At 37.3% G+C, this 61,874-nt stretch overlaps 1 protein-coding gene across 1 annotated transcript; it reads left to right on the forward strand.

Moving 5' to 3' along the window:
• Positions 1-2,947: 2,947 nt before the first annotated feature.
• Positions 2,948-56,732, forward strand: Jam2 (junctional adhesion molecule 2). Its single transcript, XM_026411921.2, has 10 exons — positions 2,948-3,460; positions 31,065-31,130; positions 36,890-36,997; positions 39,031-39,183; positions 41,427-41,629; positions 44,763-44,862; positions 48,232-48,339; positions 50,188-50,203; positions 53,083-53,125; positions 54,631-56,732. Exons 1-10 carry the CDS (start codon positions 3,394-3,396, stop codon positions 54,661-54,663), a joined length of 897 nt encoding a protein of 298 aa, XP_026267706.2. The 5' UTR covers positions 2,948-3,393; the 3' UTR covers positions 54,664-56,732.
• The last annotated feature ends 5,142 nt before the right edge of the window (positions 56,733-61,874 follow it).

Here is a 61,874-nt window from a genome sequence, read left to right on the forward strand (position 1 = left end):
CAGGTATTGTGATGCCACCTGCTTCGATTTTCTTGCTTAGTATTGTTTTGGCTATTCTGGGTCTCTTATTCTTCCCAATGAATTTAAGAATTATTTTTTTTCTGATTCTGTAAAGAATGTCATTAGTATTTTGATGGGTATTGCAAAAAATGCAACCAAGAGTCAGTAAATGGAATCATCAAACTAAAAAGCTTCTGAACAGCAAAGGAAATAAGAGTGTGAAGAGAGAGCCTAATGAATGGGAGAAAATCTTGGACAGCTATTCCTCCAATAGGGAATTAATATCCAGAATATACAAAGAACTCAAAAATTTAACACACACACACACACACACACACACACACACACTCACACACGTCCAATCAATAAAAGAGCTAAACAGAAACTTCTCATGAGAAGAAACATAAATGGCCAACAAATATATGAAAAAAAAATGTCTAACATCTTTAGCAATCAGAGAAATTCGAATCAAAACTACCCTAGGATTTCATGTCACTCCAGTTAGAGTGGCAATAATCAAGAATAAAAACAACAATAAATACTAGCATTGTGGGGGAAAGGTACACTTGTACATAAAGCTCTAATAAAGCTCTAATAAGAAATAAAATATGGATTTCTTCATATCCTGTCCTAAAAAGCTGTAGAATAAATTCACAATAACCAAATTATGGAATCAGCCTAGGTTTCCATCAATGGATAAATGAATAAAGAAAATGTGGTATGTGTTCACAACAGAATTTTATTCAGCCATAAAGAGAAATGAAATTATGTCATTTGCAGGGAAATGGATGAAATTAGAGATCATCTTGTTAAGCAAAATAAGTCAGGTCTGAAGGGCAAGGGTCATATGTTTTCTCTCATATGCAAAAGCCAAAGGAGAAAAAAAAAAAAGGTTGGGGCGGATCTCATAAAAATCAAAGGGAGCCCAGTAGAGAAAATGGACCTAAAATAGAGGGTCAGTAGTGGAGGGAGGGGGGAATGCTGGAGAGTGATATTGGCCAAATTAAATTGCTATATTTTGTGTCTATATGAGTATGTAACAGCAAATTCAATCATTATGTACAATTATAATGTATCAATATTAAAATGTGGGAAAATAAAGACCCAATCCATTTTTTTTTTAAAAAAGCTGTAGAATAATATCTAGAGTCAGTTATATGACATTGAATAATCCTCATAGTTCAACCTCCTCTTTGTTTTCTACCACCCACCACCCTCATCCCAATTCCACATGTACTCTAGTGCTGTAGAAATTTGGTTTTCATAAATAATCCATAATTTTTATATCTCCTAGATTTTGATCCTGCTCTCTATCTAGAATGCCCATCCCTGACTTCCTTCCTTTCAAAATTTTACCCATTTTCAAGGCCTAATGAAGAAAGCTCTGGACCCGCCCTGGACCCATCCCCATATCCTTGGCCTTGGGCAAGCCATTTGGCATGTCTTAGCCCAATTTTCTCTTCTGTCAAGTGGAAATGATAACCCTGACTCTCTTAAAGTTGCCGGGCTATTAGATATCTCATGTTTTCAGACGCTACCACTGAGAAAACATGAAATAAAAACCGTTGTTTTTATTTACTGTCCTTCTGTAACACTTGTGGTATTAGGGGTCTTAGATGGGATTCTTTCCCCACCTCACCCCATCGGAACTGTGAGTTTATTATCAGTCTTGTGCATTATGGTCCCCCAGCATTGAACACACTGTAGCCATTTGACAAATGCCTTGGCTGAGTGGAAAAATAAATGAGCCAATTACACACACACACACACACACACACACACACACACACATATCTTATGTACATGTATCTTTAGGGAGGCTAAAAATCATACAGTTATAGCAAGAATGAGAAGAAAAAAAGAATGCAAATAACTTTAAAGTAGCAAATATTACTTGTTACTGCCCAGAAAAGCTGGCAAAAGTCTGTCCTAGAGCCTGTTCTCCTTCTTGCTTGGGTGAAGTATGAGCTTTAACATTTTGCCATTTTCGACTTTCCCTTCTGGGTCCCTGATTTCTCTGCCACCTCCTCCCTTCCCATAGGGACTAAGCCTTCATCACCTCACCGTCGCCAAGGCAACATCAGGGATGCCCCATTCCTTGCAGCTCTGCCTGTCTAAACGCTGGTTGCCTTTGTCCACTGAGTGGGCTGAATTTTTTAACCGCTCACCACCGAATCAGCTCTCTTTTATACAGAGGATTATGCATTCGTCTACCTTTTAAAAATACTCTGTTTAAAAATTTCTTCTCTTGCAAGGGTCCTTATCCAGACCTGCCATTTCCTTGAAGGCACCAGACATTTTTGGTGCCTAGAAGCAAACATAAAAACCGCCTGTTTAGCCTTTGTAAGCATGTGCAACATAAATGCGGGCCAATTCAAAAGCACGCAACAGAGCATTCATAATGGGTCTCCCTTTTAAAAGCAGAGTAGACCAAAAATAAACCTGACAAAAGGCAGCTGCGGAGTTTTAACATGTGGAAAACTCCACAGGCAGCAGTTATGTAACTTGAAAGAAACATGATAAATATTTCACACCGTTAGATGAACTTCCAATTCTGACACGTGAAAGAGCAAAGAACACAAAACACACCTTAACTCCCGAAGGAGCAAAACGCTGAAACTGAGAAGGGGCTCAAGGCTATTCTGAAACCTGAGACCTGACTTCCAGCACCAACGTGATTGCTTTTCTTTTTTTTTCCCCTAAAGTCCGAGGCGGAGCTCGCAGACTCCCTCTCCCAGCGCTTCCCTCGCGGTTTCGCTCGTTCGGCAGAATTTTTTTTTCCAACAAGCTCTTAGCCCTAAGCTGAAACCCGAAAAAGAAGTTTTGTGCGCAGAAGAAAGGGATCGGAGCGAGGCAGGCGGAGCCCGCCCCCCGCCCAACCCATCACCGACCGCCCCCCCCCACGCCCCCCACCCCTGTGCGCGCCTTCTGCCCGGAGCTCCTCGCCCCGGGGACAGCTGGCTGCCCGCGCAGGACCAGACACAAAGCGGATCAATCCCGGCGGCGCGGGGGTGGGGGAACGACCCGCCAAGGCTTTCCCTTCCGCGGCTAGATTACTGCTGCCCCACCACCACCACCACTAGGACCCGGCGGACACCTTGTGTCGCTTCCACGCCCCCAGCCCACTCCCCTCCTTAAAAAAAAGAACAGCCCGGAGCCCCCATCCCAGGACTGGACGATTGAAGACCGGCCTCTTGGCAGCCTGCGGAGAAGGCGCCCGGGGAAGAGAAACTGGCATCCCTTCAGGACCCGCCCCTCCCCTCCGCTTCCTCGGCTGCGCGACTCTCTCCTCCTCGGCAGCCCCAGAAGTTCGGGGCCCCCGCCCGCCGCCCGCGCTCCTGCCGCTGGGACCCTGGACCTCCGCGCCCAGCAGCTAGCTCCGGCCCCGGGAAGATGGCGAGGGGGAGCAGCCACCGCCTCCTCCTGCTGTTGCTGCGCTACCTGGTGGTCGCCCTGGGCTGTAAGTTGCTCGGGTACCTCCACCCGCCCACCCATCCACCGCCTCCTACTTGACCAGCCTCCCCCAAACCTCCAGCGCCCAGACGCGGCGCTCGCGGACCGCGCCTCTGCGCCCCTGGGCTGGGGTGGGGGGTCTGTAGAGGGGCATCAGGTTTTACACTAAACCAGCGGGAAATGCCGTGGGGCGGACGGGTGCAGGTACTGGGAGCCGGAGAGCTGGGGTTTCTGGAAAATATTGCCCGATTTCGTCAGTTGTAGTTCGAAAAAAATTAAGGGTGTCCACTCGCAGATTCTCGTCTTCTTACAAAGTTGGGGTAAGTTTTCAAAGACACCGGGGACGTGATCAGAATGCAAAACTCTACTCCTAAGATGCTAAGAGCCCGAAGAAGATGGCATCACTAGGAGGCAGGCGCCGGCCGCGATTTAAGTACCGACAGGCGGAGGGGCCAGTGGCATAGTGGACAGGGCTTCTAGGGGTCCCTTCTGGGCGGACAGTATGCAAGGCGCTTGTGCGAGGCGGGGGTGGGGGAAGTTCGTGGCTGCTGAGCCACAAGTACTTTTATCCTCTCCACCTGCACATGGACCTTCAGAGAAGTCTGGTCTGGTGACTCTGGCCAGCTGCTGTGTCCTCAGGAGACGTCCAGTGGGACAATAGTTAGAAAGATGCAAAAGACGAATGATCCAGTAACTTAGTAGGGGAGACATCTCAAAGCCAATTTCACGGGATGGTTTTAAAAAGGATTTTCACAGATTCTGAACTCATGAGATTTAAAATCCTGGGAACGTTTCCTTTTGTTTTCTTCGCGTTAACTTTTTTTTTTTTTTTTTTGAAAAAGACAATAGACCTTAAGCAATGAAGTCTTTGTCTTTCGTTCTTTCTATTTTTTCTTTCCTTTTTTTTTAAAAAAAATAAATGAGTTATTGTTTCTATTCAAGTCCTAGTAATATAATACGTATAATACTTAAAACAACCTGCCAGATGAGTGTCTTACACCACAATAGAATGACTTTTCCCACAATCTCATTAGAGGGGAAGGAGGGTGCATATTGTCTCAAGGAAGGAACATGTGCTGATCTATAATAAAGAAAACCAAACCAAGAAGGCAGAGTTTCACAATTAAACCTTTGTGCAATTTTGAAATATCAATTGGTATCACACTGAACAGCAAAGAAAAAAAAATGTGCCCATGCAGAAAGGCAACAAAGACACAAGCTGGAGGAACTGTAACAAAACTACTGGGCAAGATATGTATTCCACTGAAAGTTTAAATATCTAAAAGCATTGTGATTTTAGTGTAAAATGTGTTAATTAAAAACAGTGAAAATCATTTTACTCTCTTATTTCTATTTAGGCATCAAAATAGGAACAATATGCCCTAAGTTTGAAGTTGTAGCCAAGAAACAACCAAGAGGCAATCAATCCACAAAAAATAAGATAAAATAGAATAAATAGATTAATGGGCAGATTAAAGTGTTGGGTAAATATATAATATATAAATATATAATATATGGCCTCTTCTAATCCTAATTTATTTGGGGTTTAATTTGGAAGTATTGTGGTAACATTTTCCATATTGTTCCTGGGTTGTCAAAAAGTCTGGCACTGCAAGTGTTTTCTTGCATTTTTAATTTTTTTTGGGGGGGGGTTGGTGTACAGTATTGTGATTGAACCCAGGGATACTATATCCCTAGTCCTTTTATTTTTTATTTTGAGAAAGGGTCTCACTAAATTGCTGAGACTAGCCTTGTGCTTGACATCCTCCTCCTTCAGCCTTTTGAGTTGTTGGGATTACAGGCATATACCCCACACCCAGTTTCCCCTGCTGTTTGTATCTTATTAGTACAGTACACAGTACACTTTGTTCAGGTTTTCCTTATTTTTCCTTGGTGTCCTCTTCTGTTCCAGGATCCCACATTCCATCCAGTCCTCATGTCTCCTTGGGCACCCCTTGGCTATGGCAGTGTCTCAGATTTCCCTTGTTTTGTATTACTTTGACAGGTTTGAAGAATACTAGTCAAATATCCTCATGGTATTTCTCTGATGTTTTTCTCATGACTCAAATGGGTTCTAGGGTTTGGGGAGGAGGACCACAGAGGTGAAGTGCCATTTTTACCATATTATATTTAGGGAGCATACTGTAAACATGACTTACTACTGGTGATGTTGACCTTCTTCACCTGGCTGAGGTAGTGTATATCAGCTTTCTGTATAGGTTACTTACCTGTTTTCCTCATTTCCATGCTATATATTTTGGAAGGAAGTCACTATGCACAATCCACACTTAAGGAAGGAGAGCTATATTTTACCTGCTTGGAGGTATAATAGCTTCATGAACTATTTGGAATTCTTAGGGAAGGAGGATGTGTCCCTTGTGTATTTAACCACTTATTTTTCTATCCACATGGGCTCATACATATTTGCTTTATACTTTGGTTGGTAATGTAATACTATTTTATTTATTAAAGACTTGGTGGATTTCTTATGCTATAATTATGTACTCATCTTCTTAATACTCCTCACAAATGTAATTGTACCATTCCCTGTCCCAATCCTGTTATATCTAATTATAATATCATGCTTATTCTATTTTTTCTACTATTTTGCAACCTTTTAAATATATTTCTTAGTACTCTAGAGGATCTTTTATTGTTTTTCCTGTCACTTAAAGTATGAGTTCAATGTCTTTATTGATATGGATATTTATTTTTGTGTTTAGTTGATGTTTTAGTCATCTTTTAGTTACTATAACAAAATACCTGAAATAACCAACTTAAAAAAAGAAAATACTTATTTTGGCTCATAATTTCTGAGATTTCAACCCATTTTTGGTTGGCACCTATACTTTTGGCCCTGTGAACACATCACATCATAGTGGGGAGCACATGGTGAAGTAAATCCTCTCACATCATGGCCTAGATGTGAAAAACAGGGAGGAAAGGGTAAGAGTCCCACTGGTCCCCTCAAAGGTACACTAGAAAACCTCCCATTATGCTAACCAATTAAAATCTCCTCCTCTTCTGAACAGTACCACAGGCTGCAGACAAAGACTTTAAAACACAGACAGGGTTTAGGGAGACATTTATTTAAACCTTAGCAGTTAAATTATATTTTTCTTTCCCACTCCAATAATCCAGTGCTGAGCAAATAACTTAGTTAATGGTAGATGTGAACATGTACCTGTTGATTAATTAACTAATACACTAATGGTGTATTAGTTCACTTAGGCTGCTGTAACAAAATACCGTAAACTGGGTAGCTTGGTTTTTTTATTAACAGTTTTGGAGGCTGGGATGTCCACAATTAGCAAGGTGTGTTCAGTGTCTAATGAGGGCTCACTCCCTGGCTCAAAGATGACTCCCTCTCTTGGAGTCCTCACGTGATGGAAGGTACAAGGCAGCCCTCTGGAGCTTCTTTTATTTTTATTTATTTATTTATTTATTGGTTCAGGGGATTGAAACCAGGGGTGCTTAGCCTTGGAGCCAGGTTTCCCAACCCTTTTATTTCTTTAATTTGAGACAAGGTCTTGCTAAATTGTTGGAGCCTCATTAAGTTTCTGAGGCTGGCTTTGAACTTGCGATCCTCCCACCTCAGCCTCCCAAGCTGCTAGGATCACAGGTTTGCACCAGCTCTGGGGTCTCTTTTATGAAGGCACTAATCTCATTTACAAACGTTTTCCCTCAATCACCTAATCACCTCTCAACAGCCCCATATCCTAATGCTATCACATTGATGATTAGGTTTCAACATATGGATTGCTTTTTTCCAGGGGGTGGGGAGGCTGCAAAAACATTCAGACCATGCAAATGGAAGGGAATAAGGTAGGGTCAGTAGACAAAAATATATAGACTTAATAATTGCAGTATAAATCCTGAAACACCAACTACATATTGAGTAGGTAGGGTATTAAAAGTTTCCGGAGGTGTCCATTAAGCTGATATATCCAAAAAGAGAACGAATGAGTGTTTGGTACTGGGGAGGGGCTGTCGTGCTTTTAGGGATTAGCCAAGGAGTTGAGTGAACAGGAACAGTTCCTGACACTAGCTGGCTGGTAGAAGCTGGTCTTCAGATCTGCACTGAAACACAAGCCAGCTTCTTGGCCTGAGTCTGTAATCTCATAAACCAATAAGGACTTAGGTAGGAGAGGTCTTGATCTTTTGTAAAATCACAAAATTCTTACTTCTGGCAGTACTGACCCAAAACAGCACTCGAGGGGAACCCATGCCAGGAAAATTCTGCCTTCTGTAAACATTGTTAAGAACAAAGCTTCCTAATTAATTAGCTGAAGGGAACCAGTTCCATCCTGGCATGGCCTCCATTAGCTGATGATATAAAGGTCAAAATGAGCTTGTTGGTGGACCTGATAACCATTTCAAGACTATAACAGAACGGACATTAGAAAAAGGTCATAAACAAAAGCTTCAGCCTAAAGAGAACAGTGAGTTCCCTTGGCTGGGAACATTCCTTTACCCTTCCACCTGACTGTGTCATGAGAGGCGCCCAGGAGAGCTTACAGATGTTGCCTGCCAGCTGGGGATGCAGCTCAGTGGGGGAGCACTTGCTATGGATGCTCACCCCTGGTGGCTGCCACCGTTGATGCTTTTCTCCCGTGGGTCATTTTGCTGGAGAATCCATGTTGGACTATACGTAAGAGGTACACTCTTTGTTAAAGTCAAAAAGCACCTGTATAGCTTATTATTAAAAACAACATATCCTTTTCATCCCATAGTGACAAAATGGTAGCACTACTGAGTCCATACTCTAGGATTCCCCTGTTGACAGATTGACATCTAGAGGAAGGTAAGGGTGAGAATGGAAAAGGGGAATCAGAACCTGGGTCAGGTGTTTCCTTTGGTAAAGGCAGAAAAAAAAAATCTTAAAACTGGGCACTGTTTTCTTGAAGGGTAGAACTGAGAAAAACAACCCAACTAGTTAATTTTCTATTGCTGCAAAAACAAATGCCTGCAAGCAATACAACTCGAATTATTATCTTGAAGATCTAGTGATCAGGAGTGTGAAGTAAGTTCTCACTGGGCTAAAATCAAGGTATCAACAGGCAGTGTTCCAGGGCAGAATCTTCTTTGCATATCCCATCCATGGGTCAAAGCCAGCAACCCAAGCTGCCATCTCTTTGGTTCTCTCTCTTCTTTTTTTTACTTATTAAGGTCCTTGTAATTTCACTGGATCCACATGGGTAATCCAGGATAATCTCCCCAATCAAGGTCAGCGGGTTAGCAACTTTAGTTCCTCTACAACCTTAATTCCTGTTTATCATGTAAAGCACCACAGTTACAGGCTCTGGAGAACAGATTGTGGACCCTTTTGAGGAGGACATTAGTCTGCCTATCATACCAACTAAAATGAGGATATGTAGAGCAGCAGTGGAGTCAGTGTTGTGGTCAAGAATATTCTAGATCTGATGCAGCAGCCATAACTTTTACCTTTAGATTTTAACTCCCAGTGAGATAAAGTGGTATTTTTCACTTTGTATCCGACTGTAGAGTAATGGTAAAAAACCATGTACTCAGGTGCTGAACTCAGTGCTTACTCACTAGCCGTGTGACCTTGATCCAGTTATTTGACTTCTGTTGTGTGTCAATTACCAACTGTAAAGGTGATAACCCCAGTCATAGGGCTGACTGCATAGCCGAGTAGGGAGAATTATGTTGACGTGTAGAAATAACACACTTAGAAAGCTGGAGAGGCCACCAAGAGCTCCTTTTCAACAAAGAATATCAGTCAGATTTGCATTTCAGAGAAAACACACTGGAGAGTGCAGAGGCTGGAGTGACTGGAGAGCTGGCAATAGTTTGTAGAAGTATTTTTTTTTTTTACATAGCTTATTGAAATGTATACTCAACATATTCTTGCACCCACAGAGAATAGTTTTATATTTGGTTGTTTTTGTGATGCTGGGGATTGAACTCAGGGCCTCACACATGCTGAGCAAGTGCTCTACTACTGAACTATATCCCCATCCCATGTATTTGAAACACAACTAATTAATCGGGGACTTGAGAAACTTTTGCCCACCTCTTCCTCCCTCCCTCCTTCCCTCCCCCCTTTCCTCCCTTCCTCCCTCTCTTCCTCCCTCCCTTCTTTCCTTCCTTTTTTTTCTCCCATGGTACTGGGAACTGAACCCACTGAGCTATAGCCCCAGTCTTTTCTTCCTTCTTTTTTTCTTTTTCTTTTCTTTTTGAGACAGGATCTCACTAAGTTGCGGAGGGTCTTGTTAAGTGGCCCAGGCTAGCCTTAAACTTGCGATCCTTCTGCCTCAGCCTTCTGACTGTCTGGACTACACGCAGGCGCCACCTGCCCTCTTTGTTCTTGGGTTTTTTAAGGGATTTTTCTTTCTCTCTCTCTTTCTGTGCTGGATTAAACCCAGGCCCTCCTGACTGCTAAGCATTCACTCTACCACTGAGCTGCTCCCCTAACCCCTAAGGAACTTTTAAAATTAATGTTTGCTGCAAGTGTTTCCAGGTTTCTGTTCAGCTCCCAACATAAAAACACGAACCATTAGCTCTTTGGGGTACGGTTTATCTTCTTTCAGTCTTATTCCCTTTCCCATCCTTGGGTTTATGTTCCTTCAGGATTAACCGTTCCCAGAATCCCCTGAGTTGCTATCCTTAAGCGGGTTATTTGCTAGATTTGATGGATTGAAATTTCCTAGGCATGTAAGTGTATAAATGCAGGAGAGAGAAAGAGTGAGAAGAGAACGTGAATGCTCCAGTGAATACCTAGGAGTTCACTGGGACCATCAACCCTCCTCTTTATACCCTCAAGTCAGTGAGTGGGTAGGGAATGTTGTTCAGTTTGAATTCTTCCCACAGTTTATGAGCAGAAATGCAAAGAACTGTACTGGACCTAGTTCTGTGAAAATGTTTCAAGAGCTACACTTTCAGCTGGTTACTGGTTTGAGTCATAAAGGCCTGAGCAAGAATCCTTGTGAGCTTGACAGGAATTTTGGTTCTTAACTGAAGAATCCCACATTCCTGTCTTGCATTTTGTCTTTCTTTCTCTGTTCCACTCCACCATTATTAGTATTTTGTTTTTGTTTGTTGTTGTTGTTGTTGTTAGATTTCTTTTCTTTTTGGTACCACAGATGGAACCCAGGGACTGTCTACCACTGAGCCATATCCCCAACCCCTTTTATTTTTTATTTTGAGACAGGGTCTTGCTAAGTTGCTTACGGCCTAGCTAAGGCTATGTTGTAGTTTTTATTTGTTCTTTTTAGTTATAAATGACAGTAGGATTTTTTTTTGTGTGTGTGGTACTGGGGATTGAGCCCAGGGCCTTGAGCATGAGAAGCAAGCACTCTACCAACTGAGCTATATCCCCAGCCCAGAGTAGAGTGTATTTTGACATACAATACATACATGGAGTACAACTTCTCCTTCTTCTGGTTGTACATGATGTGGAGTTACATTGGTTGTATATTCATATATGAACATAGGAAAGTAATGTCCCATTTATTCTACTATCTTTCCTATTCCCCATTCCCTCTCCCTTCCCTTCAGTACCCTTTATCTAATCCTAATCCAAAGAACTTCTACCCCACTCCCTGCTTATTGTGAGTCAGCATCCTCATGTTAGAGAGAACATTCGACCTTTGGTTTTGGAGGATTGGCTTATTTCACTTAGCATGATAGTCTCCAGTTCCATCCTTTTAGCAGCAAATGTAAGGCTGTGTTATAAGGTATGTATGCAACATAAAATGAATTTTGTTTTTAGTCTGGATTCTATCATCCAGAAATCTCTGTCTGTGCTCACTCCAAATGTGAAATGCAAAACATTTGTGGTCCCAACCATTTCAGATAAGGGATGCTCGACCTGTAAAGAGTAAAAACACATAACCTGCCCCGCATCCTTTTTGTGAGGCTTGTCCAGTTTGCCTGCTCTCATTTTATCAAGCAGAACCTGCTGTTTTAGTCTTAGCTTTCTTCACTCTGCGAATGCCTGCTTAATACTTTAATATGGACAAAATAAAAAAATAAAGAATCATTAAAGGCATTCACTTATATATTTTTTAAAAATATATACTTATGGTAAATTTAAATTGTGCAGAAAGGTTATAAAATGGAAGACAAATAGGTTTTCTTTGCAGCCCTCCTGACCCCTATTATATGACCTACAGAGAACCCACTCTTAGGTGCTTTTCTAGAGTTTCAGGAAATCGGGGGAAAAGCAGTTCTGGTGTATATGAGCATTCCTATATAGTTTCTTTAGAGTAAAAATCAGAAAGTCCAGAGGAGATGAGCAAGTGGGCCAAAGCAAGACAGGGCAGGCATTAGCACCAGCTAAGATTCACAGACAAGTGCAAATGGGTGCTATTTTTAAAAGAGACCAAAGAAGAAGTAATGACCACAAATAAAAAGGGAACATGTTGAACTACTGGGAAAGTGCTAATTTTGAAAAGGGAGTTGAGTGTTTATGTTTTAAAAGATGCTTCAGGGGCACTTTAAAATAGGAATGAATTCTGATCAGCTGCAGAATTGACACAATAAAATAAGCTATGACTCAAGTGTTTTATTTATGCAACAATCTGAACACATAGCCACTATGTCATACAAATATTAAAATTTTACATGTATTTATATTGGATCCATGGTTGTGCTTTGGCCCTTATAATAATGCTTTTGGTCTTAGAACAAATCAGATTATTTTGTGCCGTGTGTGTGTGTGTGTGTGTGTGTGTGTGTGTGTGTGAGAGAGAGAGAGAGAGAGAGAGAGAGAGAGAGAGAACATATATGTGATTTAGCCTAGATACAATACATCTCCTTTAAACCTCTATTATTTTCTGTTGTTGTGATCATTGTATAATATTCTCCCCCTTGCCAAATGCAGTTAGACTTTCTTTTATTAATTGTGCCTTCCTAGAGTTACAAGGGAATATATTGACTGCTCTGTCTTATAGAGTTTTACAAAATTTTGCTGATTGTCTGTTGCTTCCTGGAAGGTCTAACTCCAAAATTCTTTACCTTTTCTCTTAAGACTTTCCAACTCGTCCATCCATCGAAGCTGAAGTCTGTTACATATTATAATCTGGTGCTCTTGGCATATTCCTGGTTCTCATACAGCACTTTTCTGTACTGTTATAAGTATACATGGGCACCTCTCTGGATTTTGAGTTTGTTGAGGCCAAAAGACAACATATTTTTGTGTTCTGGCACCTAAAATTTACCTGGCCTGAGGTGGTCCTTTAATAATTAGTTAATAGAAGATGATAACCTAAAGTTTACTTGTTTCGTAACTTCATAAAATTTTATTACCTTTTAATAATAAAAACACCAGGACACATGTAAAAGTAAAAATACCTAATTATTTTAGGGATTTTTGCATAATTAATTTTTTTTCATAATTTTACTGTTTCTAGAACTCTCACCTCCCTTTATTAACTGTGCCTTCCTAGAGTTACAAGGGAATATATTGACTGGTCTGTCTTATAGAGTTTTACAAAATTTTGCTGATTGTCTGATGTTTCCTTGATTAAAAAAAATCAATACAACAATTGCAATACAACCCTTGCACTTTGCCTGAGGTAAAACAAAACAAAGGATTTTAAAGAGTTACAAAAGTACTCTTTGGGGCAGGGGACTCCAGATTTGCCTCTCATGGTTGAATCTCTTTGCCACTTAGGTGAGATCATAGCAATCTAGGTCCATAATGGACAAAAATTTATTAAGAGAAATGAGAAAATAGAGCTCGATAAAGTGATGATTAATTCCAAACCAAAGGTAATTTTCTTAGGTACTCTTGTCCATCTTGTGGGATCTTGACACCTGCTCATTATCACAGAAAAAAACATCCTCTGGATCCAGGTGATTCATCACCTCCATCCAAGGGTATGATCTCCCAGTTGGGTATAGGCAAATTCCAAGATCAGATGCATCCTGAGAATCTCAGTTCCTGTACTGTCCCCTAGAAAAGCTGTCTGAGGTTGTGGAATGTTCAAAAACACTGCCTGGGAAAATGATATTCAAACTTGTGATTACATATTCTACTTATTTAAAAAAGAGCATATGCCTCAATATAGGCTTTTGGTTATAAGTTTTATACATGCATTTCTGTATCAACATATGACATTAATGATGAAAACATACATGGAGAAGTGGGAAAATCAATAAACAATAATACCCCTGTGGGGGCAGAAATGAGGTGATGAGCCAGTTGTGGTGGCGTACCTCTGTAATCCCAGCTGTTTGGGAGGCTGAGGCAGGAGGATTGTTAGTTCAAAGCCAGCCTCAACAACTTAGCGAGGCCAGCAATTTAGCAAGACCCTGTTTCAAAATAAAAAATATAAAAAGGGCTGGGGATGTTGTTCAGTGGTTAAGCGCTCCTGGGTTCAATTCCTGGTACAAAAAAAATAAAAGACAGAAAGAAGAGAAAGAAGGTGATGATAGCTCTATATTACAGTACTTTATAAAGCTTCTAGAATTAAAATCCTTTGGGATTGTTACAAGACTAGACAAAACAGACATACCAATGGAACAACAATATGTAATATTCAAAAATTAGCCCATCTTCTTGGAAATTCAGTGTGTGTGTGTGTGTGTGTGTGTGTGTGTGTGTGTGTGTGTGTGTAAATATATGGTAGCATCTGAAATTAGGGAAAATGCTTAATAAATATTCTTAAAATAATGGGGTAGCCACTTGAGGAGAAAATAGACTTGAACCTGTCAGTGTACATGAGAACAAATTCCACGTGGATCAGAGATCTACATGTTTGTAAGCAAATACATAAATAAAACCACATTCCTTCACCTCCCCTGCCAAAGAAAACCAAGACAAAATAAGGCAGGGATGTGTTCCTCTGGACTATATATACCAGAAGAGCATACACATGGGAGAAATAAAACACCAGCTACTTGGAAGTTTCAGAAGGAGGATCGCAAGTTCTAGAGCAGTCTCAGTAACTTAGTTGGTAATATCACAAAACAAAAATAAAAGGGGCTGGGGATGCAGCTCAGTGGTAGAGTTCAATCCCCAGTACCACAAATAAATAAATAAAGCACCAAAAACAAATCAAAAGATAAATGATTAATTGGGAAAAGATATTTGCAATTTAAGCCTCGAAAAATTATTGACACTGATATAAAAGGAGTCCCTAAAAGTTAAAAGACAAACATCAAAAAAATATTTAAATGGCATTAAAATATACCTCAGTTCTCAGAAGAAAAATTTAAATGGTTTTTCAAAGATGAAGCTCTGTTGAATATGATTTAAAATGCAAATTAAACCATCACCAAGAAAGCATCACTTCCTTACTGGATTAACAAAAGCACGGTAACTCATTTGCATTCTCTGTTTTTGAAGCTGTATGGAAACAGATGCTCTTACATCCTGCTGATGGGGCTGTGCAGTGTATAACTGCTAGGCAGGGGAATTCAGTAATAGATAAAGAAATTATTTATCTCCTGTTTGACCCATCAACCTCACTATGGGGAGCCTAGTCTAAATCTGTAGTTGCAAAAATAGGGTATGTCTTATGCATGTTATTTATTTCAAATTAATTATTATAAGAAATATTGAAAACAATCAAATACCCTCAGGAGGGGATTGGCTGAGTAATTAACATGATAGTTTGCAGTGTAACTTTGTAAAGGAACAAGGGTGATCTCCATGCACCTGTATTCCAGGATATTGAGGTCAAGGTGCAAGGCAGTAATGATGAGGCACATGACATTTTGTGTAGGAAAGAAACACTGGAAGTTTAAGTGAAAACTCTCAACAGTGGGTGGAAAGGGCAGTGTTGGGACAGACTTCTCTTACCATAGCTTATTACACAGATTGATGTTGAAAACTTAAATGTTTTACCTCAGAAGATAAAATTCACTAAAACATTTTTCTCTAAATCATTGTATTACAGTATAATACTACAAATCAGTAATTGTATTTTAATGTACTTAGAACTCAAGTTTTTTAGTGTAGAAAAATAGATATATGTATAAAATTTTAAAAATTTAAGTAAAAATCCTGGAACATTATAATTGAATTGGAAATAGCAATATGAACTCATGTTATTGTTTTCCTTTTTAAAGATATCTATCTATCTATCTATCTATCTCTCTATATATATACACACACACACATACATATATGATATGTCTATATGTGTGATATAAGTACCTATCTATGTTAGTCAGCTTTTTGTTGCTGTGACCAACATAGCAGAGAATAATAATAAATAAGAAGAAAAGTTTACTTGGGGATTCTGGTTTCAGTTAATGGTTGGCCAAGTCCATTGCTCTAGGTCTGAGATGAGCTAAGGAAAGCTGCTCAGCTTTTGGAAGCCAAGAAAAATAGAGAGAGGCTGAGGAGCCAGGGACAAAATATAATCCCTAAGAGCACACCCACAGTGACCTACTTCTAGCCACGCCCCACCTGCCTGCAGTTACCAGCCATGGCAGTAATCCTTCAAGTTATTAATCCACCATCTGGATTAACCCACTGATGAGGTTACAGCTCTCATAATGTAACTATTTTTCTTGTACATTTTACCTTAGGGTCTATTGGTTTAAAGAGAAAATAAATAGACCAAAGTGAGCATTATGGCCTGAATGTTTCTATCCTTCAAATTCATATGTTGATACCTAACCCCAGAGCAGTAGTATTAAGAGATGGGTCCTTGGGAGATGATTAGTACTCTTATAAAAGAGGCCTGAGGGAACTTGTTCACTCCTCTGCCACAGAGGACACAGAGAAGGTGCCAACTATCCTCATCTACGAGGGTGGGGCCCTTACCAGACATCACTTCTACTAGCCCCTTGGTTTTGTGAGCAATAAATATCTGTTGTTCATTATCCAGGCTAAGTTTTTTACAATAGTATCAAGGTCTAGAGTATTTGAGGGAAAGGTCCACTCTACATCAGGGGAAAAAAATGTAGCTGATATCCAGTAAATTTAGTAATGGCAATCCTATGTATGTAACCTGGGGTCTTGGAGTTCTACTTGATAACAGGGTTTTGTTTTGTTTTGTTTTTATTTATTTATTTTTTATGTGGTGCTAAGGATCGAACCCAGAGCCTCACATGTATAGGTGAATGTTCTACCGCTGAGCTACAATCTCAACCCATAGTACAGACCTTTCAATGCATTTCTTTTTTAAAGTAACTTTAATATTTTATCCCCCAAATGTAAAAATCCCATGGGATAATGCATGTCCCCTTCAGATACTGATAGCAAGGAAAGGTAAATATAAAAAAAGAGTTGAACATCAAAGAGAGTTGATTATATTCCTAAAAAATTAAAAAAAAAAACCCTTCATCTTACATGGGTTTAATGGATTCAGGTTTGATCAAGCCTTTCTTGTCAATCCTCTGACTCTTTGAAACAACAGAAAGAGAATATTGCATCCTTCTTAAAGGGTCAGGGCATAACCAGCATTTAACATATCAACCCAAGCATATTTCCAAATTAGTCATACTTGCTAAAATATTCACTTAACATTCAAATCCTTGTCATTAATAACAATATCAAGTTCCATGTAGGCATGTTAGGTGATTTAATTTACCATAGTTCCTTTAGCTTTGAAGACTCCCAACGCTAAGAAAACTCTGGTCATGGGGGAAGGAATGGAAGAAATAGAGGCATTTAGCTGCTGAATTAGAAGCAGCCTATAGACCGTGTCAGTGGCAGATACACATTGTCATTCTAGCCATTTATGTCAGAAGCTACTTCCATACTGGAGAACACTTTCCCCAAATACACTATGAATTCATAAGCAAGGGAATGTGGATGTTAATAGAGCAGGAGATTTCACTTGGCCCTCTATTCCATGGCCTCCAGCTTTAGGGTGGAAACAAGACTGCCACACAGCCCTTTAACAGAAACTATATTCAGAGGCCTAATTTTGTATCTTTCTTGCTACTATCATTTCTATGTTCAGCCATTTATCTTTAGTGGTGAGATATCAAAATCTGCTAAGAATTGATGAGAACAGTCAAGACCGTCTTTTTGATTATGTGTTCTAGAGTATTTGAGGAAACTTATTCCTAATTATTAGAAAACAAAAGTACAGCCAGGTGCCATGGCTCATGCCTATAATCCCAGCAACTTGGGAGGCCGAGGAAGAAGGATTGCTAATTTAAAGCTGGCCTCAACAACTTAGCAAGGCTCTAAGCAACTTAGCGAGACCCTATCTTGGTAAATAAAAAAAGGTTGGGAATGTGGCTCAGTGGTAAAGCACCCCTGGGTTCAATTCCCAGTACCAAAAAGAATTTTAAAAGTGCAGTTTTGGAAGTGGGCTATAGGAATACTTTTTTTACAGAGCAAAGTTGTATCACTAAAGACCCTCAAGCTCTAAGAATGCTCTAGAGGAGACGCTGGTCATAGGAAAGGAATGGAAGTGAAGGCCTTTAGCTGCTAAATTAGAAGCAGCCTGAAGCCTGTGTCAGCAGCAGGTGCACACATCATTCCAGTCATTTTGAAAACTCACCATTCTTTTTAGAGGACGGTGGGCTCCCATCTTTTACCTAAAACATTAGTCACATTGTCTCTGACATGGCCACCCAGCCTCAGCCTCCCAAGTTGCTGGGATTATAGGCATGCAGATATATACATGCAGATATCATTAAATAATTTTTTCCCAGTTAGATGCATCAAAATTAGTTAAATTATTCTGAGTTGAAAATGTGATCCTTTGAAATATAGTGACTTATAAGTGTGAAGAATTACATTGAACTTAGATTTAGAGCGGTGAGGAATTAAAAGTCTAGAGAGGTCAGATAGAACACAGCAGAGCTGAAAAGCCTCATAGTATACAACGAAGGTCTTGAATAAATCCTGTGCTTTTCCAATACCTCTTTTATAGTTGTGAGAACACATATGACATAGTATAGATCATAGGTTTTACTTGATAAAAACAACTTTATGGACATGTTACATTAGCTTATATAATGAACATGAATATAGTTTATAAAACAAAACTTTCAAATCTCTGTTCACTCAGGGTGTGGGGGATTAAGTCAAGACTTAAAATATATGCAAAATGATACTTCATTTTTAATTCACTTAATGTGTGGGTTTACTTTGCCAGGTGTTGTAGATTAGAAAAATATAATTATACTATATTTTAAATGCATTTTATATACAAATATAATTTATACTATACTATTAAATATAGTAAAAGTTTATAAATTTGAAGATAAAACATGTTCACTTTTGTTTACAATAGACATTTAATTATCTTGTATTCTGGGTTAAGTGTGATGTAGGTACAAACTTGCATCAAACGATTCCTAACATCACCATGTTCCTGACGCTATCCAATGGAAAGATTGGCTATGTAAAAGATTGCTTGTATTAAAAATAAAGGCTTATTGCCAGGTGTGGTGGTGTACGCCCTGGTGCATACCCACAATCCCAGTGGCTTGAGAGGCTGAGACAGGAGAATTGCAAGTTCAAAGTCAGCCTCAGCAATGAGGAGGTACTAAGCAACTTATTGAGACCCTGTCTCTAAATAAAGTACAAAATAGGGCTGGGGATGTGGCTCAGTAGTCAAGTGCCCCTGAGTTCAATCCCCAGTACCCTCAAAAAATAAATAAATGAAAATAAAAACAAGGCTTATAAAAAGTACCATGTCAGGGGCTTAGGATGTAGCTCAGTGGTAGGACACTTGCCTAGCATGTATGAGGCCCTGGGTTCAATTCCCAGCTCTAGACAGAAAAACGAAAACAAAAACAAACGTTACTATGTCAGATAGAGGAAGGTGTTACTTTTCCTGACACCAGAGTGGGGTGTTGAAGTCATAGGAGTTACCCTGTGAATACATAGAAGTTCACCTTGTGGCAGGGGAGTGTGGAAGGGAGGTGATTACAGGAAGCAAAATGGAGAATGCTCTGTTAACTACATGACTGAGAGCCCTACAGTATGTGACACGAACACAAGGTTTATAGGAGGCAGTGGTGAGAGTGAGGCTGGAAGGACAAGAGCCATCTCTGAAAGGCCGTTTGAAGGAATTGGAAATGTATCCTGAAGGCTAGAGGAAGCTCTAAAGGAAGCTAGATATGATCAGATCGTTTTTTAAGAGGCTAATTCAGGCAAGAGTGAAGAGGGGGAATTGCAGACTTGTCTATGTCTACATTCATCTTTAGCAGTTTCCCTCCTGAATCAAAGGAAGAGGAATCTCTCCTATCTAATGCCAGCCTCTTAACCTGTGCTCATAATCCTGTTCTTCCAGACTCCTGGGGTCCTTTGCTTCCGCAGTTATCCCTTTTCAACTTATCTTCATTACTACTTGTCAAGTTACAGGCTAAAACACACTCAAGTCTACAATTTTACCTGGAGGGGAAAGAAAAGAACCCACCATTTTTCTCTAGTCACATTTCTTGAAACCATGACCTATTTTTATTGTATCCATTTTCCTACTGATCATTCAGCCCACTGCAAACTGCCCCTTTCCCATGCCATTGAAATTGCTGTCAGTGTGTCACTAATAAATTTATTAGTTCTTAAATCCATGGCTTGCTTTCCACCAAAACCTTACTTAAGCTCTCTGGAACAGGAACTATTGTCCACACTGCCTCCTTGGAAGTCTGCCCATCCTTGACTTCCATGACATCCTGCTGCCCTACTTTCTCCAATTGTCTCTTCTCATCCCTCATGATTTCCTTTTAGACTTTTTCTTTCTTATTCTACTCCAGTGTTTCATGCTTAAGATTGTACTTCTTCCTAGAGAGTCGAAGTGCTCTTTCGCATGTTAAAGGTGCTAATAAGTTCTCTCCTATAAGAGAGAACTTTGTTTGACTTGTTAACCCACTGTTTCTCAAACCTTTATCACAAGGGTACTCTCATCTTTCTATAAAATGCTAAAGTCAGTTCCCAGTGTGAGGGAACAGATGCAGGAAAGAGGCATCAAGAGAATGATGTCATAAAAATCACCAAACGTGACAAATCATAAAATGGTATTTATTTTATCAATAATTAATTAATGTTTTTATTAATTTATTACTGTAATTTATTATGATACTTGAATTAGTCAGGGATCTCCAGAAAAATAAAACCAACCAGATGTGTGTATTTGTGTGTTTATTAAATTAACTGATCTGTGTAATTCCATTATGATGCTTGAATTAGTCAGTTTTCCAGAAATCAACAGGATCTGTGTGTTTTTGTGTATATATAAAAACTTATTTTAAGCAATTGGTTTATGTGATTATGGAGGCAGGCAAGTCCAAAATCTGCAGAATGGGCCAGAAGGCTGGAGAGACCCAAGAATTGACAATGCTGCAGTTCAAGTCCAAAAGCCATCTGATGACAGAATTCCCTCTTGCATGAAAGAAAGTCAGTCTTTTTGTCAATTTAGACTCCGTTGATTGGATCAAACCCACTCACATTGGGGGACTCAAAGGCTTTTCTAAGTGTATTAATTTAAATGTTAATCATATCCAAAAATACCCTTACAGAGGAATATACAGAATAATGTTTGCCATATATTTGGGCACAAGTTGATGTAAAATTAACTATCACAATGCTATTTTCAAAACTGTTTTTTGGTAATTTTGGTCATCAAAACTTTAAGCAAGTAAATAATATATTTTTTCTTTTCTCTTTCTTTTTTCTTTTCTCTTTTATTTATTTATTTATTTTATTTTGCATTACTGGAGATTGAATCCAGGGGCCCTGTGGGATGCTCTACCACTGAACCCATTTTAATTTATTTTTATTTTGAGACTGGGTCTCACTAAATTGGTCAGGCTGACCTTGTACTTGTCATCTTCCTGCCTTAGGCTCCTTAGTTGCTGGGATTACAGGTGTGTTCTACCACATTCAGATTAATTTTTTAACATATTCATCTTGTGTTATTAAATTGAGAATATTTTATTAAGTTTATTTTCAATTTTATAATAATAAAGATGTTTTATTTTTTTCTCTTATTTATTTATTTATTTATACCAGTGGTCCTCTTTATGCTTGCATATAGCCCTTGCTGCTCTTCCACTGCAACTTATTTTTTTAAATGAACATGTTTCTTTCTCTTCCTCTCTCCCTGCTCCTCCCTAATCTCTAGGGAATAGGATTACCTTTCTTCCCCATTTTAGGCAGATTTATCTGTCCTTGAGTACTTACCCACCTTTGGAACAAGTAAACTAGACTATTGATACCAAATGAGACCAGAAGACTCAGAAATGACTGTCTCCCAAATTAACAAGTGAATGACAACTCCTACAGAGAACATGTGGAATGTAGCCTTTGAATCACCTCTTTAAAAGCTCCCTGTTCCTGTTGATGGGCAGAATCACAGCCTTTGGGACAGTAGTCCCCTGTGTTTCTCCTTTGCTAGCAAAGCAAAAAAACCTTTTTTCCTTTTTCTCAAAACCATGTCCTCATCACTGGATTGGCATTGGAGACAAGGACCAAGCTTTCAGTAAAATCCTGCTCTTTTAAATATTTAATGTATTCTAAAAATTGGGCCTTTTTCTCATAGCATATACTATACTCATTTCCCGAACATTCCAGGAGGCAGCTCCAAAGATCTCATGGGTTTGAATACATGTAGATATCATTAAACAATTTTTTTTTAATCAGACTCTAACTGACCCTAGAAAGTGCCTGTTTGTGTGAGCATGCAGTTGGGTGTGTTGGGCCAGTTTAAATAAGAGTCAGAGAACTGCCTTTACCAAAAGAAAAAGACAATAATAGCCCCTGGATTTAGAGCATGCAAGAAATCAGTGTAGCTAATTTGAGCAATCTTGCCTGACGATTGCAAATATGACAGTAAAGCAATGCCAAGCCATTGTTTCCATGTTCTGCACTTCAAAATAAATGGTTCTTATTCTTTTGGCTTCCTGAAGACTAATCAAAGGAAACATGAAGCAACAATATGCTGGGAGGTTTCCTTTGGTTTTCAAATTTCTTTTGTAAGCATTCGTGGTCATAGAGTATAATTAATAACACATGTACAAAATGTAAGGTCGAAGATTTTCTGACTCATCATCCAGCAGGAGACTTGAAAAATAAAATCCACACAACTCTTACATTTTGAGGAATGAAGTTTGGTTCAGAGCATGTGTACAGTAGGTCATTGATCCTATGAAATCATAAGTGTTTCAGAGGTTAACTTATGAGACCATGGTCCCCAGAGACCATGTTCTTTATCTAAGCCTGGTGTGTGGTCAAATCTGGGAAGCTGAATACACACATTAATAAGGAGAAGGCTAGGGTTGGGGGGTGTAACTCAGTGGAAGAACACTTGCCTAGAAGGAAATCCCCTACACTACAAAAGATAAATAAAATAAAAAATAAGGAAAGGTCCATGATTATTGCAGACCATGATTATTTGACCAGTAGCACTCTGTGTATGAAAAAAATACCAAAAAAAATCTTATTTTTGCACATTTTGCAAAATGGGTACATATTTCTGGTCCTTCCATCCCACTGCTAGGGCCTTGGGCAATCCCAAGTTTGGTCCCCAAAGCTTAAGCTTCATTAACGTCACGGTCCATTTGTCCCTTTTATGTGCCTGTTCATTACATTTTATAAATATTCTATTTCAGAAAAAGATTGAAAACATTAGCAATGCTATCTGTCTTTGAAAAATGCAAAGATAAATCTAATTTGCAAGTTATGAAGTTAATAAACTGGTGATAGCAGAGAAACCTTTTGACACTTTAATGCTAATTCTCACAAAACATAATTTGTATTCATAACTGCTTCCAAAAAATGAAAACATTTGAAACATTAAACGGTTGCAAATGATTTCTGAAATTCACTCAGTAAAACAGAAGCAAAACCTCAAAGATATAAAGAGATTTTTATAACAATACTAAGTAACTGTGTGGGAGGGTAGAGACAGTTTAGGAGATGGTAGTTATTGTCTCATATGTGCACTTAAGGGATTTTAAAAATGTCAAATAATTGTGGGATAACCCTTTCCCTATTCCCTGGCCCAAGTAGCACCTAAGTAATCTATGTGAGTCTGCTTTTAGGACATTTTGTACAGAGATTACCAGATACTCACAGAATTTCAAACCAGAATTGATGATGCAGATTCTGGTTCTGAAGTCTGGTTTGGAAACTCAGGTTTAGGCAATTTTCTCAGAGCTGATCAAACTCTACAGAAGTGATATGCAATACCAAATTCCAAAAACAACTTATTTGCAACTGTATTAGTGAATTCATTTCTACTGAGAAATATAATTACCAAATGCTGATGACATTCTGGACTTTTAATCTTTAAAAACCAAAGTAGGTATTAGGCAATTACAATTTCATATTAAAAGGCAATGAATAATTTTAATCAATAAAACTCTTAAAGCTCCATGCACCATCTCTCCTACAGAAGTGTACCTGTGACACTTTTCAGACCACCTATGCCATTGGTGCAAAGACACTCGGGCTTGTTATTCTTACCTCTTTGCCATCACACCCTATGTCTGTTCTGATATCTGACCTCTTTAGTGATTCCCTATTTTACACTAATAAAATTATAGGGCCATTCTTTCCTGGCACCTTAATCTTAACAGAGAACCAGTTAGGACATGGAATGATCAACAATTGTAGCTTCTATTGAGTATATGATTCCTATCAGTATCAATTTCTTTTTCTTTTTTTTTTTCTTAGTATCAGGGATTGAACTCAGAGGCATTCAACCACTGAGCCACATCCCCAGCCCTATTTTGTATTTTATTTAGAGACAGTGTCTTACTAGTTGCTTAGCACCTCATCGATGCTGAGATTGGCTTTGAACAGTCGATCCTCCTGCCTCAGCATCCCGAGCCTCTGGGGTTACAGGGGTTACAGGTGTGTGCCAACACACCTGGCTTCACTATCACTTTTGAAAGATGACATTTCTTCATCTTGTCTTGAGAGTCTATTGGATTTCACTGCTGCCATCCAACAAATATCTATAGATGATGTCACTGGTGAACAAATTGTGGTTGGCTGAGATTGTCATTTGTGAAATATCATGAGGAAATTCACAGAATTATAAAATAATTTCCATCATGTCCTGGCGGGTAACACCTGGTAAGAAATTCACAATGACTAAAACATTTGAAGAGATGCCAAGAAACACTTCTTTGAAAATTTGTAGAATTTATTTTACTTTGAGAAATTAACTTATTTATTGCATCTCTTCTAATAGCAAGCACCTGAAAATTTTAATCATACAGTTCCTCAAGGCAAAGGAATGCCCTATTGAATTTACCAAAGCATATAACTTACATAAAAACAGCTGTGTACTCTACTCTGAAACATCAATAGTCCCATTTATACTCAAGTTGTTAAAGACCAGGAAAAGGGGAATGCATACAACTTCATGAAGTAGATGACAAAATTCATGGTTTGTTCAATTTAGCTTGTTCACCATGAATATCCATGAATACTCTCTTTGTTAAATGATAATTTTTAATATACTCCTTGAATATCTTTACCACCCTAAAGCTTGAAAATGGACGTGAAGCCATTCACAGCATTTGTTGTATTTGCTTCTACTTCCTCACCTCACCTTGAGGTTTGAGAGATTCAGAAGACCAAAGAGGCCAACTAACTAAATGCACATCTTAGCCTCTTTGCTTTCTAAATTGTTGCAAGTTTAAAGAGCTTATTTCACTGCTTTCAACTGTCACATCTGTCAACAAAGATATAAACACAGTGGAGTTATATCTTACTTAGATGTTAGGTTCTTAAAGGGAAGTTTTATTCATAGTCAAAAATCACCCTTAAATTCTTTAGGTCTTCATTAACTTACCAGGACATCACCACAAGTCATTAGTTATAAAGCCAAGAGCCTTTTTTCTTTCTCTTAGCACTTTCGCTTGGATTCCCTTTCTCTGAAAATAGAATGTGGATGACTCATGAAGAGGAAGGGCCAGAATGTTTCCTTTGAGAGACTAGAAGGTTATTCTGTCTGTGTTTCTGTCTCTTTTTCCCTTTTTCTTTCTTCTGTATTCCCTAGATCTAGAATAGATGAATAATTGTGAGATAGATGAGTATATTATCTAATTTCTAATTCCTACTTGATTGGATTACTTTCTATCCATACAAATTAGCCACAATAAATTCTGCGTGATATTATTTTGCTAACCCTGTGCAACTATTTATATTCATTAGTATAATAAATGTATATTAGTAATGTACTAATGTATATTTAATGTGAATTGTACTAATCCATATGGCTGTTAACTTTTATTTTTTTAAACTTATGAAATAATTTATGTCCTTAGTTTTATAACTTGACTTTATAGGTGATGCTGTCTGTACTGTACTTATAAAATAAAAGACCTCTATAGCACTTCAATTTTTTGCAATCATGTTTTCAATTAAAAATGTTGCCTTAAGCAATATTTGTATAGTAATTTAAAAGTTATTGTAGTGTAAAGTAAGTATTTATTCTTAGCTAAATCAGATTATCTTAGATGAAAAATAGAAAATGTAAGAATTTTTATTCTTAAAGGGGGCGGGGAGAAACACAAAGGGTTTCATTTGACCAGGAATTATTTGACTTGGAGTGGTTAGCAGTTAAGGACATAATCATCTTTAACTTTAGTTTGTGAACTTCTGCCAGTGACTTTGGAACACATCCATTACTATTAAAGAGGTTTTTGTAGCTAACTTTAAAACAATCACTGACCTCAACCATTGAGCTCACATCATGATTTTTGTTGTTGTTGTTGTTTATTTTCACATTTATTTATTCTAGAAAAGTAAAGGAAAAAAATTGGTTTAAGAAGGCATCCAAACAGATTATTCCTGACATCTGTTGGTGACATATTTATATACAATCCAATATTTTATTTTCATAAGTTTTTAGATACAAGTTTTAAAAAGTAAACTTTAAGGCTCAGAAAACCTATAACAAAGTAGAAATCTTATAAAGCATGTTTTTAATTTTAAGGTTCACAACTTTATGTTTAAATAAGTTCAACATAAGTGATCTTATATGTTACATATTTTTACAAGCAAACCTTAAAGTAAGTAGATTAGAGATAGCAAGGTCACCAGAAAAAGATGCTTAAAAACCACAGAAATAAATATTCAGATACCAAGAAATACTACCCATTTATTGATTTATTTACACTAATCCCCTAGGGGCTGGGGTTGTAGCTCAGTTGCCTAGCATGCTTGATGCCTTGGGTTCAATCCCTAGCAATGCAAAACAAACAAGCAAGCAAGCAGCAACAACAGCAACAAAAAACCTAATTCTCCTCACTAATGGTTGTATATCTAAGAAATGAAATCATTATGTCAAAGAGACATCTGCATTCCTATTAATTGCAGCACTATTAACAACAGCCAAGAAATAGAAACAACCTATGAATAAGTAAAGAAAATGTGGCACATATATATCTTGGAATTCTATTCAGCTATAAAAAAATGAAATCCTGTCAATGACAACAACATGGATCGATCATTATGTTAAGGTGATATAAGCCAGGCATAGAAAGACAAGTACCATGTGTATCACTCACATGTAGAATCTGATGGAAATTGAGAGTTGATCTCACAGAAGTTGAGAATAGGATGGTGGTTCCCAGGGCTGGAGGGAGTCCAGGGATGAGAGGGATGGGAAGAGGTTGATCAATGGGTGCCTAGTAAGTTAGAAAAGAGGAGGAAGTTCTGGTGAGCTGTTGCACAGCAGGGTGGCTATAGATAACAATAATGTAGTGTACATTATAAAAAGCCAGAAGAAATAATTTTAAGAGTTTTTCACTATAAACAATTATACATGTTTGAGAAAACCTATTTTTAACCTGATTCAGAAATATACAATGTATACATATACAGAAACATTGCATGGTACCCTCTTAATATGTAATTTTTAAATGTGTTTGTTAAAATAAGTGTATACCTGAAACAAAAAATCCAATTTCTATTATAATTTTTTGCCTTCATAGCTTCATGTATTCAATTTTTTTTTTTAGTTAGTGTCTGGGACATATATTTTTTCTGTTCAAATATATGCATGTAAAATTTATGAAGGAAAAATTAATTTCCTAAAATCACATTTGATGTTATTTTTCACAGGATTTTTAATGAGTTTTGAAAATTTAAAAAATATTTCTCAAAAGAAGCTTTAACAAGTAGAAAAGTGGAAGTGAGAAAGAGGGAAAAGATTCACTTTCTCATTGATTCCTGGAACACAGCTCCTAAATCTTCTAATCTCACATTTTACTAAAGTTTGCCTCACATGAAGGAAAGCCAAAGTCTGCTGAAGAAAATAAACACTCTCAGTAGGCAGTGTGGTGTTTGGAAAGTTCAAAGACATGACCACGTGGAGTGAACAAAGATGAACTTTTCCTATTTTTGCCTAGATTTCCCCTCAACTGGTTTACAGGGAATATGAGTCTTCATTGTTTTGTCTAAAAAGTGTACTAAAATACTTCAAAAATCACAAGAATAGTCACTCATAATGAGAGCATTTTTGAAGGCACCAATTCAAAAGGGAAAAGAAGCTTTTTCAAAGTGTCTTTTGAACGTTTCACAGAAAAATGGTTTGGAATCGTAATCACTGTCAAAAATATCCAAAAATTTAAGTAGTAAATGTAGGATAATACAACAAGGACATTGAAGTTCCTGCCTTTTCCTCAACCACTTAGGAGAATTCTGGATGACCACCTTTGTTTGGAAGATCCAGACTCTGCCTTTGGACTGTATGAAATAAAATTTGGGGAGGAGAGGAAAACGTTGGGGAAAAAAAGTATTGGGGAGGCATATGGAAGGAGGTTTCAGAGGAATGTGAAAAGAGAAAATGCTCGGTATGTGACTGAATTGTATGGAAAAGTGGGAAAATGGAGATCTGAAAAGATTGTGTGGACTCCTTTCATGGTTCTTAAAAATACAGAAACAAAAGAGTTATTTTGAATTGTTCCTTGGTGGCCCTGACACCTCTACAAGACCGAATCACATCACCCCACTCACTGTTTTATATAGATATGTTTGCGGCTGTCAATAAAAGGGATCAGTTGCATCCCACATTTTTCACATCAACACCAGGGTTATTTCCCTAATGAAGATGTTTACAATTTAGAGATACAAACTCTGACTAGTTAGACAGGGAAGCTAGACATTCAAGTCCTGCAGACTTCTGAGAGTTTTAATGTGCAATTAGATTTTTTTTTTTCTGTGCAGTCTTTTAAGGTAGAAAGAAAGGAATAAAAGAAAACTTCCCTAGCACAGCCTGTGTTCCTTAGGAGTATAAAGCCTAATTTACACGTTAATGTACATGTAGATGAATAAGTCAAAGAAAAGATGCTTTCTCTGTTAGTCAGCTTTTCTTCATTGTGATCAAACTCTCTGACAAGAACAATATAGAGGAGAAAAAGTTTATTTTGGTTCATGGTTCCAGAGATTCAGTCCACGGTTGGCCAAGTCTGTATTGCCCAGGGCTGGAGGGGAAGCAGAACATTATGGTGGAAGAGTGTGGTGGAGGGGAAGCTGCTCTGTCATGGTGCCCAAGAAGCAGAGAGAGAAAGAGGAGGAGGAGGAAGAGGAGGAGGAGGGAGAGGAAGAGGAGGAGGAGGAGGGAAAGGAGGAGGGAAGGAGTGAGGAACGACAGAGAAGATGAACATTTGCAGGACTTGCTCTCAGTGACCCACCTTTTCTATCCATGTCTCACCTTCCTACAGTTACCACTCTTTGATTAGGTCACAGCTCTTGCAATCTAATCATTTCACCTTTGAATATCCCTGAAATAACACAGGAGCTCTTAGGGGACACCTCACATCCAAACCATAACACCATTTAGTATGAAAGATATTTTTTCTCCTTCCCAGAAGTATAATAACTTATCTTTCATAGTTGTGAAATTCTGATTTCATAGGAACTTTCAAAATCTTTGAACTCATAGTTCTTTGCTATCCTTTAGTATATTGGCTTATTTCTATGACTGGTTCTTCAAACCAGCCTAACTAAGCTCAGAACAGTGATTCTTAGCCAATGTCTACAGACATTTTTAGTCGTCATGATTTGGAGATGGTTGGTGCTTCTAGCATTGCGTGGGGAGAAGCTAAGGATGCTGCACAACATCCTGTAGTGCACAGGACAATCTCTTCCAACAAGGGATGATCCAACCTCAAAGGTCAATGGTATCAATATTGAGAAACCCTGCTTCAAAGCCTCCCCTCTGGGAATCCTTTGGTGTCTGGCTTCCCTAGTCACAGCCTCTTATATTCCACCTGTATTGTGCTTCAGTGCGAGTCCTTTGCCTTTGTTATAACCAATTTCCCAGTCTTTCCTTCCTCCGTTAGACCAATATATCTTTCCACGTGGCATCTTTGTTAATTGGCAGTTCTTGTTCATAGTTCAGCTTGGGAGAAACAGGGTGTAGTACAGGTATAATAAAGTAATTAACCATGTGGGTTGTGGGTGCAGACAGGCTGAGTTCAAACTCCAGCTCCACCATGTACTACGCATAGAATCTTGATTAAGTTCTTATTCTCTCTGTGCTTCAGTTTTCACACTTGGGAAAAAAATGTGGATGAAAATGGTACCCAGTCGCAGATAATTCTTGTGAGAACCAAGTGAATTAATACTTGTAAAGTGCTTGGGATGTTGCCTGACATCTAAGTACTTAATAAATGTTGCTATTGTTTTTCTTTCTCAACAGTCTGCCAAGATTCACGTTCTCCAACTCACTTCCTCCTCTCTACTCCAAGTCTGTGGAGAAGATATATTTCAGTCACAATGGTTTCTTGTAAATGTTTTGCATGATCTATGTTTTTTTTTTTTTTTACATTTCTTTCAAGGTCAGGGTTTTAATGTGGCAAGGCAAGAAGTGCCCTGTTTCTCTCTCTCTGGTTTTGGCTATCTGTATCCCTTCCTTGGGGCAAGGAGCAGTTACAAAGGTGGGAGTGAGCAAAGAGAAAAAGGACAATTTTTCAAAACATTATCCTGGTTGATGCACAATTCTCAGTCCATAGATGGAAACTTAGAGTGAATGGATGAGAGGGTGGAGGTATCATGGGCAGTGCCTAAGATTCTGGCCAGAGTGACCATGTAGATTGTGATGCCTCTCACTATAATGAGGTAACCACTGCTCTGAACTTAGGCTTGTTTGAAGAACCTTAGAGTAACCAGTTTTAGAAATAACATTTGGGCTTAAACTGATGAGTTCATCTTTTGCTCACAAGTTTGTGGAAATGGAGATACAGATGTCCAGCAGAAACATGGCAGGAGGGACTCCATGGGAAAAGAGATTGGAGTTGGAGATATAGATGTAGGTATTAATGGTAGAGTCAATGAGAGGATGTAAGATTATATACAAAGGGGATTGTTGAGTCAGAAAAGTGGTTTCTACATGGATGGATGAATGGATGGGTGGGTGGATGAATGGATGGGTGGGTGGACATAGGCTGCATATTAAGATAAATTAAGGACATAAAGACATGAGCTCTTGTTTTCAGTGGGGCTGGTGAGAATGGCTTGTATGTGGAGGGGTGCGAATACATTCATAGGTTTAGCTTTGGGGAATGCTTGAAGTCCAAAACCATAATAAAATGGAAGTGACATGTATAGCTTGATTTTTCTATTTTGATATTTTAAAACCTATATATTATGTATAAATCTATCCCCCAATCTAGGTCATTGTTCTTAAAATGGTATTTCCTTTAAACATTTGAAAACTAATTTTTATACTATTTTAATTATCTTATCTGTTCTAACTTTTCAGATCATAAGGCCTATGGATTATCTGCCCCCAAAGACCATCAAGTTGTCACAGCTATAGAGTACCAAGGTATGGTATTTACCAATTCTTACAGGCTGTAATGTTTAAATGACTCATGAGGGTAACAGGTGATATTATTTTTATATTTGTTGGCATATTCTCTTTCACCCCACACTAATTCTTTTGCCTGAAATATTCCATGCATTTCCACATTTATAACACTTTCTCTACCTCCTCAGTAAAAATTCTGAATCATCAATAAAGGCCAGATGTACATAGAAGGGCTCCTATAACATAAATTATCTGTGACAAAATCTATTTTGTAAAACAGAGAGAGATCTTAAGGAAAATTTTAACCAGTTGAAGAAGGTTAATGGAAGTTAACACCCCAACTAAGTATTTAAGATGACATTAATGTATTCTATCTTGAAGTGCCATTTTCTTATTTATAAATTCGGGGATTAGTATGTATTTTGTTACAGTAAAAAAATACTTAAAGAACTAATAATTACCCCCAAATAGTATATAGAGCCTTTTATAAGTGTACTTCAAATATCGACCATCCTTTTTTTTGACCTTAGGACACAATGAATAATACAAAGAAACCAGAATAACTAATCTTTCTTAAATGCAATGTTTGTTTATGTCAGAGATTGTAAACACTTAAGACACAGGTCCCAAACACCTACTCTCTTGTCTTCAGGAATGTTTTCTTCCTGAAGTTAGAGACAGTTTGAAGGAAAGGGTCAAAGATGAGAGAAGAGACCTGGAACACGAGTTAGTATTTATATGGTGCTTACAGTAGTGTCTAACAAGTTATACGTGCTTGACAAGTAAAAAACATGTTATAAAAACTAGTCCATTATTCAAAAACAACAAACCACTTAGTAACAAGTCACTTAAATAATTTTTAGGCTAATTAAGTCCTTTTAATTCCAATGTTTTACATGACTAAGCTAATAAGACACCCTTTATTGTGAGTTAGTTTTAAGTAAGGAGAAGTGGAAAGAGGAAATTAATGGTTGGAAGTAACTTGGACTCTGGAGTACTTGCAGAAAGATAAATAGGTTGAGTAAGATGCCAAAAAGGAGCCTGGAATGGCCAAAAGAGGGAGCACAGTGAGAGAGGAAAAATGGAGCAGCATGTCCCTGAGGGACAAAGGAAGTGAAGTTCATTTCTGCTATTTCTCACTTTCCTGGGTCCAGCTGGACGCAGTGGCTGTACTTCCCTACCCTCAGGCCCGATGCCCTAATATCTGAATTAGGACGTCAAAGTTACAGTCTTTAATCATCATTACTTAAAAAAAAAAAAAATCATTGCAGCAAAACTCACACAACAAAATCCATCCTTTTTAAAAAAAAATTTTTTTAGTTGTAGTTGGACATAATACCTTTGTTTTATTTATTTATTTTTATGTGGTGCTGAGGATCAAACCCAGCGTCTCGCACATGCTAGGCGAGCACTCTACTGCTGAGCCACAACCCCAGTCCCTAAAATTCATCTTTTTAAAATGAACAATTCAGAAGCCTTTGTATATTCACATTGCTGTGCAGTGCCCCCTCTACCTAGTTCCAGAACATTTCCAACACTCCAAAATGAAATCCTGTGCCCATTTACATTACTTTTTAATGCATGCTTTATTTTAATATAGAAAATCCTTCCATAATTTATTGCAATCAAATGTTAGTCTCAGGGCTGTGGGTGTAAGTGGTAGAGCACATGCTTAGCAGGGCGAGGCCCTGGGTTCAACCCCCAGCACCAAAAGAAAAAAAAAAGTTACTCTCACTCCAAAATAAATATCTTCTATTTTCTTGTTTCACCTCTGCTCCTTCTAATTAAGAATTGCATTTTAATTCTATTTTATATGTGCTCTGATTATTCCAATTTGGCTCTCAATAATGCAAAAATAAATTCCTATTTTCTTTCACCTTTTATGATATTTTATGCAGTGACTTAATTTTACTTAAGATCTGTAATATTTGGTGGTTTGTTTGTATATGTGTCCTACCCATTTTGTTCAGAGTTTTCCTAATCTCTTATTTTCCTAATGTCAAAAGTATGAATTAATTCTTTCTTTTAGTGTAACTATTCTGTATCACTTTCCAGGGCAATACCAAAAGCAGAAAGAACCCGAAACCAGGGCAGATCTGTCAGGCTTATAAATTATGTGAGTGGACTTCTATAGAGGGGATCCAATTCTGAAGCATGTCTTCCCAGAAGTAATTTCTGCTGATTTTTCAGAACTACTCTAGTAGTATCAATTCTTTTTGTGCTATGTAGAATTTGATAATTTTTTTAACATGACCACAGAGAATAGACTCAAAAGGTAGCAATAAATAATCTTAGAAAAAATAAAATTCATAATGATTCTTACTCCTATAAGTAATTATTTTGCTAATTTTTTAAATAAACATTTATCTTGAGCTGGGGTTGTGGCTCAGTGGTAGCGTCCTTGCCTAGCATGCATGAGGCACTGGGTTCGAACCTCAGCACCACATAAAAATAAAGACAATAAAGTCCATCAACAATAAAAAATATTAAATAAATAAATAAATAAATAAATAAACATTTATCTTTTCTTCATCTAAATGAAACAGTAGTTTTGACAATGAAATAAGCGCCTTGATTAAGAAACTTGGCACATTTTTCTGTTTTAATATGTCTTGTATTGAAAAGTGTGATTTATGTTGACATTGTTTTCTTTGCCATCCAAAACAGAGATAACATTTTAGTTCAAATCTGAGAGATTTGTGATGATATAACATGTGGGTTTCTATCATGTCAAGCTTGCAAGTACATTTAAAGAGAAGATCCCCATGTGTGAAAATAATAATGACCATTTATGTACCACATACTATATATAATACACCATGTACACCCAGTATATAACTTCATTATCTCATTTAATCTTTACAACTCTGTGAGATGAGTACTATTATTTTTATTTATTTTATAGTTTTAGAACATTATTTTATAATGTTCAAAAAAATTAAGTAATTTTCTCATCATATATCCAGTATAGGGCAAAGGTTTAATTCCAAAACCTGTGCTATAAAGTACTATATTTTTATGTGACAATAACCCTAAAGCAGAATACCAAAAATTGTCCTGGCCTTGAGTGTTGACTGTTGGCTAAAGAGAGAAAGGAGATTCCATGAGAATTAGCTTTTAGATTAATTTGTATTCATATTCTAGAGTTGCCATAAGAAAATACCACAACCCAGGTGACTTAAAGTAACAGAAACATATTTCCTCTAGGTTCTAGAGGCTAGAAATTCAAAATCAAGGTATTGGCATGGCACCCTAGGGTATAGGCCCTGGCTGTTCCCTGGGCCTACCACAATACATATTCCGTCCATCTTCTATATCATTGATCAGATGTCACCTTGTAAAAGAGGTAAACTTGACTACTCTTTTAAAAAACTGCATCCTTGTCCTTGGCACTCCCAAACTTCCCCAACTCTGCTGTACTCTCTTTTCCCTACAGCACCTCATCACCATCCAACATGCAATAGAATTCACTTGTATAATGTTGCTTTTTTCTGCCTGACTTCTTCTGCTAGGTTGTAAGATCCCAAAGTACAGGGAATCATTGCTCTGTTCACTGATAGAACTCAAAAAGCAATGCTGAGCACATAGTAAGTACTCAACATATTTTGGGCAGATTGCATAGACCTGTTCTCTACATTTTATACAGTCCATGAGAGAGTGGCTGGAATGAAGTCACTGGACTTAGGAAAATCATTGGTGACATTTTCCAACATAAATTTCCTTAGAGGTTTTCCCACAGAGCACTGAGAACATAGAAGGATATGAATTAGGAAGAACTCATCAAAATGCATGTTTTTGTTTTGTTTTTGTGTGTGCGTGTATGTATGTATGTTTGCATGTTTAGTTAAATATAGGAAACAACATGATTGAGTACAACATGATTCCTAAGACATGGGAATAAGACAGTAGAATAGACAAAAAAAAAAAAAAATGAGTGTGGGTGTGTGTTTAATTGCTGGAAAACTCAACAAAATACGGGAAGGAAACCTATCTAAAACTCAAGACTCCGGAAGGTCACCGCCCAGTCTCCTTAATCAACAGAGCAAGAGCTGTGTTTCCTCCGACAGGTCCCTAAGCACACGTTTTGTCTTTGTAGCACAGTTGTAAACACCTCTATAAAATCACATCTCTTTGTGATGTAAAACATGTTTTAGAAACTTTAGGCATCCTTGAAATCAGCTTTTGGTTCTTTTCTTCCTTGTCTTTCTTTTCTCTGCCCTATTTTCTATTTCCTTCTATTTTACTTCTATATTTCTGGCAATGAATATAACTAAAAAAAATGGAAACTACATATAACAGAAAGAAAAAAATCATCATTATATCACACAGAAATCACTACTGGGTTATAATTTTTATATATATGCTTATAGGCTTTTGTCCATATCTATGTGTATATTTTGAATAAAACTTGAGTTAATATCTTTAATGACATTAGATTTGTTTAGCATCAAACTCTGAGACACAGAAAGGATTTTAACCTTTTTTCTTCTAATCAGAGATACTGTGTTTTTAATTTGCCTTGTGGGAGAAAAAACTCCCAGAAATATGAAGTTGGAATTCTAGAAGCTTGGTTGGAACATGCTTGAAAGATGTAACTGGAGGTTTCTTTTTGGCAAGCTGAAACAGTGTGCAGACCAGCACTGGGTTTCCCTGCCCTCAATCATCTCGTTTGGACAGTCAAAGGAGTTGGCTCCTTCAGAAGTTCCAGGAATCGCTTAAAGATGCAACTGCAGTAAATTTCCTGTAATGAAGTCAATTTAACAACACTGGAGTAGTTACACTTGATGCCAAGATCAAGTCTTTTAATAGTTTATCTGAATTGAGGCAGGGTTACAGGCAGCCATTTAGGGGAAAGAATAAACAATTTATTAGAGGGCCATTTGGGTTCATATTAATGTAATTTTTAAGGCATATCCACACAAGGGATCTGATTGAGACTGTGGCTGTAACAGTGGTCCACTTTATGCTTTGAATAAGAGCCCTTGCTGCTCTGTCTCTGTGACTTATTTTTAAAATGGACATGTTTCTTCCTCTGGGTTAGGAATCCCCTGTGTTTCTCCTTTGCTAGTAAAGCAATATAACTTGGTTTTCCTTTTTCTCAAAACTGCGTCCTCATTGTTGGATTGGCATCAGGGACAAGGTCCTAGCTTTCAGTAACAGCCAGTTGGGAGGAACTTCTTTGCGTTTCCCCAACACAGCCTGGGCTGGACTAAGTGCCTTTCTTAGGCACTAGAGGGCAGCGTGCTCTTTCCAAACCCAAAATCTGATATTCATCCCCTTTGGACTGAAATGCCTTTACCTTGTTTGCCTCTTCTACCAGACTGTAGACTCCTCAAAGACTGAAACTGGGGATAAATTGATGAATAATTAATCAGAGCTGCTGTTTGTTAAGTGCTTACTATGTTTGGGTCTGTGTGCTTTGCATATATTATTTCACTTGAAAATTCACGACTCTATAAGGTACTGTCTCATTTTACTGATGGAAACTCAGGCTCAATAACTAGGAAAAGCAGAATAGTGTCAAACAGTTTTGTGAAAGAGTTGTAATGCTTCCAATTCATCTTTGAGCTAAACCAATAGAATACCCATTATTAATGTACTTTTAACTAACTTATTTATGTAACTTATTAATGGGTATCCTATTAGTTTAGCTCAAAAAAAGAAAGAATAAATAGAATGTAAAGTCACAACTTAAGAATGCTTAAAAACTGTTAATTAAGTAAAACATAAATTCGCAGGGATAATTAGAAAACCAGTGTTTTTGTTGTTGGTCCTAGAGGTTATTTTAGCCTGCAAAACCCCAAAGAAGACCATTTCTTCCAGATTAGAGTGGAAGAAACTGGGGCGGAGTGTCTCCTTTGTCTACTATCAACAGGCTCTCCAAGGTAAGATGCTGTGGTCTTGATGAGGTCAGAGCAAGAGAATGCCAAGTACAGCCCAAATCCTTTAAATTACAAATGAGAACAGGACATGACTGATTACTGAAAATGTGTTTTTGTAAGTGTGAAATGAAACCAACAGTGTCTGAGACCCAAAACACAACAGCTATAAAGGACAGGAAGAGAATTTCAGTGAAGGTGAATTCCAGGGGGTTCCTGGACCCTCCATCTCTCAGCTCAGTCCTAGAGGATACAGAATGCAATTGTTCTTCCTGGCCCAGTAGATTAAAAAGGGAAGAAAAAGTAGTATAGCCCTGAGATGGAGGGATCACTGCTCAGTTAATAATACCCTCACCTTTCCTTGAGTTCCTCTGGAAAGCAAGGCCAGAACTGAGAAGCCTAGGGAGTTTGGACGATGGATGGGTAATTACAACCATTAGCAAGTGCTTTTATTTGTTTTACATTTAGTTCTACTCTGTTCTCCTATTGAATATGTGATGTACTTTTAACTAAAAATGGGATAATAATGCATGAAATGCTATGATGTTAATTTGCTTCAAAAGTATCTAGTGGTAGGCTGGGATATTGCTCAGTTGGTAGAGTGCTTGCCTCGCATGCATAAGGCCCTGGTTCGATCCCCAGCACCACAAGAAAAAAAATAAAATACCCAGTGGTTAAGGGAAATATGAATTAAGATAGGCCATGCATCCATTACAGTTAAAGCTGAGGCATGAGTACACTGAGGGTCAATTTCCTCTATTCTGTACTTTTGCATATGCTTGAGTTTTTCCAATATAAAAATTGTTAAAGTTGGAAATACAATTTAACAAGATAATAAACACATTATTATTTTTTAAATGCTATGTATTACTTTAATTTTAAAGAATTAAGTGGAGGGCTGGTGTTCAGATCAGTGGTAGAGCACTTGAAAAGCATTAGTAAGGTCCTAGGTTTGTTCCCCCAACTCTGAGTTGGGGCTGGGGAAGAAAGGTAAAAAGAAAGGAAGAAAAAAAAAAGAAGAAGCAGCAAGAGAGAGAGAGAGAATAACTAAGTGGACAAATGTTTAAGGTTTATAGAAATTTTAAAGTATCCCCTCTAGCCATTTGCAGTTGTGCATACCTGTAATCCCATCTACTTCAGAGACTGAAGCATGGAGGACAAAGCAAACACAAAAAGAACTAGAGATATAGTTTAGTGGTAGAGAATTCCTGGATTCAATCCCCAGCATAAATAAATAAATAAATGTCCTCTCTGGTTCCTATCTCTCAAGATAAAAGACTGTAGGTCCCAGAACTTTGGCAGCACAGCTATCTTCACCTGAATTTTCTACAGTTGCCGATTCTGGTAGTTGCATATTACACAAAATCCTATTTTAATTCTTTATACAATTACTATCAAAATCTAATTAAACGAATCCTTTTAACACATTCCCCTCACCTTTTCTTCTCTGGTTCTATCATGTGACCTACCATAGGTATAGTCACTGTTCTGACCAATTAAACCAGGGTCTCCTGTTTGTTTTGAAAACAGGAATACTTCTGCAAGGGTACTATAAAAGGAATGAGGTTAGTAGGTGTTTGGGTTGAATTCTTTAAAATACAGGAATATCAAATTAATCATTTTTTGAACAATCTAAGAAAATATCCTTCAAAAAAAGGCTTTTTTTTTTTTTTTGTAGTACTACAGATCGAACCCAGGGGTGCTCTACCACAGAGCCACATCCTCAGCTACGTTTTATTATTTGCTTGCTTGTTTTTAATTTTGAGACAGGATCTCACTAAGTTGCCCAGGTTGGGTCTCAAACTTGGGTTTCTCCTGTCTTAGCCTCCTGAGGAGCAGGGACACAAGAGTGTGCCGTCATGCCCAGCTAAATAAAGAAATTTAAAGTAACAGCATGCATGTACAATTTTTAAGGTTTAAAAGTGAACTTGCTGGTAGGAAAATGCGTGTTTTAGTTACTGAATGGAGTGATTTAAGGAGGATGTTGCACAGAAAGTTACTTGCATTATTACTAACATTGTTGTCTTCATTTTCTGAAGGTGATTTTAAAGATCGAGCTGAGATGATAGATTTCAGTATACGAATCAAAAATGTGACAAGAAGTGATGCTGGGAAATATCGTTGTGAAGTTAGTGCCCCATCAGAGCAAGGCCAAAACCTGGAAGAGGATACAGTCACTCTGGAAGTACTAGGTAATATGCATGTGTGTGTGTGACTCTTGTCACCCACTTCCATCCTCATCCCTCCAGCTCTAGGGGCAATGACACTGGTCCACGAACATACTAACATTAACTGGGAGTCACAGCCACTAAAGTTACAGGATCTCAACAAGGTGGTCTGGGCTGTTTTTTCCTAACACCTGGTTGGTTGCTGAAATTTCATTATTATTAACTCATTTATCACAAAACTTCTTTTGGTTTAATAAAGATAATTCCTAAAGTCCTACTCTGTATGTGGGAGCATGTTTCCCATGACTTTTTCAATAGCTCTCAGTATTTGTGCTATTTCTATTACCATCTAAAGTGATATCACATGATATTATGGAAAAGCAACAGAACAAACAAAAAAGTAAATCAAGGGAAGAATTGGAAGTGGTTTGGTAAAGGAACAAAATTAGCTTTTATTTTGCAGCTAATATGTAGTAGGACCTTTCATGAATGTGATTTTATTTAATCTTCACTGACAACCTGATTTTTATAGATGAGGAAATAGAAGTTAAATGATTGCCCAAGTGTCACACAGTTAAATAAATGTCTGGACTAGGATTTGGATTCAGATGGGGTTAACTCCATAGCCAGGATGTTTGATTAGTATGAGAATCACTGGTACACATTATTAGCTCATAACAGTGCTTTGTAGAGGAATAAATCATTGGTGTTAGCATAAGCTACCAAGTAAAGGAAATTAAATAACTCCTTTTCCTTTTTTTAATGTTGCCCAGGTTCCTCCTGAAACACTAGTGATATGCAAGTAGAAAGAAATTTTAATTCAGAAAACCTTGCAGCAGATTCAGTCTGTATATTCATTTTCTACTGCTGTGTAACAAAATATTGCAAACTCAACAGATCAAAAGAACACTCTTTTTTTTTAAGTTCATAGTTCTATAGATCAGAAATCCAGTAACAGGACTGGGTTCTGCTCAAGGTTATCAAAATGCTGAAATCAAAGTGCTGGATGGGCTGAATTTTTGCCTTGAAGCTCTGAGAAAAATCCATTTCCAAACTCATTCTTGGTGTTAGTTAATTTTATTTCCTTGTGGTATAGATCCCCCTCTATGCTAGTTATCAGCTGGGGGCCTCACTCAATTCTTAAGGCCACCTATACTCCTTGCCACTTGGTCCCTTTTGTTTTCAGTGCAGCAAAAGCCTGTTGAATCCTTCTTGTGCTTTACATCTCTGGCTTTCCCTTATGTAACTAGGAAGAGAAAGCTCTCTGACTTTCAAGAGCTTCTGTGATTAGGTCAAAGCCATCTATGAAATCTCTGTATCTTAAAGACCACATATACTTGGGACCTTAGTTACATCTCCAGAATCCCTCCACAGTAGTACCTACATTAGGATTTGACTAAATAACTGAGAGAATGTGTATGTACCCCTAAAGACAGGGATCCTGGGGGACCATCTTAGAATTCTGCCTATTTTAGTTAGTTCTGGGTTTTCCTGGATATTGGGTCACCTAATAAAGTCTGTTTTACTTTCCAAGTTCCAGATATCAGAATAACCCTAATTCCAGGAGTTGGTATTTTCTAACTTGGTCAATTATAGATAGAATAGGATTTTTGTTTGGTACCAGGCCTGAAAAAATACCTTTATATCTGACTTCTTTTGAATATAGTTGGTAATAAACATTAAATCACTGGTGAGGAAAACAGAAGAGATTATTTATCTAAAAATGAATAGTTATTGAATTAGATAACACTTTCTTTTATGACAAATGAGCCCTGAGCTCTGAGTGACTTAACAAAATTAAAGTTTCTTTCTCACATAAGTAAAGCTTAAATGATTGGGGAAGGGGTGGTGGTGTTGCCAATTACTCTACTTCATGAGTAATTACAGACTCAGCTGAATGTAGGTCTGGCATCTTCAGTACATGGCTTTCCAAGGTTAACATGGATGTTGACAACTGCTTGTTAGTGGGATGGGACAAGTTGAGGGAATGAATGGAGAATCATGCAGGGAGTTTTTATAGATCAAGCCTGGAAACAACTATATAACTTTTATCCACACTCCATTGCCTTGAACTCATGCATATGACCCCATCTGGCAGCAAAGGGGCTGACAAATGTGTTCTACTATGTGCCCAAGAAGAAAGGAAATGGATCTGTTAAATAAGTAGCCAGTCTCTATTACAAGTGCTCTGTAAGTACATCTTTACTGGCTATTAAAATCCATGTTTAGCTTTTATGTAACCATTACTGTTTGACTTCATTGTTCAGTGGCTCCAGCAGTACCATCCTGTGAAGTACCCTCTTCTGCTCTGAGTGGAACTGTGGTAGAGCTACGATGTCAAGATAAGGAAGGGATTCCAGCTCCTGAATATACATGGTTTAAGGATGGTAACCGTTTACTAGGAAATCCAAAACTTGGCTCCCAAAGCAGCAACAGCTCATATACAATGAATACAAAATCTGGAACTCTGGTAAGATCATTTCAAATATTGGTCTAATAACCACCTGACATCTGGATAAAAATATTATTAGAACTTAAGATGTTGGAATATGCTAGTCAGCCTTTTGTTTCTGTGACCAGAATATCCAAAAAGAAAACCTTAGAGGAGGAAAAGTTTATTTTGGCTCAGTTTCAGAGGTTGGGTACATGGTTGGTAACTCCATTGCTGTAGGACCAAGGTGAAGCAGAACATCATGGTGGAAGGGCAGTAGTGGAGGAAAGCCACTCAGCTCATGGTATTCAGGAAATGAGGACTGGCGGGGGAGGACAGGCAATGGGAAAATGAGCCCTTCAAGGTGTTCCTCTAGCTACCCACCTCCTCTGTCCATGCCCCACCTGCCTCAGGTGAACTACTGAACTACTACCTAGTTAGTCCATTCAAACTAGGATGGACTGTTTAGGTTACAGCTCTCTCAGTCCAGTCACTTCACCTTCTGTATTAACACAGATACTTTTGGGGAACACCTTATCGCCAAACCATAACACGGAGAATAGAAGACTGATACCATTGCTTGCTAAGTGGAGAGAAGAAAGGGTAGCAGGGAAGATGATGATGGTACCTGTACCAAGAAGTGATGGAAAGAACTGCTATGTGAGACGAGAAGACAGTACAGGGAACCGGGAGTTGAACACACAAGTGACCTGAGGCAGGCAAATACTGCTTTCTGATGATACACCCAGCAGTTCTTTATAGCTACCTTTCTGGCCTGGAAAGTTACTAAAGGCAGTTGCAATATACAACACTAGGGCAATGAACTAAAGCTCACTTGGGGATACCCTGACCCTGGCACTAACCTTGTAAAAACAGTGACCACAGTTAGCCCGTGGTAGGATGTGTGCATCATTAAAATTTTCCATGACTCTAGCTCATCAGCAGTGTCTCTGTAACTTAGTTATCTATTACTTTGTTTAGTCCCCAGATTTTTTGATTGTTTCCTCCTTGAAAAGATTCTAATTGAAAGATCTTTCTAGGGTTCCTGATGAGAATCTATAAGTAATCCCTTAATGCTCATGACATTTAAAATAAAGAGCATTTTTACTTTTTTGTGTGACTTGAGGCTAGTGGTAGGAAAGAAGAAAGGTCATTGAGCTAGGTGAAGTGGCGCACATGGTGGTTCAGCTACTCCGGAAGCTGAGGCAGGAGGATTTCATATTCAAGGCCATCTTGGGTACCTGTCTCAAAATAAAATTTAAAAGTCTGGGAATGTAATTCAGTGATAGAGTGCTTCCTAGCTTGTGCACAGCTCTGGGTTTAATCCCCAAGTACCACCAAAAAGAAAAAAAAAAAAGTCAATGAGCTTGAAATATTTTTCCAATCAAAATAATAATATGTCAATTTTAAAATGTCTAATTTCTAGTAACACAGGATCACTACAAGCACCAATATCAAAATGAAACAAACAAATAAAAGAAAAAAAAAACCTTAAAGGAGAGGTAATAATAACAATTTTGTGAATTTTGAAGACAGCATGTAAAGTGTCTTTCATTCCTTCTACCTAGTAGCATACAATAACATTTAAAAACTAGATCTTCTGATACATAAACCAATTTGATGCAGTAGCTAAATAATAAAGTATATCAGTAGATATGGCCACTGCTTGAAAAAGGCCCTGCTTTGGCCCTTTTAGCAGTCAGCAGGTCCCAGCGATTTTACACTGAGAAACTGGGCAGAAAACCTGTGGTCACACTGTGCTATATTTACATTTCAAATTTGTTTTTTCTCAGAGCAGGTGATAAAAGCCCCACGGCAAGTCTGAAATGATATAGATTCACTTTTCTCAGGGAGCCTGAACCCTTGAAATATCCTATGAGGCCAAAGGAGAGCCCTGGCTTGAACTAGGATGGCCTCTTTTGTGAGAAACAAAGACTCCAGTGTACAGATGCCAGTGACTTCCTTTTATGTACCAGTAATAGGCTGGAAGATCATTTGGGGTTTTAGTCTACCTTATTATTTATCCATTACCATGGCCCTGAGTTTATGGTGAAGATTCTAAAAGGATTCTGGCTTTCTGGGGATGGAGAGATGATTCTGAAAACAGGCCTGGGAAGGCTTTCTGTTCCACCATGTTGAAGTACTCTTAAAAAAAAAAAAAAAAAAAAGGACATAGGAAGTAGGTAAAGAAATGTGAAAAAGGAAAGGTGTTAACCGATCAAAGCCCTGGCTAACTTAGGAAAATATGTTCCAGAAAGATCCAAGACAATGGGGAGGTGCTCCTCAAAGGTTCATGGCTCCCATGGCTGAGGTCAGCAATGACCTCTGCAGTACTGAGCATATGACCAGGAGGGTCCTGAAAGAATAATTCTGAGTACCCCCACACCCTCTGTAGGGGTCCTGGCAAGGTCCTTTAAGGTGTTCAGGACCTCCTTCCCTCCCTCTCCCCTTCCCTTTTTCTTTCCCTCCTTCGCTCCTCCCTTCCCTTCCTTCCTTCCTGTTTGCTTTCAATTCTTTCCAGAAATTCCCCAAGGCTACAAACTCCAAATCATTAAGTCTATCATATAAAGGTCTTACCTTTCAGTTGCTTTGGTAGGAAGTAGAAGGAGCAAGGTCTGGACCTTATCTTTACAGAATTTTCAAGACTTCTGCAATTGTTAGAATTTATAATCCTGTGAACAGCACCATGAAGATTTCCTAGGCCTTGAGCTACTTCCTGGTGGTAACTCTAGCTCTTCAGAGTAAATATTCATTATTTTCTGCTGCAGTGAATTTGCTTTTGAGTTAGAAAGTACATTGACAGAGAGGCCATCATTGGTAAGTGGTGCTTCCCAGGAATTAGAAATGCTACTGTTGGATGATGTAAACTTTTAAAAATGCCCACTGCCTTCCTAAACATACAGCTTTCTTTGTATGACAAAAGAAAGCAAACAGAACAAAAACTTCCTCATATATATTTAAGTCTTCTTCTGTCAAATTAAACAGGAGGTTTAGCTATTTACTCCTTGAAGTTATGGTAGATTTTTGAATCCACAATAAAAATGTAAAGTTTTGAGTCATTAAAAAGGAAAGACTAGCTTAATGATAAATCCAAGGCATGTGGTTGTTAAGAGCCTACTTTGAGATTTGTACTTTTAAAGTATATATTTATTTTTTCCCCTTCCACAAATAGCAATTTAACACTGTTTCCAAGCTCGACAGTGGAGAATACTTCTGTGAAGCTCGAAATTCTGTTGGATATAGCAGGTGTCCTGGGAAACGAATGCAAGTAGGTAAGCATGAGATATTGGAAGAGGAAATGGTTTGCAGTTACAGAGTGCCAGTGGGGGTAGAAGGAGCAAAGGGTAAGAAAGGGTTGAGTTATTTGAGAGATAAGTGGATAGTAAAGTTGAAAATTATCTTGATATAACAAAGAAGCAGAAATGCTATTTTAATCTGTCTTCCAATCAAGCCAAGAATATTCAGCATTATATTTAACAAATGTTTTAATTTTTCAAGTAAATGGTTTTAAAATATACTTTTCTGAGTAATCTTTCAAACAAAAGCTAAGTGTTTTATAAACTGTAAATTGCTGTGGATCCAGGAGTCTGTATGGGAGTTCATTTTACAGCTCTGCCACTTATTAGCTGACTCCTCTTAAGCAAGTTATTCGACCTTTATGCTTCGTTTCCCAAAAATGGAAGTAGTAATATATCTTCTTCACAGTGCTACTATGAAGATTAAAGTACTCCGTGTTTGAAAGTGTTAGAACAGTGCTTGCACACTGTGAGCATTATATAAGTTTCAGCTATGTTAAAGAGTTGTTGATAATTTTTTCTAATTATACATATGGCAGAGTAGTCTCTCTAAAAAGACGTGGAATACCTAAAGACCTACGTTGCTATAAAACATAACTGCCACACATATGCTACATATCACAAAATAACTTTTAATTTTAGCGTTCAATAAATTAGCACTTAATAATCTTTTCTAAGTAATATAAGTTTCAAAACACGTTATTTTTTAAAATTTAATTTTCAATATTTTGACTTAATTCTTCCTTGTAGTAGGAGCCAGTGTTTTGAGGGGCTGGGGTTGTGGCTCAGTGGTAGAATGCTAGTGTGGATGAGGCACTGGGTTCAATCCTCAGCACCACATAAAAATAAATAAATAAAAATAAAGGCACTGTGTCCACCTACAAATAAAAATATATATATTTTTAAAAAAAACAGCCAGTGTTTTGAATATAGTTGTGTGTGATGAAGGGATATGCTAGAACTGGCACCAAAGGGTTAAAGTTCACTCAGGATGGCTGTACCCTAAAACAGAATATTGAGGGTCGGCCTGGTTGCAGAAACTTGTCCTCAACTTTATGGAGCAGAAATTCACTTTTTCAGTGAATATAGATCACTGCAGATATGGGGATGCTCGAATTTAAAAGTTTGTTTACCCGGTTACTGATTTAATTTGTTCATGATTTCTATGCATCTTTTCTTTCTAGGTGTGAGTTAGCTTAAATGTTAAAATTAGTTTGTTTAAAGCTCATTCATTGAGCCTCAGTGTTTCACAACTTTGGTTTATTAATTTTCTTCTTCTGAAATACATATAAATTCATTTTCTTCATGACATACCACTGGTATTTTGTAATGAAAACCAGAATCTGTTAACTCTCTTAAAGAAATTATTTTTGAAGCATAGAAGGAAAATCAAACATGGATTTGCTGATCATTCCCAGACTGGTTTATTGTACAGCTTCCTCCTTGGCCTTTTAGCAGTCTGGTTCCTTTCAGTGAGAATAATAACACCTTCCTTTAATGGTGGCCTTCTTCTTTTTAAAATTCTTTTTTTTTTCAGAGAAAGAATACAAAAATATTTTCAAGAATACAAAAATATTTATTGCTACATTTTCTCTTCACTGAGTTGTATGACTTGCTCAATATCTCACAGAAAATAGCTATTGGATGAAAACAGCTTACCTCTACCTTACTACTCTTCTGTCTTCCATTCCATTGAAGAAAACAACTTAAAGTCCACTGCATGATTTAGCACTTACAGGCTAAGAGGATTTTTTGTCAGAATTTTGCTTTTAAGGTTAATCTTTCATAGATGTCAAATTCATTGCAAACTAAAAGGATTTGTTTTTGTAATAGCCATTAGACTTGAATACTTTGTAGATGTCAAATTTATTGGCTACTATAAAAAATAGTAGGCACAGTTTGGTTCTCAGGAATTCATTTAGCTATTGACTTAATTTTACCTTAATTCTGATTACTGTGATTTTTGGCCCTCTTTTCTGTTTTTTAATCAAGTAAATAGATAGCAGAATTTCATTGACCTTGACCTCTCAGTGGCCAACCAAATATGAACTGAATCTATACCAAGTAATAATTGGTGTTTTTTACTCTGGTCAAATTAGCCTTTTGGAAGATTCATCTATCATGTCTCCTGTTTAGAAAAAAAATTTTTAAGGGCTTGGGGTATAGCTCAGTGGTACAGCACTTGCTTAGCATGCGCGAGGTCTCTTGGGTTTGAGCCACAACATTGGGCAAGGGGTGTAACTCTTTAAGAATCGCTTCTTTAATAAATGCAAAAAAAATGTATTTGAATAACAAGAATGTGGGTCATGAAATTCCTGTAGTCAGGATGGAAAAATGTGATGCAATAATGTTAGGATTTATACATTCCTTGAATCACAATTCCAGGCATACTGGTAAATTGTGGTATATGAAGGAAGGTATCTATAAGTCTGTTACATTGTTAAGGAACAGTTATGTTCATCATTTTAGTAATGATTTGAATAAAGGGTATCTTTGATAAAGTGTCCAATTTGCAGAAGTATTAAGCTTGGAAGTTTAATAATTTAATTATTGGGTAATAGAATCAATCCAGAAAAAAAAACTCATAAGTTTGTAACATGGTAGCAATTCCAAACTTGAGTCCAAAAAAAATCTACTTGTATTAGGATAGAGAAGAGTTAACTTTATAGCAAAGAGAAAAGTGTGTTTGCTTCATTGAGTTTAATTTATTTTAAACTTCATGGGATAACAATTTAGTGTACATATGTATGTGATACACACATACATACAACACAACCAGTCAATTCAAGAAGGAAGGTCTTTCTGACAGTTTTATAGAAGAGCAGTGGCATCTGCTCTCTTGGAGTTTTTCATTATTTGTGAAATTGACACATAGGATGATACAGAAGAATTTAAAGTAAAATTTGTGGCAGAGGAGCCACAATAGAATATTTCAAATCATCCAACTTCAAAGATTGCTTCTATTGTATGCAATGTATGAATATGTAACAACAAACTCATTAAGTACAATTATAATGAACCAATAAAAATATGGAAAAAGATAGTTTCTAACCTGATATTTAACTCTGAATTACTGCATTTCCAAATGAATGCAAAACAGTTTCATACATTCTCTTTCTTGACCACAGGACTTTTTAAAATTTAAGACTCTTGCAAAACTTAGTTCTGTCAACATTTTCAATCAGTTTTGTGCTATGCCTTGGAATTGTTGAACAGGCTTCAAAGTCTTGAAACTATGCTTTTTAGCATAGCTGCAAAGTGGAGTTTGTTGAGTCCTTTCAACTTAATGATGAAGTCTGTCCATCTATGTGATGTGAATTTATGCATGGTATATTTCACTTCCAGATGATCTCAACGTAAGTGGCATCATAGCAGCTGTAGTAGTTGTGGCCTTAGTGATTTCTGTGTGTGGCCTTGGTGTGTGCTATGCTCAGAGAAAAGGCTACTTTTCAAGTAAGTGAATTTCACCCTTCTTTGATACACAATTTCCTTTGGATATAGTCTTCTTATGAGATGCTTTCTTCTAAAAAGTCCTAACAAACTCTGGAGAATATTTTTTTTTCACTGATTTTCTGCTATAGAAGATGCTCAAGGTAATATGCAGGTGGGTTGTGAAGCATCTTGGAGAAAAAAGAACAAAGCAGCCATTTGCAAAATTCTAAGCAACACCATAGCATGTGTGAGTGGTTTCCTTGGAGTGGCATAGTGTAGAGGCAGACATTCAATATAGATTGTGGTATATTTATGTGCATGCTAGACCCTCTTATTTTAAATTAGGAATTGAGTATTTCATTTTTATAAGCAATTTTATTGAAATAAACCAGAGAACTATTTTATCAGTGTTGAACAGTGAAATGTTGAATGTCAAGTTTAGCACAACTGTAGAAGATCATTGTTTAATCAAAACTAGAAACCGACAGTATTGGAGATGCTTCCATACAAGGTTTTTAGTTCAAGTTAAACTTGAAGAAAGTTGTAACTTCAGCACCCATTTGATGATAGAATAGTGGGTGAGATTGAAAAATAATGTTTTATTCTCCTAATATATTTCTTTATTTCCAGTCTTTAAAATCATCTCAAAACTGTAGAACTCCATTAGGTCCTTTGGCAATAGTGTATAAGTTGAATCTTTAAATGGAATAATAAATAAATTCATAGCATGAACAAATATTAGACCCACTATTTTATAAAGAGCATTAATTTTAGAATACGGGTTTAAAAATAATTTATACCAAAATAAAAATTAAATTTAAAAGGAGTTTTAAATAATATTTATAAATAGATATTAAATGTAATATAAACATGGATTCAAGGACATTCCCTATAAATAAGAACAATTGTTCTGTGAACTAATAGTATTATTCTTGTTTATACTGCTTCAATTTAATCCCACATAATGTAATTTTATGAATGGACTCTAACCGAGTCCCCCTGCTGGTCACCAGTGAAAGTACTGCAAATAAGATTACTTATTCAAAATTCTTGTAGTCTGTATTTATACTTGCAATTAATATCTGTATAAGTATTTTTTTTAAATTTCATTGTAGATAGACATAATACTTTTATTTTATTTATTTATATGTGGTGCTGAGGATCTAATCCAGTGCCTCACACATGTGCTCTACCACTGAGCCACAACCCCAGACCCGTATGAGTATTTTTTTTATTTGTTTGTATGAGTATTTTTAATGAGGAGTTGGCAAACAAATTTTTCTTCAAATACTGAATTAATTAATTTGTATATTAAGGGTTATTAGCTAATAATGTCATTCACTTTTTCATCTGGGAGAAAAACTACCTAAGAGAACCATACTCTTGAACTTGTGTTTAGGACAGAAGTTGGCAAATTTTGACCCAGAGACAAATCTGGCCCCCCACCTGATTTTCTGAGGCCCCAAAACTTTTAAAGATAAAATTTTGCAATTATTTAATGATAGGAAACACTAACTTGAATCCTAATTAAGAGAAATGTTATCCCTCATAATGAGTTCTATTCTTCCAACTATTAGGACTTGTATTATAAAACTTTATTATTATACTTTAAATTTAATCAATAAAAATTTGGAAATTTATTTTCTTTCTTGTTTTATAAGTACCTAAATAGTATCCTTACTTTTGCCTCTGGGACAACATAGCCTAAAATATTTGCTGAAAGTTTGCCAACCCTTGATTTAGAAGGTACAAATGTCAGCAAGTGAGGATTGAGATTAAAAAGACATTAAGCAAAACTTGTATTTAAATAAATCTGTCATCCCATATTAATTCTTGCATTAATGATTTATATACTTATTCTTTTTGTAGAAGAAACTTCCTTCCAGTAAGTATATTTTCTTAAAATGCATGCCTCTCCCTATATCCACTGTTATTCTATTATTTATCTGTTTACAGTCAAGAGTGGGATATTGGGTTATTTCTGTAGGTGTATTTCTAGGGAGTTTCTCATATATGTCAAGAATACATTCTGCCTCATGCCTTTTTGTAAATGATGAGTAATTACCAAGAGAAGAATCATGGGCATTAATTGACATTATAAGCATTCCCTTAGTACTATTTTAAAATATATATGCATTTACTGCATTTTGCTAAATTTAAATTTTTCAAATAAAATTTTACTAGGTCATTTTTTACATTTAATTATCTATTTGACAACAATGTTTTAAGGACTGGCAAAATAGTAGTACACAAAACAAGACCAAAAAAGTTCACAAAATACTGCTTAATAGAACTTATATACTAGTAAAGAAAGGCAGAAAGTCAACAAATATGTGTAGTATACAGTATGTCAGATTGTGTTAAGCACTATGGAGAAAAATAAAGCAAGTAAGAGGATAGGGAATGCACAAGGTAGGAATGAAAATTATTTTAAATAGGATAGTCAGGAAGGGCTTCCCTCAAAGGCGATGTCTGAGAAAGACCTTAGGAGATGAGAGAGTAAGTCATGCAGATATCCATGAAAAGAATGTTCATGGCAGGAAACAGAAAGAGCTTGAGTGAGCTAACTTTCCATTACTATAACAAATACCTGGGATAATCAGGTTAAAGACAGAAAATGTTTTGCAAGTTTCAGTCCAAGATCAGTTGACCTGGTTGCTTTTGGGCCTGGGGTGAGGCAGCATGTTGAGGCAGGGGGTATGAGGTTGGACAAGTCTGTTCACTTCATGGGGGCCAGAAAGCAAAAGAGAGGAAGAAGAGGGGACAAAGTTTCCAATATCTCCTTTTTGTGCCTGTCCTCAATGACTAACTGCATCGCACTTGGCCCCACCTCCTAAAGATTCTACCACCTCCCAAGAGCTTTGCATGCTAGGAACCAAGCTTTCTACATATGGACCTTTGGGGGCATCCAGAATCCAAACTGTAGTAGAGCTTAAGACCAAACATGGCTAAAATGTCTAAGGGATATCAAGGAGATCAGGGTGACTTGAACAGAATATGGGAAACAGATAGAAGGAGATGAGTATACAAAAGAGGTCAGATTGTATGGAGACCTTTCCAGGAAGTTTTGAGCAGCTAAATGTTGGTACTTAATTAAAATAGGAAGTCATTGGAGGGCTGTGAGTGGAAGAATAGCATGATCTTACCTAATTCTTCAAAAGTTCCAATTGGCTGCTCTGTTTAGAATAAACCATGAGGTAACAAGGGGTATTACCTCATGACCAGTTAGGAAGCTACTTCAGTACTCAAGGCGAGAGAAAATGGTAGCTGGATTTGGGGAGGGAGGAGGAGAAAGAAAGGGAAGGTACTGGGGAATGAGATTGATCAAATTATGTTAATTGCATTTATGAATATGGCATAATGAATCCTACTATTATGCCTAATAATGTGCCAATTAAAAAAAGAAAGAAAATAGCAGTTGGTACCAAAGAAGCAGTGTTGGAGATGTTGAAAAGTGATAGAATTCTGGATATATGTATGTATATGTGTGTGTGTGTGTGTGTGTGTGTGTGTGTGTGTGTGTGTGTGTGTGTTTAACTATTTGCTGATCTGTTGGATATGGGCTGTGAGAAAAAGAAAGCAATGGAAGGTAGCTTCAAGGTTATGAGAAGGATAGAGTTTCCATTTATGGAAGTTTGGAAGATTTAGGAGGAGTGGCCTTGGAAGTGGTGGTAGGGTAGATGAAGAGGTCTGGAGTATTTGGAATTTTAATACTCAATAAACTTATTAGACTTCCAAGTATAGCTAATCATTAAGTATCTGAATATTCAATTTTGGAGTTTGGGGAAATAGTTTCACTGGAGATGGAAATGTAGGAGTCATTGGTATATGAGATATGAATGAGATCACCAAAGTCCCAGTTTATGTGTGCTTGATTTGTGACTGTCCTTCCTGTACATATGGACATGGCAGTCCCTACTGTGAGTCTAAGGGCTCTCTCCTCTATTCCCAGCTGCCATGGTTTCAGATACACTGTCATCTACATCTTTTGAAGACTTAGCTACCATTGATTTCCTGTTCCCAGATGCCTGGCCCCATCCCTCATAATATCCCAGTACAAATCCAGGGTGAAATCCAAGTTATCAGGACTAGGAGTAGCAAAGGAGGTGAGTTCAGAAGAGCGGGGCAGCCTGAATGTGTAGCCACCACCCACCCCATCCCACCTGACCCCCAGGCAGTTGCAAGGACTTCCACTTTATTGAGAAAGATGAAAATAATTGGAGGGTTTTGAGCCGAGAGATCTCATATTACATAAGCAGTGAAGGAGTTTAATGTTTCCTTGAATTAATGTCTCTACAAAACCAGATAATATTTTGGAAAGGAGTATATTTATATTTTGACACCTTTCCTCCTGATCATTAAGTCTACAGCTTTTAAAATTTATTGGAATTCTACTACAACCCCAGTCACATGTAAATCTTTCTATTAATAAAAGTGAATTTTTGAGATTATAATAATTAAGCTTTCAAAATGCTTAATGTTAATATATTAAGTTACATAGCAATAATTGCACAAAAATCTTTAGTATATTAGCCATGGGCTACATTTAGATGCACAGGGCTTCACTCATGGGTACTTTGTTGCATGGCTTTCTCTGTGTATACTGCTATAAATATAAGAAATTCAGTTATAGTTATTGGCTAAGATAAATATTCATCTTCCTGGTGATAAAATGTATGGAGGTAATGTTAACTAAATGAGGATAGTGTTTCAGAATGGGAGGTGATAATGCAGTAAATCCTGTCTCTTATTTTCCACAAACAGGAAGGGTAGTTCTTCATCTAAAGCCCCTACAATGAGTGAAAATGTGAGTATTTTAAATGTATATTTACAGGACATATGAATAGGGAAGGGAAATGAAGCAGTCATATGGCAGTTGTGAATTTTCACTTTTAATGTACTTTGTATTACTGTCTACTACTGGCATGTAGAAAGATGTAAGTGAACATTAGCTTCCTTCCCCCCACTGGTATAGCATGATAAGGTTGCCCAGCATTTGTAGATCAATTATAGGAAGTGATCTTTATCATATCATTCTTTTTCTCTTATAGTATATTCTATTATCAGTCTGCCTCCTTAAGATCACTAGGCCTGCAGTTTTCAACTCTATTTGATAGATGAGGAGGTTAAGGCTTAAATTCATATGGGATGAAATGGTGGAGCTGGAATCAGGTACCTTGTTTCCTAATGCTTTAAGTAGATCACTCCCAGCAGATCTGTGGTTCTAGGATTTGCCTTTGGTTATTCAAAGGCACTTGGGAAATTTAAGAATATGAAATATCCTCTGCTAGGGCTAAAAGGATTTTAGAAGTCCTAGAAAGACAATAAGGATCTGACTCTGATGGTTTAGAGAACATTATTGCTTACATTTTATAGTTTTTAAGTGACATTAAACTTTCTGGGTTATTTTTTTGAGGAATATAGTGAGGGAAGAGGAGTTTCTAATATTTTTAAGGTCTTAACTCCCGCTTGAAAACCAGAGGGTTCCCAGAATTCCTCAACACTCTAGAGCAGAGATTCTTAGATTTCCTTTCAGTAGAGCTTGGGGTGAGGCATGGACATTAGTATTTTAAATACTGTGAGCCTAATGGACGCTAATATTTAACACTCATTTATTGCTCCATAAAAATTTCACAAATTTAATATAAAACTTTGATTTTTAAAATTCATTTACTCCAGAATCTATTACTGAAATCCCCATATATTTATATATAATTTGCTACACTGAAAGCATATTGTTATTTAATTAGGGAATAAACAATATGTAACTTCATACTCATTCCTATAATTTATGGAACGAAATAATCCCATCCCACCAAACACTGAAAGGCATGTTGTATCTAAGTTGAAAAAAAAGAAAGACTTTTCCTTTTTCCTTTTCTTTCTCTCTGTTGCCAGTCATCATCTCAGAGTTAGTCCTCTTCAGTTCTACCTTATATTCAGCTGGGTTTTTAACCTGACAACTCTGAGCCTCATCACTCTGTGTTGTGCAGGCTGTCGTATACTGCAGGATGTGTAGCAACAGCTCTGGCTTCTGCCCCGCTAGATGCCAGTAGCATACCCCTAAGCAACACTATTTCTAACTTCCAGCCCTGCTTCCTTACTTTCTAGACATAATTTCAAGTACCTTGTCTCCTAGTATTTACTTATTTAAATCCCTATAAAACAGATTTCATTAAATATGTGATGGTTTTTATCTCCATGATTCTTATAGTGGATGTAGTTTGATATTCATAAGGCTTATATGTATTTCCTTAAATATATAGTAGTATATTATATTTAACCTTGATTTGTTTTCTTTTTTTCCCCTAGGATTTCAAGCACACAAAATCCTTCATAATTTAAAAGAATTCTACTTTTAAGATACACCAAAACCACAGTTGTTACAGATATTAAAGTATTATAAAACTCTGCTTTGTCTTAATTTGCAAAGAGGTACATAACAAAATGAAATTGATATTTCATTATGGTTTTTTATGACTTGATTTACCTAAAATTGTTATTTTTAAGCAAATAGTTCTGTCATTATCCAAAATATGATCTGGCTTCTTTTGTCTGGACTAAAGAACAGGAATCAAATTACTTTAAAATATTTTGATATTTGTGAAATGTTAACTAATGTTCTAACTTTTAGAGAAAGTTATTACATCATACTGATTGTGAAGTTAATCCACAAATCAAGCAAATACAACCTGCAGACACCCTGTGTGCAAGAGTGTTATCTAGGAGGTTAAGAAAATACTGATAGATGCAAAAGGATTCTCTGGTCTCATTTCTACCAAAATCCTCTTTATAATATAATCCTTATTCCATTGCTCATGTATCACTAATGTACCCACAAAAGGGAGGCAGTGAGGTTGAGTCTTATACCCAAGGGTTTGCACTTTGTATTTACTTTCATCTCTGAGAACCAAAAGTGACATGAAGAGAAGTAGCTAATGACCAGGGCTCACAGGTGTGCATAGGACTCACCTGGTGTGTGTTATTTATAAATTTTGAGAAGTAAATACAAACCCAAATGGGCTTATTTTATCCTCACTGATGCTTGCTGCTATTTCCTTTCCCTAAGACTCCTTTGAAGAGGCTCCATGACCTTGACATCAAGGCTCAACAATGGAGCCCACATAATTTTTCAGGTATCTTTTGCTGCATGAGTGGTGGCTTCAAATCCCTGTCTCTAAAAATCGTTCATTGAAATTCTGGGCTGGATCAAGTCCTTCACTGTTAAAGCCAACGGGTTGCCAATCCTTTTTATGGCAAGTCAGGGATTAGGAAATAAGTGATTGTCTGGTAAATAAAATATAAGTAAATGAACTCACTACCACTCCCTGCCTCTGGCACCTGCTTGAGTCATAAAAGGCACTTGAGGAATGATGGTTAAAATAAAAAATGGGTCTAACCATCTGTTTTCTGAACTGATTAACCACAAAAATCTCCAACTAGTGTTAGAATATGAAAATTCCAACAGGTCACTTAATAGTAAGAGCAATTAATCTGTGTAAAAAAAAAAGGCAGTATCTTTTAGAACTGCTTTTGATTATTTAATCCATATTAAAAACAAAATATGGCTACAGCATATCCTGTTATTCCAGGAAAATCTAGATGAAAAGTTGATTCATGACCTTTGACAACTTTGGCCACCATTAAGTCATTTTCAGAGGAATCTGCTCTTTTCACCCAGTAGCAAAGCAGAGCCCCAGCTTTCACTGAGCAAATGGATTAAGCACTCACCGAATGCCTGCTGTAGACCTGGACACCAGGTCACTGGGAAGATGCCTTTTGTCAGCCTGCTCCCTTTGGCTTGTCTGTGGCATTAGATGCTCCTCACTAGAGTCCTTTCTGGTTTCTATAACATGTTCTGCCCCAAAATCAAATTATCACTATTAGAGATTAGCAAACTTTCTGTAAAGGGCAAGATAGTAGATATTTTAAACCATATGGCTCCTGCTACAACTACTAGACTCTGCCATTGTCACCCAACAGCAGCCACAAAAATGAGCATGTCTGCAACCCAATAGAAATGTAGCAAGCACAAACAGGATTTGGCCCACAGGCATAGTTTCCCAACTCCTGGTGGCAACCGATGGAAAACACCTATCTATAAATTTTTCTAAATGCTGCTTTAATTTAAATAACACAAATTCATATTATAAGAGGAAACTTAAGTAGTGCCTTAACTTCACTAAATAGAGGAAAAGCTTCTTTTTTTAAGCTATTAAAGGCTAGATATCAAACGATTCACTTTATGCAGTATAAACATCTAACAGTCTTTGTGCCAAATATATCTTGTACAGTATCTTAAAATATTGTATACAGCTAAGTCAAAATCATTATGTAAAAATGGTTTCTTCTACACATAGGATATAGTGTGAGCACTAATTTTCTAATTATTAAAAAGTTGTCTATCTGTGGAACACTGGTATCTGGGCTGTTTCCGTGTGTGTGTGTGTGTGTGTGTGTGTGTGTGTGGTGTTGTTGTTTTGTGAACTTGAACACAAACAACTGGTAGAATCCCATTGTAATTCTTAGAATTTTATTTATTTTCATGCAGTGATATTGTATTGTATGAAGATTGAGGCTCTAGAATCAATAATAGTTTGTTTTATTTTAATATTGTTGCTGTTGTAACTAGATTCACTTTATTTTTAGTTGGGGGTTTAACCTAACTAAATCTAGAACGATGGGTTGTTTTTCCATACAACTTTACAAAGAACTTCCTTCAGTCCACAGCTGGTTTTGTTTGATTAAAGTCTATATTAATAAAAATAGCTGAACTTAAACGTTTTAGCTCCAGTTAACAGTGCAAGGGAAGAGTCACCCATCTATTGTTCAACAAAACCCAGGAAACTACACCCTCTCACCATCTGTAACTGCAAGGCTAGCTCTTCAGCTGCTTATGATTAGAATCTCATCTCTCAGTTTGGTTGCTTGCCAGAATCTCATATGTTGGGGGGGCGGTCCCTGAAAATAAGGAAAAACTTATTTATTGAACACTTTATATATTATACAGAGCTGGGGGTGGATAGGGGTGAGTGTGTGTAAAGCTTCATTCCTCTCAAAGATAGTATAATGTGGCCAATGTCATCATTTTATAGACCAGGAAACCAACTCATAGTTGGTGTCTTGCCAGGTTCAGAGCTGGTAAGTATTTGGGTGTTTGTGAACCCAGACCTATCCGATCCACGATGTTTCATACACCATCACCCTCCCCACTCCCCCCCCCTCAGAATTCCTTCCTTTTAAATTCTCCTGATTTTCTGTCACATTTTTTTTTCATCTTCATCTTCCTTAATCTCTGGCTTCACAAATTTGTAATGCCTTTCTGTCTTCCCTTTCTCTCCTACTAGTCTAAATGTAGTGGTAGGGCACTGCATGCTCATCCTCTCTCTCCTTTCCCCTTACCCTCCAGGTTACCAAATCTATAATCTTTTTTTTTTTTAATACTAATGCTAACCATGAAGAATGCATTTAAGTTCTATTTTACCACCACCATCCTATCTCTAAATTTCTCCATGAAACCTCCCATTTATTCACTGATCCCATCATTAATTGGCTTGAATTTTGTCACTACTTAACCAATCCTATTATCTCATGTTTTTGTTATTATCTCACTTTTTGATTTCTGAGCCTTTCTTCCCTCAAGTAACTGTTTTAGTTACATTTTAATTTCTCCAATTCTACAGCCACCTTTTCCCTGTCTCCCTTCCCTTACACCATCTGTCAGTTGCTGTTTACTGTACTAAATAATTTCAGTTCCCTTCTCCCTCTTTTCCTTTCTGCTAGCTAAAAAACCTTTACTCTTTCTTTACTATCTATCACTAATGTCTAAATTCCATGGCCTGGAATTAAAGGTTCCCCTTGCACCCTACACATTTATATCATGTTGAAACAACCTACCCATTTAGCCATGTGTTCCACTATCCTCTTTAATTGCCTTATACATTTGTCAAACTCAGCTATGGTCATTTTATGTTAACAACTATCCCCCCATACATTTATTTATAATATTCCTTTCACATGGAATGCTGATTCTCCTAATCATAAGATTTACAAATTCCTTCAAACTTAAAATTTTAATTTTTTATCTTGTCGCTTGTTCTACAAGTTTTCAGAACACAATTGGTAGTAATAACTGGTAAAGAGATTCAAGGTAAACTAAGCTTTCATTTGTTGGTACTTTCTAATATTTATTTGATTTTTAATATTTGTCATACTTTTACCTGACCAAGTTTGGGGAAAAAATTTACAAACTAAGACATACTATAGTATGAAATGTCTCCATGCTTTCTGTTAAGAAAATGTTATCAAAACGCGTGAAAAATGTATCAACAACAAAAATTTAAGACTGAAGGCAGACTCTTTTAAAGCTAAATTTTATCACCTATTTTCTACTTTGTACTATTTTTAAGGCTACTTAAAGGTATTATAAAAATTGGGCTGGGAACATAGCTCAGTAGAACTCTTGCCTAGCATGTATGAAGCCCAGAACCATACACACATACACAAAGATAACCATTAAGTAGATTTTTTAAAATCTGTAGCTGAACTCCTATAGTTGCCCTTGCTTTTTAATTTTTCACTCCTTTTTTTTTTTTCCTTATTTTTAGTATTGGGTCTTGAACCCAGGAGCATTGTACCACTGAGCCAGATGTTTTTTTTTTTTTTTTTTTTTTGAAACAGCGTTTTACCAAGTTGCTGAGGCTGGACCCAAATTTGGCAATCCTCCTGCTTCAGCTTCCCAAGTGGCTGGGAAAAAATTTGGATGTGCTCAATGCCCGGCTCCTAGCAGTACCCCTTCCATTTCTGAGACTAGGTCTAAGTTGCCCATACTGGCCTTGATTTTGTCATCCTCCTATTCAGGCTCCCAGGTAGCCAGGGATACAGGGGTGTACCATTGTATTGGGCCAATCATTCTTAAATTCACTTTACCATTGAATGATATGAAGATAAAAGAACCTTATTTTTCTAAGTCTTAGGGTAATATACAGCACAGAGATGAGGTTTTATAAAGACAGATACGAATTTAACTGGGACTTTTTCTTTTGTTTAGAGGCTGAGGACAAATTTCCAGCTCTCTAAAGAAAATGAATACAATGCATATGAAAATCTTCTTTGCTATTCATGAGAACAGTGCTACTTTGAAGTAACCGCCCCAGGCCACTTTCCCTTTAATCCTTTTTTTTTTTTTTTTTAAAGAGAGACACAGAGAGAGAATTTTAATATTTATTTCTTTAGCTTTCAGCGGACACAACATTTATTGTATGTGGTGCTGAGGATTGAACCCGGGCCGAACGCATGCCAGGCGAGCACGCTACCGCTTGAGCCACATCCCCAACCCCATCCCTTTAATCCTTAACCCACCATGAAGTACACATAAACTGAAGTGTTGTGTATGAATGGATTAGGAAGGGGAAGTTGTGAGGGAAGAGAAAACAAAGTGATGTAGACAAAAAATGAATTGTCTAAATTGTTTCAGAATGAATGAAAGTTAGGAGGGGAACTATACAACAACATGCCTCCAAGGAGAGAATTACTTGCAAAAACTGAAGGTGCCTGCCAAGGATACAGTAGCTATTTGAGCAAGGTGAAAGAGAGTTGGGGAAAAAACGTGGAGGAGGGTGCAGCACCTATTTTCCTAGGTAAAAACCTGAGTTTTCCTGCATCACTGGAAGCAGGTGGCCTTAAGCCTTCTTGCCAATGTCTCACCTAAAGAAAACATTTGAAATTAGAGATTGAATTTACCATTAGAGTGAAGCTGAGGAGAATTTGAAAGAGATTACCACTGAAGGTAATCCATACAATTGAGGAGACTTTCTAGCTCAAAGGGTAACCCAAGAATTCATAAATACACTTTACCAGAGAACAAGCACTGGGAAACCTTCAACGCCAGGGACAGCAACAATCTGAGGAACAACAGTAGCAAAAAACATACCAAAAAAAAAAAAAAAGAGAAAAAGAAAAAGCCCTAAGTGGTTTAAGTAAAATCATCTAGAACACTACAACAGACAATTTTGGTCACTCTTAAAGGTAGCAATAGATGAGGTACACAAAGCGCCCTTCCAAGTTCTCCCTAATTTTCCTCATCACAAATTTCCTCTTGGAACTCAGACTGGATTAGGTCCCGTTCTAACACTTTCATTTTAACTTAATAACCTATAAAGGCCCTATCTCCAAATATAATCACATTCTGAGAGTACTGGGTATTGAACTTTGGCAAAAGAATTTTGAGGGACTACAATTTAGTCCGTAACATTAGGCAAGGGGGAACACATCTTAAATGGCTAGATGCCTGGATGAGAGCCTTTGCTATAAACATAAAAGGCAGTTTGTCTACCTTGGTCTGCAGAATGAGTGCCTGGCAGGCTGAAGTTTGCAGAGCTGGGGCAGCTTCACTGGAAAGAAAATGGGTCCTAGGGGAGCTGAAACCTTGACCTACACATCACCATGACAGAGGCTCACAGGGAAGACAGGGAACTCTTGCCAAACCAAAATTTAACTATAACAATACAGCCCTGTAATGTAGGGAATGGGAGTGGGGTGATTCACAAACAAAATCCTATTTCTATAATGAAAGACAGATTGGGATGTTCAAGAAAACAAGACAGATAAAAAACATACGTATAAGACAAATAGATGTGAAATCATAAAAAGTAAAATTCAACTAAAATACATGGAGACAAGAAGCAGCAAAACAGAATCAATTAGTTCTCTACTTTGAATGGCATTTGCATAATTGACCCAAGGGGCAGCTTGGAAGCAACACAGATGGGGAAAGTAGTGCTGTTTCCTGGGAGGTTGGAGAAAGTCCCTGAGCATTCCTCAAATACACACACACACAGTGTGTGTATATATACTTATTACTTTGTCCCCCTCTGCAAGGTTATACCTAGTCTCTCACACCTGCTAGGCAAGCACACTACCACTGAGTGGCATCACCAGTTCTCAATTACTTTTAAATAGTTGCATCATTAAACATCAGCTGATTTCAATGCCTACGATTACTTAAATAAATGTAGTTAAACCGATCTGTCATTGCTTATCTGCATATATAAAAAAATGGACTCTTCTTCCTACTACTTTACCCTTCCTAATTCCTTCTCCACACATGAATCATACTTATACCATTAAGAAACATTTATAGATCTTCCATAAAAGATGTTCCTCAGATTTGACCCCAGCTATGGTGACATGGTAAAACTATTTCCCTTTCAAGTTATCTACAACTCATAAGTGTTGATAAGAAAGAAAATATTTAAAGGTTTTTTTAAAGAAAATATTTAAAGGTTTATATTGACATGTTGGAGATATTATCAGATCTAAAATGTCATGATGATTTTTTCTTTTTAAAATAAAAAAACTTCCTTGAGAGTTGTCTAGGGTTACTGAAATTTTAGCAGTACCCTACTGCCACTAATCTAGGATGTAATTGCTAGATCTTTCATTTCTTGGTCAAAAAAACACCATATAATCTTTTTTGTGCTGAGGGTCAAACCCAGGGTCTTAGCACATGCTAGGCAAATGCTCTACCACTGAGCTATAGCCCCAGCCCCTAATCT

This window comes from Urocitellus parryii, chromosome 2, assembly GCF_045843805.1.
Source record: "Urocitellus parryii isolate mUroPar1 chromosome 2, mUroPar1.hap1, whole genome shotgun sequence".
NCBI classification, from domain to species: domain Eukaryota; kingdom Metazoa; phylum Chordata; class Mammalia; order Rodentia; family Sciuridae; genus Urocitellus; species Urocitellus parryii.

Bases quoted from the DNA above. Each gene is read 5' to 3' on its own strand.
- Jam2 (XM_026411921.2), top strand. From the start codon at position 3,394: ATGGCGAGGGGGAGCAGCCACCGCCTCCTCCTGCTGTTGCTGCGCTAC. The intron at 31,131-36,889 runs GTATGGTATTTA...TGTTGGTCCTAG, and splicing joins CACAGCTATAGAGTACCAAG to AGGTTATTTTAGCCTGCAAA. The intron at 44,863-48,231 runs GTAAGCATGAGA...TTTCACTTCCAG, and splicing joins TGGGAAACGAATGCAAGTAG to ATGATCTCAACGTAAGTGGC.